The sequence below is a fragment of the Chionomys nivalis genome, chromosome 11 (assembly GCF_950005125.1).
Source record: "Chionomys nivalis chromosome 11, mChiNiv1.1, whole genome shotgun sequence".
NCBI classification, from domain to species: Eukaryota; Metazoa; Chordata; class Mammalia; order Rodentia; family Cricetidae; genus Chionomys; species Chionomys nivalis.
In genome coordinates, this window is record NC_080096.1 from 8939041 (window position 1) to 9010983 (window position 71943).

A 71943-nucleotide genomic window follows, 5' to 3' on the forward strand; every position below is an offset into this window, starting at 1 on the left:
TGACACATTATAGGTACCTGGTAAGCTCCTGTTGCTATAATTTTTGTTGTTAGCCCACCATGGTGCTCTCCTTATGACAAAGAAGTACCCCAAGCATGAAGTCCATAGAGGATACAATCCAGTGACTGTGAGCATTTAGCACATACACTGTGAGACCCTGTAATGTTTCCTGAAACATAGCTATAATTTATATTAGCAAAGATATATCAGAGTGAGCATATTAGCTTAAAATCAAATTGGAATGGTCAGTGAATTGGTTCACTGGGCAAAAGCTCTTGCCGTGAAACCCGATGAGCTGAGTTTAAACCGTGGAATCCACATGCTGGAAGAAGACAACTGACTCTAAACTGTGCCCTGACAACCTTATATACGCATTACCCCTTTCTTCCAAATCAATAAATAAAAACAAAGCCACAGAACCCATTTGGGGAGTGTGTGCAGGCCTTTTTATCCCTGTGTTAGGGGCCGTATCACATCCCTAGTTCATCATATGACTTCTTCCAGTCCATGACACACACAGACTAAGCGTCCCCCATAGCCCAAAGCTGTGAGTAGCAGTGAGTTGACATTGCTAAGAAACTGTCGTTGCCATCTCAGGCTGGGTACAGTCACCCAGAGAGCAAAAGACGCTCAATGTTTTGATTTCCTTTATTTTGCTGCGTTGAAACTCTGACCGTAAATGATTTAGGGGAGGAAAGGATTTATTTCAGGCTACAGCCTCCAGGTCGCTGTTGATCACTGGAGTTAGGACAAAAACTCAAACAGTAATTTGAAGAAGCAGAAACCAGAGAGGAACACTGCTTCGTGGGTTTCTCAAAAGATCGTGCTTATTCAGCTTTCTGATATAGCCCAGGCCCATTTGGCTAGGGAATGGTAATGCCTATAGTGGGCTGAACCATCCTTTAACATCAATTAACAACCAAGACAATCTCACACAGCAATCTCCTCGGAACAATCTGATCTTGCAATGTATCAACTGAATCTATTCTCAGGCAACTTTTGGGTGTGTCCGTTGACAACTAACTGGGACATTGAAGTCAGGGCTATCACCTGGGACATTCAGTTTTGTCTTTCTTAATGACTAATGGTCACTTAGCCCTAAGCTGGTTTTCCTTCAGGCCAAGTCTTATTTTTTTATGTTGCTCTAACAGTACCACAGACCAGGTGATTTACAGACAATAGAAGGTAGTTTGTCTTACAGGGTTTGTTTGGAAAACCCACGAACTAGGTGTCATCAGTGGGCCTTCTTTGTATCATCCCATGGTAGAAAGACAAGTGTGCCTATGTTCATAAGACAGAAAATTTCAGCCAAACTCACTCCCCAGGAGACTGTGCCAGAGGTAATGATTCCTTTCCCTTCATCATGAACTTAATCCACACATGGGGCTTCTGTGTCACCACCATTTAAATGATTGATCTTTTAACACTGACAATGACAATGACATTTCAACATGAATTTAGAGAAAACTAATACTTGGGTCCCAACATCATCATCCTCCAGTGGAGGTTTTTTAGGAAGAAAAGTATGAACTGCCTTCCTCATATGGAAGAGTTCAAAGTCAGTTGTATGCCCGTGAGACTGTTGTACATGTAGGAGGCAGGTGAGAAATGGTGACTATGTTTGAACTATGGTAAGTAGTTGCAGCTTCTACCTTCCTGCTCTACAATCCCCTGCCCTCACCCCTTCATTTTTCTCCAACAGGGGAACACACTAGAGAAACTGAGAATTTGCACTATGAACAAGTTTGTTCAGGTTATTTGTGATATAGGGGCCATAAAGAAGGACCCTACTGTGCTGGTAACCAACATGCGTTTTGGATCAATCCCTGTGAGACTGTTCCAGCCCAAGACGATGTCCTCCCAACTCCGGAGAGGCATCATCTTCTACCATGGAGGGGCTGCTATCTTTGGTAGTCTAGGTAAGTAGCTTCCATGTGGGACAGGAGAGGAAGGACCCCATGACAGGCAGAGTCTTGTACACATTCCCATGAGGACCTTTTGGGGTGGGGAGAGTCAAAACAAATGGAAGTTAGAACTTCTGTTAGAGACTGTAGACGGAAAGACTGGGGATCAAATCAGCCGGTCACATAGTAATCTCCATGGCAATATTTTCCGTACTAGTCTGTGTCCAGGTTGGGACAGCAATGTCTGAGTGGAGCTATTCTGGCACTGGGTGTCACTCCCTCTTTCCCACTCAGAGCACTGGTTATTCCTTTTTTTTTTTTCCCACAAAGGCCCCATACTTATATGCATCCTTGAGCACAGCTGGATCGCTGTTGTGAAAATCTATTCACCTCTCCAGCTCTGCTTTCCCACAGTGGTGGACTAGCTCCACTTTCCATAGTTCCATTTAGTCTTCTCTCCCTAGAGAAGGGCCCTTAAAAACACACTATAGAACCCACTCCTGCACACTTCAGCCTTTCCCATGCACCTTAATGTCTCTCCCATTTGGTCACTTTGACTTCTCCTTGCTTTTGATATACTGAAGCATGTGAGATTCTCTGAACTTCAGAGAGGAAATGTCAGCCATGTCCATTACGGTAGCTGCTATTCATGGGGCTGCAGCATTGCTAAGTTCTGTGTGTTCTCCTCACAACTGTTCCATGCTGGACCTTCTATTGCAGACACATACCACAACCTGTGCAGTTTTCTGGTCCGGGAGACAGACTCAGTATTGCTCTCAGTGGGGTGAGTGGCCTGAGAATCCTGGGACTGTTGATGACTTCTCCATTGGAGGCAGCATTTGTAGTGTGGGGTTTTTAAAACTAAAGATCTCCAAAAGAAGTCCAGGGATGCTGATTCTCTTGCACATGGTCCCATATACATGGGCACACTATAATCAAAACAACAGAAGTCTGAAAAGATGCCCCCAACTTGCAATGCGAATACGAGATTAGAGAGTACCATGCCCATATCAAGGCTGGGTGAGGCAATCCAGTAAAAGAGAAAGGATCCCAGGAGCAAGCAAAAGAGTCAGAGACATCCCCACCCCTACTTTTAGGAGCCCCTCAAAAACCCCATGCTAAACAACCACGGCATGTATGCAGAGAGCCTAGGACAGACCCATGTAGACTCCATGATTGCTGCTTCAGTCTCTGGGAGCCCCTATGAGCCCTGTTTGTAGATTCTGTGAGCTGTGTTCTCCTTAACCCCTCTGGCTCTTACGATCATTCCTCCCCCTCTCTGTGGGTTCCCGAGTTCCACGTAATGTTTGGCTGTGATCTCTGCATCTGCTGCCATCAGCTGCTGGAGGAAGCCTCTTTGAAGATGATGGGGCTAGACACTGATCTACGACTACAGCAGATTATCTTTTTTCTTTTTTGTTAGTCATGTTTGGTTCTGTCCTAAGTCTCTGGGCTATCCAGATTCCTGTTCCAGGCAGTGTCCGGCATGGGCTTCTTCTCATGGCTTGGGCTTCAAATTAGGCCAGTCATTCTCACAATGACTTTTAAGGTCTATGTTAAGAAAAATCTTAATATGAGTCACTCTGCCAATACAAAGAACTCCAATTAAACTAAATTAGACCAAATCAAATGCCTGTGTTTAATTAATGACGTACTCCCAGGTGGTCGGGAGCATGGCACGGCAAAGACAGAGGAAGCACACGTGCAAACCCAAAACCACGTGTTCATTTTTCCCCATCCCCACAAGCCTAAATACCCTGTGGGAATGGTCCTGACCCTCCCTGGGGAGGGGTCAGTGCTTGGCAGGCTAAGAATTGGAGTCCAAGCGCTTGGCAGTTTGGGGTAACAGTTCCAACTCAATATTACATTCTAGCCTCTTTGGATATAGGGGTGTCAGAGGGCTGGGGTCTCACTTTTGACCAAACAGTCTAAACTTCTAAACTTTTCCTCAGAAAACAGTATGACTGAGATTTTCACAGCAACAACCCTACTCTTGGCACCAGCTCCAGATTAGTTATTTTTAATAGAAACTCTCTGACTATAAACAATTTAAGAAAGAAAGGGTTTATTTTGGTTTATGGTTCCCAAGGGTCAGAGGCCATAAGGGCAGGGGAGGGAGGGATGTCAGCAGGAAAACGGGGCAACACATCTCACCCGTACATGGAAAGCAGAAGAAACCAAAACAGGAAGCAGGGTGAAGCTGTGGACTCTTCTAGTCAGCCTTCAGTGACATACTTCCTCTATCAAGGCCACATCCCCTAGAGGTTATAACCATCCCAAACACCACCACTGAGACCAAGTGTGTTTAAATACATGAGTCTATGTGGACATTTCTCATTCAACTGTCATATGGAGTTTAAAAAAGCCTATGTGTTTTAGTCTTAGCAGACCTTCATCACGCAAATGAATAACTATATCCATGAGAATCGTTACATCGTTCCTCTTGTAGCAGTCCCAAGAGTCCCTCCATTAGACTATTAGGGCCACGGTCTCTCCTCTGGCTTTGATGGAAGTGGCAGGGAGAGTCTGATGCACGATGTTCAAAACAGTGCTGGCTGGGCTGCAAGGGTGAGAGCTGGAGCTGTGAGTTGGTGGCAAGTGGCCATGGATGTCTGATAGCTTTCTCAAGGTGTGCGTGGGGCTCAAAGTGCCCAGAACAGGCACAAGAGTAGTCCAGTTGGTTGTTTGACTATTAGCCACTTCCTCATGGCAACCAGAGCAACAAGGAAGAGTTTAAGAGCTCTCGAATAAGAGGTAAAACTACCCCCTTGTCACACTTTTAGCTTAACTACAGAAAAATAAACATCGAAAGGAATGTTTATGGACAGACCTTAGTATTAGCATCAATATCATTTTGAAGGGTTTCTAGCTGTAGTTTTAACAATGATCAGCACGTGCCCAGTACATCAGGAGAGGTGTCCCCCGAATCGGTGTCAATAGAAGTAGCAGTAGTTCCAAATGACTTTTCTGGGTATTTGGTGGCTAATTGACTTCTAAAGGCAACAGCTTTGAACTCACCTTATCCTGTGTGTGGTTGACTCATCCGAGAGAAGCATGGTGTGGGCGGGAATGGAGAATCCTGGGTTGAATGAATGACTCTGAGTATGCTCCTCAAGTCCATGTAAGAAAAATGATGGCTACCATGTTTACTTATTAGAAACACTCTGTGGATCGAGTCATATTCAGTCCCCTCTGAGAGTGGAGGATGGGGATTGAAATGGCCTCCAGTTCCCCCTTTGTAAATAAGCACGCTGTGTTTGCTCTTTCTCCCTTAGATACCGCAAGCTTCCTCACTACCACCACCCTGTCCTTTTCAATGACTGCCTGAGTGCCACGATCCAGTTCCTGAGAGGCCTGGAAACCTATGGGGTAGATCCCTCTCGGGTGGTGCTCTGTGGAGAGAGTATTGGAGCTTGGGTTGTGGCCACTATCGTCCAGGTCTTGCTAAGTAGCCCTAGTCTCCCCAAGATCAGGGCTCAAATCCTGATTACGCCAATAATCCAGGCCATTAATTTCTGCTTACCATCTCATCAGAAGAGTAAAAATGTCCCATTTCTTACTAGAGAATTCATGATTTTCTTTTTGTGTAAATACCTGGCCATTGACGTCTCTTGGAAAGATGCCATGTTGACAGGTGCTGTCATACCTCTGGACAAGTGGAAGAAGTACAGGAAATGGATCAGCTCTGACAACATCCCCAGAAGGTTCTGGAGTCAAGACTTAAAGCCTGAATTTCTTGGATGTTTTAATGAGGCTGCCTATCTAGAAACAAAACACATTTTCGATGTACAAATTTCACCTGTCTTAGCAGATGACAAGGTCATTGCTCAGCTCCCTGAGGTATTCCTGGTGACCTGTGAGAATGACATCCTCCGGGATGATGGCTTGCTTTACAAGAAGCGCTTTGAAGACCAGGGCGTCCCTGTGACCTGGTACCATGTGGAGGATGGCTTTCACGGGTGCCTAGTATTGTTTGATTGGAAATTTTTGTCTTTCCCCTGCTCAGTGAAGATAGTCAACACTGTTGTTGGTTACATAAAGAACATATGACAGTTACCCTGAGCTCTGAGTGTAAAGAAATAAAAGGTTTCCCGTGCTGTGGGCTTTGCTGAGTTTTGTTCTGGGCAGAGAAGCTTACATCATGCAGAGTCTAAGAGAGCAGGATGAAGTAGAAATCAAAGACCTGGTAGCTTTACAGGAAAGAAAACCCAGCGTATGTGCTTCCAAGGTGAATTAGTCCGTGTTCTAGCTTACACTGTCATCAGCTGCTGCCATTCAGGGGACAGAAACATCAAAGTGAGGAAATAGGTCTGGGACTTTTGTGCAGTTCTTTTGATATGAGATTTAAATTTTCACAATAGCAGCTAATTAAAGATGAAAGACACGAAGATCAAGATAAAAATGAAACTCAATGTATGCAGCTAAATGTGAGAATTGTGCAGAAACAGAATACCAAATTTTAATAACACCAGAAGAGAAACTACATCTGGGTGTAAATTTAAAGAGGAATTCCAACAGAGCATAATCAAGAATTTGAGGTTTTTCATAATAGGTATTAATTTAGTCACGGCTTTTTGAGTTTTTGAAATATCAGAGATACAATTATTGAGATGTAACTATGGGATACATTTCTCCAGAAAGTCCTCCTTTCCCTTCTCCTGTGCTTATTTTTAAGATTTTTAAATCATCTACCACCTTCTCTCTCTCTCTCTCTTTCTCTCTCTCTCTCTCTCTCTCTCTCACACACACACACACACACACACACACACACACGTGCCACATAGGAAAGAGAACATATGGTTTTGTCTTTTGGATCCTAGTTTAACTCAATATTATATTTTCCACTTAAATCCATTAAAATTTTTTTTACCATTCTATTTTCTTTGATGTCTGAATAAAAATCCATTGTGTAAGGCTGGTAAGGTGGCTTAAAGGGTAAAGACACTTGTCACCAAGTATGATAACCTGATTTTGATTCCATGGACCCATACGGTGGAAGTTAAAAAAAACCAACTCCCCCAAATGTCTTCTGACCTCCATTTGTGTACTATGGCAGGTGTCCCTCCCCCAGACACACAATAAATGAATAAGGTAATAAAAAAACATTCCACTGTGCCTGAGTACCACACTTTCGTTATCTGTTCATCTATTTATGGGCATCCTGCCTGATAGCATTTCTGCGCTGCTATAAATAGATCAGTTATTAGTTAGATGTTCCGGTATCCCTGTAGGCGGATATGGAATCTTTTGGGTGGATGCCCAGGAGTGGTATATCTGGGTCATTTGGAAATTTGGTTTTAAGCTTCCTAAGAAACCTTTACACTGATTTCCCTCATGGCAGTACAAGCTTATACTTCTTTTTTTAATTGATTTTTATTGAGCTCTACATTTCTCTCCCTTCCCTGCCTCTCCCTCCCCTCTTCAACCCTCCCTCAAGGTCCCCATGCTCCCAATTTACTCAGGAGATCCTGTCTTTCTCTACTTCCCCTGTAGATTAGATCTATGTAAGTCTCTCTTAGTGTCCTCATTGTTGTCTATGTTCTCTGAGTTTGTAGGCTGGTTTTCTTTGCTTTATGTTTAAAAACCACCTATGAGTGAGTACATGTGATAATTGTCTTTCTGTGTCTGGCAGTTTATACTTCTACTGGCCAGTGGGTATTCCTGTTCTTTCATACCCTCTTGGGTATCGGTTATTTATTTATTTATTTATTTTAATTTGACAAGAGCCATTCTTGTGAGAGTAAGGTGGAATCTCTGTATGATTTCATTTTCCTGTCTCTGATGGCTCAATATTTTGAGCACTTTCTCAATTATTTGTTGACCTTTTGTATTTTCTCCTTGAACAAATCTGTTTTAAGCTCCCCAGCCCATTTTTAGAAAATTCTTTCCTTGTTTAATTTTTTTTGGTTCTTTGTATTTCCTAGATATTTATCCTTTATCAGGTTTCCATTTGCATTTATATCATCTGGCAAAGATTTTCTCCCTCTCTGTAGGTGACTTTCTCAATTAACAGCTTCTTCTGCTGTACCTAAGCATTTTAACTGCAGGAGGTTCTCGTTGTTGATAATTGGTCTTCTTTCCTGAGCAATTGTTTCCAATTGATAAGTCATTTCCTATGCCTGTGTCTTGAATAAGTTTTCCAATTTTTCCATGAGTTTTAGGCCCTGTATTAAGATCTCTGATCCACCAAGAGTTGATTTTTGTGCAAGCAGAGGGATAAGAGCCTAGTTTCGTTCTTCTACGTGGGACGGTTTTCTGGTATCACTTGTTGAAGAGGCTTATCTTTTCTCTGGTAAGTATTTTTAGCATCTTTGTCAAAAGCCAAGTGGCTTCCGGTTCATGGGTTCATATCTGGGTCCTCTAGTCTGTTCCCTGGATCTTCCTGGTTCATATCTGAGTCCTCTAGTCTGTTCCCTGGATCTTCCTGGTTCATATCTGGGTCCTCTAGTCTGTTCCCTGGATCTTCCTGTTTGTTTTTGTGCCAGTAATAGCACACTGTTTTTATTATCATACTTTTATTGTATACTAATAAAAACCTTACTGAGAAAAAAAAACAATATAAACACTCCCATTAACATAAGTCTCAAAAATATCTAGGAATAAATTCAACCAAGGATGTGAAAGTCTTTATAATGAAAACTTTAAGTTGCTGAAGATAGAGACTGGGAAAAGACCAGGAGATATACCTCTCACACTCATGGATTGGTAGAATTAACATTGTAAAAAAGATTATCCTACCAAAAGCAAGTTACAGATTCAATGTAATCCTAAGCAAAATCCCCATGACAATCTTCACAAAACAGAATAAACCATCTTAAAATTTATATAGAATCATAAAAGACCCCAGATAGCCAAAGGAACTCTAAGCAAAAAACAAACAAAAAAATTTAGGTTGGAGGAATTAGTATACCAGATTTCAAGCTATATTACAGAGCTACAGTAATATAAAGAGTATATTATTGACAAAAATCAGACAGATTGATCAATAGAACAGAATAGAAAATTCAATCACAAATGTCATCTACAGCTTTCTATTTTTGTCAAATGTGCCAAATATATACACCAAATGAAAAATATACACCAAATGAAAAATATACACCAAACCTAAACAAATGGTGCTGGAAAACTAGATGTCCACATACAGAAGAGTGAACCATATCTATAAATACATTAAAAAAAAAACTGACTCCAAATAGATCAAAGGTCTTAATGTGAAACCTGAATTGCTGAAACTTCTAGATCAAAACACAGAACAGTAGAGGCCCACAAAGAGTAGTTACAGAAAAGGAATTTCTGAAGAGGATTCCATTTGCTCAGCAATTAACACCAACAATCGACAAATGAGATCCCACAAAACTAAAAGGTGTCTGTGTAGCAATGGAAATAGCCCACGGAGTGAAAAGGAAGTTCATTGAATGGAGCTCACTTTTACCAGGTATCCATCCAATAGAGGATTAATGACCAGCACGTTCAAAGAACTCTCTACTTAATTTTTGACTGGATGAGCTGTCTGTTGATAAAAATAGAGTTCTGGAGTCTTCTGCTGTTCTTAAGATGGATTAACCTGTGATTTATTTTTACCTCTAGCAGAATATTTGCTATGAAATTAGGGTGCTCATATTGTGTGTGTGTATGTCTAGGATTATAACGTACTCTTGATACATTGTTCCCCTAATCAGTATGAAATAAGTTTTTTCATCTCTTCTGACTAGATTTGGTGTAAAGTCAATTTTATCAGTTATTAGAACAGCAATTTCTGTTGCTTCTTAGTTGATTTGCTTGGAATATGTTTTACATCCTTTTGTCTGTACTTTATGGCACATTTATTGGAGACAATGAAGCATTCATTTTAATCCAAACTGCTCTTTTGTGTCATTTGAATGAGGGGATTGAGACTATAAATATTTAGAGTGATTATTAAAATATGTGTATCAGTTCCTGTCATCTTGTTGGCTGTACAGTGTTTGTTTCTTTTTAATTCCTCCAAACTTAACTTTTATTCTGGTATGATTTATTCTTCTGTGTGGCCATAAGAGCATGTTTGTCTTTCTGTCCAGTTTGAAGAATTCCTTCAAGTATCTTGTAGAGCTTGTGAAGTCATCATGAATTCCTTAAGCCTGTTTTTATTGTGAAAAGTTTTGCCTTCTCCTTCAATTATGACTGGTAGTCTTGCTGGGTATAAAATAGATTTGAGTGCTGTTGTTATTCACCACTTGAAGAACATCATTCCAGCCTTCCTGACTTTTATAGTTTCTGATGTGAAATCTGACGTTGTTCAGACAGGCCTGCATTTGTATGTAACTTGTTCTTCTTTTCTGTCACTTTCAATACATTAAATATTCAGTTGTTTAGTAATGATATTGCAAGGGGAAGTTATTTTTTGGTCTTTCCTGTTTGATGTTCTAAACTATTCCTGTGTCTATATAGTTGTTTCTTTATCTAAGTTAGGGAAATTTTCTGCTATGATTTCATTGAAGATATTTTCTATATGTTCAGAAAGAAATTCCTCAGTCTCTTCTATTCAAACTATTTTATAAAACTTTTTATTGATTCTTTGCAGATTTTACATCATGTATTCTGATTCCATTCATTCCCCTTTCTCTTCGTTTCTGTCCCGTTACCTTGCAACCTCCCCCACAAAACAAAATTTAAAAACAAAACCAAAACAAAACAAGACAAAAACCAAACAAAATAAAAAAAACAAATTATAAAAATCCTAGCATGGAAGCTGCAGTGTGGCTCAGTGAGTCACTATCCCCTTTATTCCATACATCTTTAATTCTAAGTGTTCATTGCAATGAGTCATTGGTCTGGTTTGAGGCCATAGGTTTCTACTACACCCTCACTGGGATTCCTGTTGGATAACCTATTGTTGCCTTGTGTCATGGAGATCGTGTTGCTTTGGGTTTTCAGGACGGGTACCTTCACATGCTCCAGCAGTTCATAGATGAGGTGTTGGGGTGGAAAACCTTGTAGCCCTGGTTCTAGGCCTGGGTGATAGCTGGGTTGGTCAGCCAGCCGGCCTTTCACTCCCTGTTATCACTCCCTGGGGTGAGCTCTTCAGCTCTGTCTCAGCTGGCTCACCCCATGTATTGGACAGCAAGGAGTGGGACCAGTTCTCCTGATCTTCCACCCTCACATCCCAACTACTTTTAAATTTTATCTTTTCAGTGTCCTTAATATCTTGCTATTCCATATCATAACTTTTTATTAATTTATTGTTGTCCTTGTTCAGATGTTCCAATTATTCTACCTTGGCTTTGAGCTCAAATATTCTATCCTTGCCCGTGATTCATTCTCTTGGTGAAGCTTTCCACAGACTTTTAAGATTTAACTTACGTTTTTCATTTCCATCAGTTAAGTTTGGTTATCTTTAAATATTTCTTCTGTCTTCTTATCGAATTCATCTTTCATATCATACATCATTTTCCTGATGGAGGTGGGTCTTGTATTTATCTGTTGCTTTCATTGGTTAATTAATAAAAAAACTGCCTAGGCCCACTTGATAGACCAACCCTTAGGTGGGTAAAGTAAACAAAACAAAATGCTGGGAGAAAGAAGCTGAGTCAGTGAGTCGCCATAATTGTCTCACTCCAGACAGACACAGGTTAAGATCTTTCCTGGTAAGCCAGCTCGTGGTACTACACAAAATATTAAAAATGGGTTAGATCAATATGTAAGAGCTAGCCAATAAGAGGCTAAAACTAATGGGCCAGACAGTGTTTAAAAAAAATACAGTTTCCATGTAATTATTTCGGGACATAAGCTAGCCATGTGGGCGGCCGGGTGCCGGGGACGCAGCCCTGCCGCTCTTATTACAACAGAGTGGATATTTACAGCCCTGCCGCTTGTATTACTACATTTTCCTTTTTAAAAATACATCTACTTGTGTTCCCTTAGGGTGATTTTAAGAGCTTATTTTCTTAGAGTTTCTTAAACATACACATAATTGTTCTTTTAAATTCTTTTCTTAATTACATCTAAGCCACCTTTAGAAGAGGCCATTATTGTGGAATTGGTGATTTTTGGAGGAATTAAATTTTGTTGGCTTTCAAAAAATATTATTTGTTGCCTTTTTGCATGATGACTTGTGCATTTGGAGCTTGGTGACTGGATTTTTAAAAATATACTAACGTATCACTATTCTATTAGGGCAAGTCTATAACACTGTGACTGAGGGCAAAGGGCAGGCAGATCTGGAGCTTCCCATGCACATTGATCTTATCTGAGTGACAGTGAGAGCTGGAACCTCTTACGTGTGCTATACTCACTGGGACAATGGTAGGGCTATAGCCTCTTGGTAGGTCTGAATTGTTCCCATGTGCTGTGCTAACCGGAGCTTAAAGGTTTCTTTGAAGATGGCAGCTTGCATATGCCAAGTTATGGTGACACTTCAGTAGCTGCTTCAGAAGGCAGGAACAGAGTCAGTTCCAAGGCTTCAGGGATAGGACCAGATTATGTCTACTAACTTTGAAATTCCTCACCCTGCAGAGCTCACCCAGTTAGATCCATCTGAAGAGCCAATGGTTCTACAGAGTTGAGCTGGCTCAGTTTTCATCTTGATTTGATCCTGAAGTGTTGGATGACTCTTACGAGTAAACAGATATTGATATGGGTCAGGAGTTGTACTTTTTAGGTATTATCACTGAGTGACTGGTATTCTTTATGACGTCTGAGGCCTGGAGGACCAAGCTTCTCACTTGACACCCCACAGCTGCAGTGGAAACACCTGGCTCTCTGTCTTCTCTGGCACTGGTCTCCGCATGGTCTTCACATCCATGATGATGTGAAGGTGTCGAAACAATCATCGATTTTTCTTTCCAGGAGTGCTGAGAACTGCTTTCACACCGACAAGCTTCCCTTAAGGTTCATTCTGAGAGCTGTGCATATTAATGATGTCTCTGATTACACCCTCCTTAGTGAATCCATACCCTTGATGAACAAGGATGATTTGGGCCTCATTCCTGCTGCAGAAAGACTAACAGGTAGCGTGACCTCTTCTGAAATCAAGGGCACTGGTCAGAGCGCAACTCACTTTGCTTCCAGCTGTCTCGAGAAACAAATTCTCAGTGAAGCTATGGGATGATTTCAGTGGGAATTTTCAGGAAATAGATGTGAGGGAAGAGGCAGAGAAGGGAGAGTGTTAGCTGGAGGAAGCACAAGTTTTCCTGGGATCAAGTTGCTAACTGTAATATAAGCCAGTCCCTCTCTAACGAGAGACAGGTTCTTGAGCCAAGGAAATGAGGACAGCTCTGAAGACCACCTAAGCATGGAAAGTACATTTTCTAAAGGAGTAAGATGCAGATCTTATATGCCATTGTCTACATCAGGCTTTCTTTTGGGCCACCAGCCAGTTCCCAAATCATGACATAGAGACTTATTATTAGTTATGAACGCTTGGCTTTATCTTTCGCGTGTCCTATTAACTCTTATAACTTAAATTATCCTATTTATGTTCGTCTGCATTTTGCTCTGGGACTTTTTTTTTACCTTCCTTTTATCCTGTATGTCCTACTCCATGTCTGTCTGTCTGACAGCTGCCTGACTTGCTGTCCCTGGGCATCCCCCTCTCTTTATCCCTTGTTCTCTCCTCTCATTTTCTCTTCTCTTCTCCTGCTTATTCTCTTTGCCTTCCAGCCCCACCTATCTGTCTACTGCCTATCTATTGAGCGTTCAGATTTTTATTAGACAAATTAGGTGCCTTAAGCAGCAACACATCTTTACTTAGTTAAACAAAAGCAATACAAACACATGCCACACACCTTTACATAGTCAAAGTAATATTCTGCAACACAAACAAATGTAACACATCTGTACATAAACCAATCTTTCACAACAACTGTCAGTGTTACCAAGGTCATTGTCCTTGATTAGCCCATTTCTCTTTAATGTTCACAGGGAATGGTCAGGGGACCTCTGTACTTCATGCTGTGAGTGCCCACCATAGATTTCTGGTCGGTCAGTGTTTGTTAGATACCTCTGTAATAGCCATAAACCCCACTACTACCCACAATATTCAAGTCATGAAGTTGCCGATGCTCTTCTGTGTAACCATAGCTTTTCTTGGATCAACTCTTTCACCTGTGATTGATGGATAAATGATATCTTGTTGGTGTACTGGTTATGCTGGGGTCCCTATAAATATTTCTTCCTGAAAGACAGTAGAGGGAGGATCATCACTCCTATACAAAACTCTCCGTTGGTGCTCAAGTGTTGGCATGCCTGGTACCTGTAGGCACATCTGGGCTTGACTTAGAACAGTTCATCCAACTCTGGGCTCCTCTGCCTTCTGCACTCAGAGAGCAGAGAGCCCATCTGAGGTAAAATCGTCAGAAATGAGAAAAGACTTGCTAGTTTAGCAAGTGTTTACAAACTGGATGGCCTCAAATTCCTTAAGCAAACTGTTGCAGAAGGGGGTTCATATCTCCTGATACTCAGCGAAGGGTCAGGCTGTGGACTCCTGTGCTTCAGTGGATGGACAGATGCTGGGAAAGCTCCCATCCCGTTCCTCTTTGTAATCCTGTCTTTCAAACTACCTTGGGGATCCAGGTCATCTTTCTTTTTCCCTTTGTTCCTTGGGGAGCAGGTTCCTCTGGATCCTGTTGACCTGTGTGGATTTCCCAGAGGCTAGATCAGGCCACTAAGTCAGGTGTAGTCCGAAAGGAGTTAGTGGAGGTGGTAGGCCATAAAACTGAGTCAGTTGTTCCCAAGGAAGATCTTTGGGACAGTTGCTTCTCAGGGCCTCTGAGAGCCGGTTGTTGGAGCCTTGGTACCATGACTGCCCTGTGGCTGGTGTTACTGGTGAATTTGTCTACCTTTTTCCTGGGAGTCTTCATCTGGGCTGTCATTCAGCACTTTCTCATTGCGGAAATTCCCTCCGCCTTGCAGCATCCGGTCAAGTTCAGATGTATGCACTGTATGGCGCTGTTCTTAATTACCATGGTGAGTCTGCTCTTGGGGGGAAACCCTGTTTTCAGGGTTCTGTTGTGGGATATTTGATCACACTGTGAACCCCAAGATTGTGTTAATTAAATAAAAATGTGAGGTCAAGAGGGATAGACAGCAGCTATTTGACAGGAAGTAGACAGAGAGTAAAGAGGGAGTCAGAAAAATGAATAAGAGAAACATACAGAAAGTTGAAGGGAGGGACTTAGAGTTTGTTGGTCCCCCTTGGATTGGAACAGTGGAAAAGAGATCTCTTTCTGAGACGCTGGGGAAGGGGAAAGGTCAGCTAGTTGCTCCTTAACCTTTCCAAGCTAACAGTTTTTCACTCTAGCCTCTGACTCCTGTGTCTTTCTTGGTAAAATCATTAGATATAAAATTATACAAAAACAATAGGGTTCATCTGTGTAGTTTGCCTTTCTTCTTTTATTCTCCCCTCTCTCTATTTCCCCATAACTGAGGTGTTACATTATTGGATCTTAGATACATAGAAACATCATGTTTGTCTGTATCCATCCTTCCTTCCTTTTCTCTTTCTTGTTCTTTTTATCCCTTCCCTACCTGTCTCTAATCTTTGCTCATATATATATATATATATATATATATATATATATATATATACATATATATGACAGCATTTCCTTAAGCTCAGCATAGCTTGAACTCACTAAGTAGCCAATGGTGTGGGGCTCCTGATTGCCCCACTGCCACCCACCACTAAGTGCTGAGGTTCTAGAGGTGGACACTATCATGCTTGGTTTATGCGATTTTGGGATCAATCCGTGGTTTCTTGCATGCTAGGTCAGCACTCTATCCACTAAGCTACACTCCCAACTCTTCTTTATAATTTTTTAGATAAGGGTCTCATGATTTTGAAGTGGTTATCTTTTGGCTTCCCACCTCCTGAGGGCTAGGATTGGAGGCAGGCATCGCTGCTAACCTACAAGATTCTTTTCTGAGGTGTGAAAAATGATTTCACACCCAGGTTCTACTCATGATAGATTCATGGCCCAACAGGTGTGACAAATCTTTCAGCAGGACTCCCCTCCTTCCTCCCATTTACTCACTTCCAGGCATTTTGTTGCATCGTTGTGAAGACCTTGAAGCCACAGATTATTTCTTAGCATAGTTCTGAGCAGAGGGCAGGTGTCCTTTGCTAATCAAGTCGTTCAGCCTTTCAGCACGCCTGCACTGGGTGACTGGACTCTTGGCTTTGTTGCTAGTTGGGGATAGGGACAAAGGCCCGTCCACAGGAACAGGAAGTTTGGAAAGGACATTTGGCCTTGCGTGAGAAGCAGGCAGTTTGAATAAAATGGGTGTTCCAATCTTGATTAAAGATCTGTAGAGGTCAGACAATTCATAAGTGATTGTGTCAGAGGGCAGCTACAAAGGAGGAGGTGGTGTGGAAAGGGGTGAGAAGCAGCTGTGCCAGGCTGCCTGATAAGTGTCTCTGTTCTGCTCTCCCTGGCTGGGAGAGCCCTTCGCTTATTCTGTGTGCATGCCAGAGTCTTCATCATCCAGGTAGGGAATATTCTCGGTCTTGTGAAGTTAGTATACACATTGCGTGGCATATGATAAAAGATAGTAAGTTTTGATATGTGACGTTACAAAAAGCAACATGATACTGTGCTGTTGAGATTTTCTTTTTATCTCCATGATGGACCACACCTATCAGAATGAGCAAGCCTTGCTCAATACAATTATCGAAAGCTTCTGACCTTAACCCCTTATTCATTTTTATCTGCATCACTTTCCTAGAAGTCAAGCTGTTTCAAGCCCTGGGACTGCATGGAATTGCAGGATAATTTAGGGTTCTGGAATGACAAATGAGGGCCCTAAGATGGCTAAGCTCTCCAGAGACACCATACTCTTCCAAACCTGTAGTACTTCCCTTCTACAGAGTCACACCTGCATCACAGCTGGGGGAAACGTGAACTCTTTCTTGGGAAAACCAATCCCACACAAAACAGTACAACACTCCGGTGTATCTAATGGGTTTTGTTCCAGACACAGTCTTTTCAAGTTTCTCAACCAAGAACTCACCTCCTGGGAGCCTCCTCCTGAGGGAACTATCTCACTCCACCCACCATGAGCTTTATCTACACATGGGAGTATCATCTAATTATCACTTAAAAGACAGATTTTTTTTAAAAAATTATTTCTTGCCGGGCAGTGGTGGCGCACGCCTTTAATCCCAGCACTCAGGAGGCAGAGGCAGGCGGATCTCTGGGAGTTTGAGGCCAGCCTTGTCTACAAGAGCTAGTTCTGGGACAGGCACCAAAGCTACAGAGAAACCCTGTCTCAAAAAACCAAAAAAAATTATTTCTTTTATTTTTGAAATTATAATTTTATAATTTCCCATGGTGGTCCAATACCAAAGACTTGTCTTTTGAAAATGTGAAGCGGCCCACTCCACTGGGTGGGACCATCCCTGAAGAGGTAGATGAGCAAGCAAGGGGGCAAGTCAGTGATTAGTTTTCCTCGGTGGTTTCTGCTTCAGTTCCTGCCCAGGTAAATGTCTTGACTTCCTGCCTTGGCTTCCCTTAATGATCAGCTATAACCTGTAAGCCAAGTAAAACCTTTCCGTCCCCAGGTTGTTTGTGGTCCACTTGCTTATCATAGTGACAAAGAGGGAAAAAGGACAATATGTCTATTATCCATTTGTGCTTTATCTTTTCATAGCCTATTCATTTATCTCTTTTTCCATTCTGTAGGCTGAGTCTTTACTCAATTAAAACTTTCCTTTTACGTCTGTAAGTTTTTTTTTTTTTTAATTTCTTGAGTACCCATTTGTCAATAGCTGGCCTTATTTCCAGAGACAGGAGTATTCTGCAAGAAGTCTTTACCCATGCCTATATGTTTCCCCCAGTGCTCCTTCTAATATTTCTACTGTTTCAGTTCCTACAATACAGTCTTTGCTACATTTGGAGTTGACTTTTCTACAGAGTGAGGTAGGGATCTTGGGCCACTCATTAATCATGGGGATATTCAGTTTTCCCAGAGCCATCTGTTGAAGATACTCTCCTTTCTCTTTTTGTCACCTTTGTTGAAAATTAGGTAGCTGTGCCCATGTGGAGGTATATTTGGGTCTTCCACTCTATTCCTCTGATCTATTTACCTGTCTTGTGAGAAGGCCATCTCAAAACAATGACAATAAAGCTTCAACATGAATTTTGGTTGAGAGAAATAATCAAATTACAACCATATCATTATCTAATCTGGTTGTTTTGGTTAGAAACTCTGAAAACCCACATTCTTCCTAAGCAGAGTCCACAGCCAGTTGTAGATACGTGAGTCCATTGTATGTGCAGAAGTCAAGAAACAATGAACTAATTTCAGCAATGCTAAGTGGGGGCGGCATCTACATGCCTACCTTATAGTCTCCTATGTCTCACTTTTCTTCTTCTTCTTCTTCCTCCTCCTCCTCCTATTCTTATTCTTCATCATCATCTTCATCATCTTCTTCTTCTTGGCTCCTACAGGGAAATATATTAGAGAAGCTGAAAATTTGCTCCATGCCCAGGTTTATCCAGTGTATTCATGACTTATCAGCCATAAAGAAGAATCATAATTTGATGGTGACCAACATGTACTTTGGGACAATCCCCGTGAGACTATTCCAGCCCAAGACAGTGTCCTCCAAACTCCGACGAGGCATCATTTTCTACCATGGAGGAGGAACCATATGTGGTAGTCTGGGTAAGTGGCTTCTGCGTTGGGTGGAAGAGGAAAGTCCTCATGTCTGTTAGAGTCTTTCATAGGTTCCTATGAGGACCTCTTGGGAGGGAGTTAAAGCAAGTAGAATTTAGAACTCTTAGGAAGAATGGATTGAGGGCTTGGAAATCATAACATTCAATGACATAACAATGTTTCCTGGGTAATATAGTCTTAGTCCAGGTTTGGGCAGTACTACACACTAGAACACTCCCAGAATGGATGTGCCACTTCCCTTTCCTTCCCACTCACAACACTGGCTATTCCTATCTGTCCTATAATGACCCCAAGTCCATGTGTTTCCCTTAGCTCTGCTGGATCACTGTGCTCAAAACCCATCCATTCTTGATCACTATATCATCTCTGCCCCTTAAAGTTGTTTCCTTGGTATAATTATCATCCTTCAGTTTCATCATCATCTCCAAACAAGAAGGACCCAGTACTTATCACTGGTGTAATTCAACCTCACCAGAGTCCTTAACACATCTTCCACCTGGTCACTTATGCCTCCTATTACCCTTTCTGAGCTGTAGCTGTGAACTTCTCAACACAGCAGGAATCCTGGTTGAACTTACCTGTGGTACCCACCCTTTTCCAGAGCTTCACTGCCCTTGTTCACTCTTCACTGTCATCAACCTCACCTTCTTCCCCAAGATGTTATCATTATCTACTGCAGATAATGATATTTCAAAATCTTAAGCAAGAATGGCTCAGTAGACATCTACTGAATATCTACTTAGCCCCAAGTCTTCTCCAGGTATAGGGGACACACTGAAAGACAAGTAAGAACCAGTCCACAAATTTTGGGGTCTGTACATCAAGGGGGGAAGCTAGAGCACACAGGAGAACACAAATAGGGAGGTGGTTTCAGATATGGGTAACACAGGAGTGGAGTAGAGAGTGATTCAAAATCATGACAGCTCAGTTTCTCTAATCATACAGTCTCTCCAAGAAGGTGATATTTGAGACCAGGATGAAGGGATGGAAGGAAGCAGTTCTTCTGAACTGGGGAAAAGCAATGTGAGATAGGTTGGGGATCTGGATGAGGTGAGGGAAGCCTGAACTCAGCACCCAAACAAAGGACTCCAGAAGCTCAGCTATCAAAGCGAATAATACTGCATGTTAATACAAGACTTTTTTAGAAAGTTCTGATGCAAAAAAGTAATAAAAATAAATAAAACCTATGAGAAGCTGTGTATCTAAGTTTATAAGAGGGCAGGTGACTGAGGGCTGAGTCACCTGTGCAAGTTGGAAACAGCATATTTGAACTTTCGTTGCACCTGTGTCTGCTGTGTTCCATGGGGAAGGAGAGAGACAACACTTGCGGGTTCCAAAGTCTTTAAGATTTAAGAAATCAGCTCCAAAACCACAGAGAAACCCTGTCTCGAAAAACCAAAAAAAAAAAAAAAAAGATTTAAGAAATCACTACATAAGTGGAGCTGCTGATTGATCATAGTTGCGCAACAAGGACTCAGGAGCCTTATTTCTCTGGGCAGCACCAAACAGGGGCAGAAGTAGGATTTATGAGTACAAACCCCACAAACCCTTGTTGTCAAGTCACAATTACAGTTTTCACCAATCGGGAGTCAAAGATTAGGGACTTTCCTTGTACATTCCATCAATGTCAGCTGATGTAAAAGGTAAGTTTTTAGTCTAACTTTGGCTAGAGAAGCTGAGACTACCCCATGGGTGGTCTCAGTATTTGCTCTTTCATCCACGCTTCCCTACACCTTCCCCACTGTCCTTTAACAGTGGACAGGTATATAGTATTTGTCCACAGAAGCAGGGTTCACTCCGCTGCTATGGCAAACACCATAACCAAAGGTGCCTTAGGGAAAAGCAGGATTTGTTTCACCCTACAGGTTACACTCCATCACTGAGGAAGTCAGAGCAGTAACCATGATTGAGCACTGCTTGCTAACTGGGTCTCAGGCTCATGCTTAGCTAGCTTCATTATGCCATCCAGGACTACCTGCCTGGGGAGCGACCCTGCCTACTGTGGGCTGGGCCCCCCTAGACTAATTAAGCAACAAGAATATTCCCCACAGATATGCACACAGGCAAATTTGATCTGGGCAACCCTTCAAACGAGACTTTTTCTGAGGTGAGTCGAGGCTACATTAAGTTGCCATTTATAGTTACCGAGGATACTTCCAATGCCCGTGGTGCATATACCCACCTAGCAACCCCCCTGAATATTGGTACTAACTAACTTAATTTAGAAAATCCCAGTGCTTGGCTGGATAGGTGTTACACTCCACTAATCTAGCACCTAGGAAGTCGAAGACAAAGGGATCACAAGTTTGGGTCCGCCTGGGTTATATAGTTAGGACATAGACACATACAAACAAAACCACCACTCAAGTAAGTAACAACAAAGTGAAACTAAAGCAAGATAAAATCTTCATGGATATTCATTAAGAAAATAAAAAATAATTTTAGTGACTGAATCTCCTTCCTGGAGGTGCTTCTGGGATATGGCAATTAAGAGAGTCTAGACTTCTGTCCCAACACCAGACAGAAATTGGACCATTATCAACTGTACACTGATCTTAATGGAACTGTCTACAGTATAAAGTTATCATCTGATCATCATTTTCCTCCTCATGAATGCAAATCTATGAGCCTATTAACACTCCAGGGCTGGCTCTGCAAACACATGTAGCCTTAGTGACATCCATTTCAGATCCCCAATCATTCTAAGTCCCTAGTTTACCCATACTGCATAAAATTCAGTGATATAGAAAGTGAGCTGCAAATTCCAACCAAATCTTGCTATTCAGAGGTCTGGGAATGATGTCTGGCTTTGCCCACACAGAGTTGATAAGGTCACCTCAGAGGAATCAAGAATATGGAGATAGACAGGACCTTATTATCATGTCTATCATGACTGTTGCTATTTCTGGGATTGTGGTGGGACATGCTGGGCTATTGATCACATTGCCAAACGCCTGGGTTCCTCTTTGCAGACAGTTACCACAACCTGTGCAGCTTCCTGGCCCAGGAGACAGAGTCGGTGGTGCTGTCAGTGGGGTGAGTGGCCTGAGACATTTGGTGGTTTATTTATGTGAGGGTGCTTTGGGGGGCACAGATTTGGGTGACTAGGCCACAGAAAGAGGTCCTGGCCTCTTGTACATGTTCCCATGAACATAGCCACAACACTTTCAAAACAGTAGAAGTCTAAAAATATATCCATCCCTGGGAAGTATACTGGTGATGTAACAGAAGCAGCACAATACTACAGAATACTGGTCTCCTCTGGAGCAATATAGAGCCATACAGTAGAGAACTAGGAAGAGCACACCATGATTGTGAAGGGACCCAGGTAGTGTAAAATTAGAAGAGACCTTTTATGTCCTCTTTGGGGAGTTAAATTAATTAAAGTCAAAAGAATGCTTTCTAGGATACACAGAGACCCCCATGAAATTAAAAATGTGGAACGAAAGAAAAAATGACAAATATTGAACTCAAAATGTCTCTTTATTTGGTGGGATGATGTTGACTTTGGATTTAGTGGCACAATCAGGGTTGGCTGGTGGTCAAGGTCAATTGAAGTCATGAACGTTGTTGGTTGATAGCTATAGTGTTCCTTGTAACAAAAAAATACTCCTGAACTTTTGGGAACCAGCAGAGTCCAGCTCTACGGGCTTCCTGCCAAGGTTCAAGTCAGTTGCCTCAGCATAGGGAAAGGGACTTAGAAAATTTCTAGTCTGAGAAATGAGCTCACACACTTGTAGCTCTGGCTGTGTTTATTATTCTGCTTTAATTCTAATTTTCTTGTCTTGTCTAAAATTTCCTAGCTCCAATTCTCTGTGTCTCAATTCTAATTCCAATTTCAATTCTCTGTTACAAATCTCTGTTCCAATTCATTCTTGTTCTAATCATTCTATGTTCTTTTTTTTCTCTTCTTTATTTACCTGCATTCTTTCATTCTTTATCCTTCTTCCTTCTGCATTCTTTTTTTTTAATTTGGGGGGAGGGTGTGTGGAAAGAGTGGGGGGGAGGAAGAGGAGGGGAGAAAGTGGGAATTTGGACAGGTATATTTTTTAAAGTAATAAAAAATAAAATAAAAATTAAATTAAGAGTCATGTGAAGGGCTTTATTTCAGAAGAGTATTATCCCAATAGAAGGCAAGACTAATGTATTGTCAGTGCTAACTAATACCTACATACGGTAATGTTCCTTTTATTGGGTCCTTTAATCAAAACCAACTTCTTTTTTAGTTTATTTTTTATTGCTTTATAAATAATACCATTCAAAATTTCTACTTCCTCCCCTCCTCCCACTTCCCTCCCACTCCCCCTCTCACCCTCCTCCCTTCATCCTCCAGTCCTAAGCAAGGGCAGCATACCCTGCCCTGTGGGAAGTCCAAGGCCCTCCCCACTCCATCCAGGCTTAGGAAACTGTGCATCCAAATAGACTAGGATCCCAAAAAGCCAGTACATGCAGTAGAGACAAATCCCAGTGCCATTATCATTGGCTTCTCAGTCTGCCCCAGCTGTCAACCACATTCAGAGAGTCCAGTTTGATCCCATGCTCATTCAGTCTCAGTCCAGCTGGCTTTGGTGAGCTCCCATTAGATCAGGCACACTGTCTCAGTGGGTGGACCAACCCCTTGTGGTCCTGACTTTCTTGCTCATCTTCTCCCTCCTTCTGCTCTTCAACTGGACCTTGGGAGCTCAGTCCAGTGCTCCGATATGGTTCTCTGCTATCTCCATCTGTTACTGGATGAAGGTTCTATGATGATATTCAAGAGAGTCATCAGCCTGACTACAGGACAAGGCCAGTTCAGGCACCCTCTCCTCCACTGCCCAGGGTCCTAGCTGGGGACATCCCCGTGGAAACCTGGGATCCCCTCAAGATCCAAATCTCTTGTCAACCCTAAAATGGCTCCCTTAATGTAGATATCTTCTTCCCTGCTCCCCTATCCATCCTTTCTCCATCTCTTTATATTTTTGGTTGTGAGCCTAGCCTTTAATGGCTGAGCCATCTCTCCAGCCCTCCTTTCTCCATCTCAACCATCCCACTCCCCCAAGCTTTCCCCAATCCTTCCCTTCTCCCTTCTCTCTCCCCCTCTCCCCTTACTCCCATCCCACCCCAAACCCTATGCTCCCAACTTTTGCCTGGTGATCTTGTCTGCTTTCAATTTCCAGGAGGATCTATATATGTTTTTCTTTGGGTTCACTTTATTACTTAGCTTTTCTAGGCTTGCAAACTATAGGCTCAATGTCCTTTGTTTAGGGCTAGAATTCACTAATGAGTGAGTATGTGCCATATTCATATTTTTGGGACTGGGTTATCTCACTCAGGATAGTGTTTTCTATTTTCATCCATTTGCATGCAATATTCAAGATGTCATTGTTTTTTACCACTGAGTAGTACTCTAATGTGTAGATGTGCCACACTTTCTTCATCCATTCTTCCATTGAGGGGCATCTAGGTTGTTTCCAGGTTCTGGCTATTACAAATAATGCTGCTTTGAACATAGTTGAACAAATGCTTTTGTAGTATGATTGGGCATCTCTTGGGTATATTCCCAAGAGTGGTATTGCTGGATCCTGAGGTAGGTTGACTCCCAATTTTCTGAGAAATCACCACACCACACTGATTTCCAAAGTGGTTGCACAAGTTTGCATTCCCACCAGCAATGGATGAGTTTTCCCCTTACTCCACATCTTCTCCAGCATAGGTTATCATTGGTGTTTTTGATTTTAGCCATTCTGACAGGTGTAAGATGGTATCTCAAAGTTGTTTTGATTTTCATTTCTCTGATAGCTAAGGAAGTTGAGCATGTTCTTAAGAATCTTTTGGCTATTTGAAATTCTTCTGTTGAGAATTATGTTCAGTTCAGTACCCCATTTTTAATTGGGTTATTTAGAATTTTAATGTCTAGTTTCTTGAGTTCTTTATATCTTCTACATTCTTTACTCTTCCAATCTTATTTTGTCCCCATTCCAAATATATATATTCATTAGCAACTCGTTAGTGATAAAAAACTACAAAGCAAGCAAACACTCAGGGATACAGCCATTCTCTAAAGATACTTAACAAAACTTATTAGCTAGTTTGTAGCCTATCACAGCTATAACTGTTAGGAGGTTCCAGACATCTCTTAAAGGGGCCTCTATAGGTTAAAAAAGTAAGAAATTAGTCCACTGAGAGATCTAAAGAAGAGACAAAGAACATGTGTACTATTTTACGTTTCTTAAGTGTGACTAATAATATCTGGACATAGTTAGTCAACAGCCTTTCTTATCACCTGAATCTCAGGCCCAAAACAAAAAGAATTTACTTACTGAATCTAAAATCTTGTGTCAAAAACTCTCAAAAAGTGTTAATTGCAATTTTGAGTCAGAGCAGGGAGGTGCCAGTGAAGGAAGCTTAGGACAACATAGATGCTATTGATTTCTTGAAGGACTGTGATATAACAAAGACAGACACTCGCAATTTCTTAGGTAAAATCTGTGTAAGTTCCATTTGTGATCTGTCCAGAAGAATGCATGTCTGGCCAACTTTCTCTGTCAGTAATGCTAATGCTAGAGAACCAGCTTTTAAGTTTCTCATCATAATGTAAAGAACATAGTGTAGAGAGGAGTCATCTTTCTGACCATCTACAAATGTATGTGCCCATAAGAATGATATGTAATCGTAAGATTACATGTACATATTACATGAAAATGCACGATAGTGGGGAGATATCTTAGCTGTTATTGCACAGGTGAAATTGCAGATGAAAGCAGCGGTTTCCAGAGTCAGGGGCCTTACAGGCCCTGCCTGGCAGGGTTCCTCCATTCGAGAATAACTTCTCTGGTGTGTTGACATCTGAATTATCATTTGTAATCAACTGCAATGGTGTCATGGTCCAAATAAACGTTCCCGACACTGAACCCACCAACTACAAACAACTTTGAACCAATGTAGAACATGACTTAAGACCCAACTCTAGTCTTTTGAAAATAAAGTAGTCCTTGGTACAGGGAGCTGATTATCATAATTTGAGAACAGAATCTATAGGACAGTTTAAAAAGAGAAGGGAGAGAAATTGAAAACTGCCTTGTTAGATTCTGCTGCTTCAATGGCTATCATTTCACTGGACCCCTCATACCTTGACATCACCCAGGACAGGGATATACCTAAACTGGGTAACTAGAACAAATCACTTGATATCTCTGTTCCTTTTTGGTGGCATAGTGATATAAGATTCCCCTCTGTATGCTGTGAATACCATTGGTTGATAAAGAAGCTGTCTTGGGCCTGTGTAGGGCAGAATATAGGTAGATGGGGAAAGCTAAACTGAATGCTGGGAGAAAGAAGGCGGAGTCAAGGAAAAGACATATAGCCCTGCCAGAGACAGATGCTGGATGAAACCTTGCCAGTAGGCCACAGCCATATGGTGATATACAGATTAATAAAAATTGGATAAATTAAGATGTAAGAGCTAGCCAATATAAAGCTAGAACTAATAAGCTAAGCAGTAATTTAATTAATACAACTTCTGTGTTGACTGAGGTTTCTGTCCCGCCTGGTCCCACAGCCATTCAACCCCAAAGAAACATACAGAGGCCTACATTAATTATAAACCGGTTGTCCTATTATCTCAGGCTTTTTATTAACTCTTATAACTTATATTAGCTCACAGTTCTTGTCTGTGTTAGCCATGGGGCTTGGCAACCTTTTTAGGTGAGACAGTCACATCTTGCTTCCTCTGCGTCTGGATGATGACTGCAGACTGAATCTTTCCTCTTCCCAGAATTCTCCTATTCTCCTTGCCCTGCCTCTACTTCCTGACTGGTCACCCCGCCTATACTGCCTGCCTGGCTACTGGCCAATCAGTGTTTATTTAAAATACAAGTGATAGGGTACATTGTATCACAGCACTCCTGCTTCCCCCCTTTTTTAAAACAAGAACTCTGAATCGAATCTCCTTTGGTTAGCTTTTCTCCTCCTGACCATTATCCATAACAGCTTGTAACCAACATTCATTATCCATAACAGCTTGTAACCAACATTCTAAACAAAGGCAAACATCTACAATCCTTTTTTTGGGGGAAATGTGGGTGTAGTTTTCTAGGCTACTTCCTGCTGATGGGGGGGGAGTGCTGATAATCTTATGGGTACCTAAAGAAAATTTAGAATTATGGTTATGTCCTGAATGGAAAATTCTGTGAGGCTTGATCATCTCAGCCAGTAGTCTTGAAATGTTCTTTATGCATAACTCAGAGGTAACTCCAACAGAGGTACTCTAAAATGTTGGATCATCTAGAACATCTGCTCCTATTGGATATTCTTCAGGGGGTCTTCCTTGATCAAACCTGATTTTTCTTAGCTCAGAATGAATCCACAGCATTTCATTCCCTGTGGAAACAAAAACAAAACCTCTTCTCTAAAGTAACATACCTTCTGACTTACATTTTGAAGTCAAGGCATTTTCAAAATACATATTAGATTAATACAGCAATATTTATAATCAAATATCTTTTAGCAGCTTTTGCTTCTTCCTCAGTTATCAAACAATTAAAAGACAACACAATAGCTTTATCCTGACTCTCTGTGTATTTTTCATCTTTATGTGGCTTTATTTTAAGCTCTATTTCTTGTCTTTTTCTTTTTAATTTTTTGGCTTTTTGAAACAGGGTTTCTTTGTGTATCTTTGGCTGTCCTGGAACTTACTCTGTAGATCAGGCTGTCCTTGATCTCACAGAGATCTGCCTGTCTCTGCCTCCCAAATGCTAGGATTAAAGGTGTGTGCCACCACACCTTGAACTCACAGAGATCTTCCTGTCTCTGCCTTCAAGTGTTGGGATTAAAGGTGTGTGCAACCACACCCAACTACTCTCTTTCTTTCTTTTTTATTTTAAGGACTTTATCCTTTTTCTTTTCTTGCCAAGCCTACATATATTTTTAAACACGCTGTAAACTGTTTAGAGGATTTTTCTTCTGAAACTATCTTTACGGTATCTCTCTTTTTTCTGACCACATGAGTCTTTAATTTGATAAGTGATATGGCTAGGATTAAAGCTGTGACTTTGATGGCTGGATCTGGTCCATTCCTTAGCTTTCTGAGAGTCTGTCCTCAAGGCAGAGGTACCGGCCAGAGCCATTTTTTTTTTTTTTTTTGCCACAACTCTATGCCATTTCAAGGTCCCTGCCACCACCAAGAAATGTGCTGTGAGCTATTCATAAACACCATTTAAGTGTTTGGTGGCAGGGTCTCTTAAAAGAGCTGCAAGGTTTTGCAGCTAAAGCTATGTCAGGAAATATCTCTTGCCTCTAGCAAGCAGAACAAACCCAAGAAATTGCTGCTATCAAGAAGCCAAGCTTAATGCTGTTATTTTTTGTCTAGAACTACTTCCCAAGCTCTCTCAGGATTTCTGTGGATGCAGCTGTCCACATGTTAGACACCATTTTTTGGCAGAAGTTCTGTCCCACCAGATCCCACATCCATTTAGTCCCAAAGAAATACACAGAAATCTACATTAATTATAGTGATTGGCCTACTAGCATAGGCTTCTTATTAATTAATTCTTACATCTTACATTAACCCATCATTCTTGTCTGTGTTAACAACATGGCTTAGTAGCTTTTTTGGTGAGGCAGTCACATCTTGCTTGCTCTATGTCTGGCTTCCTCTCCATCTATCTGGGTGACAACTGCAGACTGACTCTTTCCTCCTCCCAGAATTCTCTTGTTCTTATTGCTCCACCTCTACTTTCTGCCTGGTCACCCTTTTTATACTTCCTGTCTGGCTACTGGTCAATCAGTATTTTATTAAACAAGTATAAGAAACAAACCTTTACAGGGTAAAACCATTGTCCCACAGAAGTTTCTGTGTGGTTATTTCATAACTGAGCAGCCAAGAACAAACAAGCAGCCTCCTACAATAGCATAGGAAGGGTAACATCTTTGTAGACTCCAGAGACCTTCTCCTATCTGGATGCCACAGTATCTAAACTTTCAAAATGGGACCTTACATCTCTGAGATCCTCTTAATGGAACTACAGAGAAGTATGCAGGTACCTGGTCTGAAATTTTAAAGGGAATTCTTCAGTGTGGCATTCCAGATACTTACAGAGTTCTGACTCATGGGCCAGAGAAACTGTGCAAGAATGGCAAATGGAGATGCTCAGCTACAGAAGGGGCTTGAAACTGCCTGAGGGCTGCTATGAGCTAAAGTTCTAAAACTACCAGCCATCTATCCTTAGCTTCCCCCTTACCCAATCTCTCTCCATCCTTAGTACTTCCTTACCCACTCCTCCTTGTACCTCCCCCTAACTTTCTTTTCTTCTTTTTCTCTCCCCTTCCTGACCTCCCTTTCCTGGAAGCAAGGTACCTTGACTCTAAGTGAAGGCTCTGCATCTCTATTGATGGGGAGTGGTGGTATCAATCATCTCCATGGGGTCGTTTTCTTCTACCAGGGGAAATTTATGGTAGGTGAGGAGCTCTTCCAACTGATTTGACGTGGGATTTCCCTCTGTATGCTGTGATTACTACTAATGAATAAAGAAACTGCTTTGGAACTATAGCAGGACAGAACTTAGGTAGGCAGGGAAAACTAAACTGAATGCTGGGGGAAAAAAGCGGATTCAGGGAGAAGCCGTGGAGCCACTGCCAGAGTCAGACATGCTGAAACTTTGCTGGTAAATCACTGCCATGTAGCCATATACAGATTATAAACATGGGCTAAATTAATATGCAAGTTAGCCAATAAGAATTTAGAGCTAATGGGCCAAGCAGTGATTTATTACAGTTTCTATGTGATTATTTTGGGTGTAAGCTATCCGGGAAGCCGGGAATTAATTAGTGGCCCCCTTCCTCCTACACTGATTCTTTAGGGCTTCATAGCCCTTGAGTTCTGAAGTGAATGGTGGCAACAGAGAAGTAGGAGCCACAGAAGGTGCTACCTCTGGGGTCACAGTCCTACTTGTGTATGCCTCTAGTAATTGGAACTTTAACCCAGTGGTGTTGAGGGTTAAAAGCTCCTGTGTATATCTGTAATATCAATACCCCCTAGGCTTTGATAACACCTATGCTCTAGTTCTCCGGCTAGTCTGTTTAAAACCTCTGACCCTTACGGCAGCAATTACTGCTTCTGTTGTTTTCATTTTCCAGGTTTTGGCCACTGCTACCCATCTCCTCTATTGTCTGCTGTTGTCTCCTTATGCTGTAGTTGCCCATGTGTCTTTGATTCTGTTCTCTGCTCCCATTTTTGAAGCTTCACTTCTGATTCTGTCAAGGCCACTTTACATTTTTTTGTGTGTGCTTTTAAGGCTTCTGGCTGCTTCCAAAGATCAGTGATTCCCACTACCGAAGTGCCCAGTGGTTTTTGTGCCTCTGCCACCATTTCTGTCACTACGTAATGCTCTCTTGCCTCTGGACCTGCTGCAATTCTTCTGCCAATCAGCCAGAGCATTGGCAAAGAGTCTAAGAACTCTTAATTATCAAGTCCAGTTACCCCATCCCCTAACACTTTTATTTGTTTGCAGGAAAATAAACATTAGAAAATTCACTTATAGCAAGACCTTATGTTAATAGTATTTTATTAATAGTTAGTGTTATTAATAACAATGTTATCAATATGACATTGACATAAATTTTGAAGAGCAATGGTTTTGACAATACTCAGTGGATGCCTGAGACATCTGAGAAAACTCAAATCCTCAACTTGTCTCAGTGGGACTAACAGGGCTCCAGTCACCTTCTCTGGGTCTTTGCTGGGTGTCCTATTTCCTAAAGCAATTGTTTTGAGCTTGCCTGATGCTTTTAGGGGCTCACTCATCTATGAAAAGCAAAATGTGGGTTGGAATGAAGAATCCTGACTCTGGCAGGTCCACAGAGGAAAAATGAGGATAGCCATATTTACCTGTTAGGGTCATTCTGAGGATTTAATCAGGGTTTTTTTTTTTCAACGATAGTGGAGAATTCTCTTCAAATGGCCTCCAGGGACCCATGTGCACACACATCACTACATTGTGTTTGTTTATTTCTTCTTAGGTACCGCAAGCTTCCTGACCACTGTTACCCTTCTGTTCCTAATGATTGCCTGAATGCCACCATTCACTTCATGAAAGGCCTAAAATCCTATGGGGTAGACCCTTCCCGGGTGGTAGTTTGTGGAGAAAGTGTTGGAGGTGGTGCTGTGGCCATTGTCACCCAGGCCTTGGTCAACTTCCCAAGTCTTCCTAAGATCTGTGCTCAGGTGCTTATTACTCCAGTTACACAGATCATCGATTTCCGATTGCCATCACATCAACAGAACCAAAATGTCCCATTCCTCACCAAAGACCTACTCATGACGTCTGTGTGTAAATACCTGGACATTGACTTATCTTGGAAAGATGCCATAGCTAGTGGCACCAGTGTTCCCCCAGACACCTGGAAAAAGTACAGGAAATGGCTCGCTTTTGATAACATCCCCAGAAGGTTCAAGAGCAAAAGCCTCCTGCCTGAGTTTCCAGAACATTTCAATGAGGCTGCCTATCTGGAAATCAGGCATACTTTAAAAGCAGAAATTTCACCTCTCCTAGCAGATGACCAGATCATTGCTCAGCTTCCCCAGGCATTCCTGGTGAGCTGTGAGAATGACCCCCTCCGTGATGATGCCTTGCTCTACAAGAAGCGCCTGGAAGATGAAGGCGTCCCTGTGACCTGGTACCATGTGGAGGATGGCTTTCATGGATGCATCATTTTGTTTGATAAGCAGCCTTTCTCTTTTCCCTGCTCCATGAAAATTGTAAATGCTGTCATCAGTTATATAAAGGGCATATGACAGTCATTCTGGAATCTGAGGGTGGAACAAGGTGAGAACTATCTGTTCTGGGATTTTTCCTGGTTTTATTTTATTGAGTAAGGGGATGCTTAAGCCGTTCATGATCCAAAAGGGAAAGACTAGGTGGAAGCAAGAACTTGTTGGCTTTGTATTCAAGAAAGATAACTCTGTGTGTTTCTTTCTAGAACTGACAGCATCCAGCGTTACAACTAGCAACACTCTCTACTGCTTGATTTACTTGAAATAAATGTCAAAGTGGAAAGAAAAGTCTTTCAAATTTTCTGAAAGCCTTAACAAAGAGGTTGTGTAGAACCATCATTTGGTCACATCATCACTGCTGAGTGCATCCATGACAACGTAAAGAAAGGGTTTTTCTTGTTATTGTTTGTTCCAAGACCAAATTCATAGCATTACTTGTACTGCCTTTATCTGTCTTAAGAAATGTAGTTTCATAGACTCCCTCCTTAGAAGATGACTCTTACACTGAATTGTGGGATGACATCAGTGGGAATATTTATTTATTTATTTATTTATTTATTTGTTGATATTTCGGAGATATATTTAAAATTTAAATGACACAGAAAGTAATAATAAAATAAAAGACAATTTAAGGCAATGTACAAAAACACGTGGCAAAATCAAAGATTCAGAAAGCTTATAGAATCAGATACAGAAGTTCAGTCGTATGACATGACTATTAGTTGGACTAAAGACAACTAAAATACAACATATTAAGAAGAGCTTTAGAGTTATAGTGTGTACATATACACTGCAGAAATATTCTTTTCTTGCTAATTCTCACGTGAAATCTTTACAAAGATCATATTTCTCACGAGAAATGGGGTAATGCTCCTTTGGTATAGATCATTAAATCATATCTTCCTAAATTTGTATGTGTGTTCGTGTGTATGTGTGTGTATGTTTGCATGTGTATATCTGTGGTGCATGTGTATGTTCATAGTATATATGTGTAAATATGTGTATATGTGTGGTGTGTATGTGTGGTGTGTAGTGTGTGTGTATGTTGTGTGTATGTGTGTGTGGTGTGAGTGTGGTTATGTATGTGTGGTGTATATGCATGCATGTGGTGTGAATTTGTGTGTGTGCTGTGTGTATGGTATATATATGTGTATGTGGGGTGTGTGCGGTGTGTATATGTGCTGGGTGTATGTATGAGGTGTGTGTCTATGTGTATATGTGTGTGGTGTGTGTATGGTTCTGTGGGTGTATTACATATCCACCACCATCATCAGACATCTACACACCATTCTTTGAAACTTTAAAGATTATAGCATTTACCTAGCAAAACATAAAGAGTGAGAACAACTGTAAAATGTAAATAATGAGATCAAGTCTTTGTAAGCCAACAGGAAAGCAAGAGAAACAATGACAACTGCTGGAGACGTCTTTAATCAGGGTTTATACAGTGCAGCAGCTTAAAGGACATTGAGCCTATAATTCAGAATCCTAGAGAAGCTAAATAAGAAGGTGAATCCAAAGAAAAACATATAATCATCCTCCTGGATATTGGAAGTAGACAAGATTGCCAGGCAAAAATTGGGAGCTTGTGGGTGGAGGTAAGAGGAGAGGGGGAGAGAGAAGGGAGAAGGGGAGGATGGGGAGAACTTGGGGGATTGGGATGGTTGGGATGGAGGAAGGGTGGATATGGGAGCAGGGAAGTAGATATTCTTAATTAAGAGAGCCATTTTAGGGTTGGCAAGAGACTTGACTCTAGAGGGGTTCCCAGGTGTCCATGGAGATGTCCCCAGCTTGTTCCTTGGGCAGCTGAGGAGAGGGTGCCTGAACTGGCCCTATCCTATAGCCACACTGATGAATATCTTGCATATCACCATAGAACCTTCATCTGGCGAGGGATGGAGATAGAGACAGAGACCCACATTGGAGCACTGGACTGAGCTTCCAAGGTCCAAATGAGGAGCAGACGGAGGGAGAACATGAGCAAGGAAGTCAGGACTGCGAGGGGTGCGTCCACCCACTGAGATAGTGGGAACATTTAAGAAACAGAGATTCAAGGCAATGAGGGAGGAGTAAAGGGGATGGGTGAACATTGGGTGAGTTTTCCCCTGAGATCACATTTTTTGGTGGAACTCCTAAGACAGACCTGAGTCTATCATGTGCCCTCAGAATCACAGCTATGATGTGAGTGTTAAAGGCCACCTGGTATATGGAAGGCATGTTCTGAGGTGAGGAAGGTGATAAGCTCATGTGTTATTCTAAGTCTTCCAAAGGTCCCCCTGCCTTTACTTAACCAACATTACTCTCCCTGTTGAGAGGGAATTCGAAGGAATCATCCACTGTAAGGTGGTTGTGGTTGTTTAATGGGGTCATGTTTTATAAATTAGACACCATTATAATTAGCCCAAACCCTACTTCTGTCCAAAATACTGAATTAATAAAGTCACTTCCCTGTCTTGGTTATAGTACCCTCAGCTGTAGTATCAGACCGCTTGTTCATCCCAGCCACCCAGAAACAAAAGGTGCCAATTTGTTGGAGGAGAGAGCTGCTTGTTGGTTTCTGGCTAGCTTAGACCTGAAATAATCACACAGAAGCTGTCTTATTTAAATCACTGCATGGCCCATTAGCTCTAGCTTCTTGATGGATAACTCTTACATATTAATTTAACCCATCTCTATTAATCTGTGTATCGCCACTTGGCAGTGGCTTACTGGCAAAGTTTCGACATGTCTGACTCTGGTGGTGGCTCCATTGTTTCTCTCTCTCTACCTTCTCTCTCCCAGCATTCAGTCCAGTTTTCCCCACCTACCTAAATTCTGCTCTATCAATAGGCCAAGGTAGTTTCTTTATTCATTAACCAATAAAAGCAATGCATAGACAGAAGGACCTCCCACACCACTTTCCCTTTTCTGATTAAATAAAAAAGGAAAGCTTTAAATTTAACATAGTGAAATTACATATAACAAAACAGATATCAAATAAGAATTATAGTTACAATATTTATATATACTTTATCTTTTTTCATAACTAAGGAAAACTATAACTATAAATTCTTCAACACCATCAAAGACTCTAGAAGGACATGATATTACCTAAGTAAACAGGAAGTACATTGTAAGATTTAAATTTCAAAAAAACAAACAAACTTGTCAAACTTCACTTAGCTGAACACAGTTTAGAGAACTAGAATGATAATGATGGCCATAGGGGGAAATGCTGGGGACAGACGTGCACTCTGTTCAGGAGGTAGAATGATCTCCAATCCAATGAGGTATACAAGACATCATAAGGCGTGTGCTATCCGGACATGGGATTCAGCTGGAGGACACCTCATGCCCTGTGTTCCCACCCATTGTTTATGGGACCTGAGTGAGATGCTTGACATCTTGGGTATCCTCTTTCATGTCGGTAAAATGAGCATGGCCACAGTACTACTTTGCAGCCTCAGGGTTAAGTGACTCAAAATGATAAAACACTAAGGATGGTGCCTTGTCCCCAGGGTGTGGGGAATTCATGGAAATAATAAAGTATTAGTCCTTGCTATTGGTTCCTTTTGTGTTCCTATGACAGAATACTGAGCAACAACTGAGATAAGGAAACACTTATTTGGCTTCATGGTTGTGGGTGGATTTCAGTACATCATGGTGAGGCAGGTATGGTGGAGTTCTCAGTGGATGGAAGCATGTTGTGGAGATGTCTCATATCATGGTAGGCCAAGAAATAGAGAAAGCAGGCAGAACCAGAGGAGGGTTTCATCTTCAAAACCCTTCTCTTAGTGACCTGACCTCAGCCTCCTAAGTTCTACCCAGTCTTTAAAATAGGGTCACAATATGGGAACAAACCCCTAAGTCATCAATATGTGGGGGATATTCCACATCTAGACCAAAGCACATCATCTCCAGTTCTCAAAGACTCCTGTCCATCAAAGAACGAAAAATACTTTTACTTCAGCTTTAAAAGTTCCCAGAGTCCTAACAAGCTCATCATTGTCCGAAAGGGAAAAATTTGTCTCTATTGAGACTCAAGGCAATCCTTTGGATGTGAGACCCTGTAAAATCAAAGAAAGTTATATAGTTACAACAGACAATGACACAGAGTAAACAAGCCCGCTTAAAGATGTTAGAATGAGGAGCTATCAAGGAAATATTGGACCAAAGCAAGAAGAAAAACTGTGTGTGTGTGTGTGTGTGTGTGTGTGTGTGTGTAGGACAAAGGTCAAGCTCATATGTCTTACTTGGTTGTTCTCCACCTTAACTTTTGAGGCTAGACCTCACTGATGTATCTAGATTGCCTGGCCAGCATGCTCTCAGGATCTTCTGCCTTCTCAGTGCTGGGATTACAGGTGCATGCTGTTGTACCTGGAGTTTTACATGGTTGCTAGGGATTGAACTCATGCTGTGTAGCAAGCATGAGCCATTATCGTAGTTCCCATTCCTGGCTTCTTAGGTGCACATTATGTCTTTATATGAGTTCCAATGGGCTTGGGATACCCTGCTTCTAGTCTTGTCATTTACAGCACATGTGGTCTCTCTCGGGGGTGCTTACATTCTGTTTGCAGTTTTCTGTGGCAGATGCCCAGTTTTCCTGATACTTCTAGTATTCCAAGGTCTCCACTGTAACGTGGACTTAACTCACAAAGCATCACACAGAGCCCACGTGGGAGAATTCCGCTGAGATGCTGACCATATTATACTGACCTCACGGGCTTTCACTTTTCTATGAATAGTTGGCACATGCCTCCATCTTTCACTTGTCTACAAACAGGCTTTCACGACCCCATAGCTTTTACCTTCTACGTCATTGCAATACTGGCATGAGCATGTTAATAATACTGAGCTCTGCTGCCAGCTTATGAAGCAGGCTCTCTGGCATCGTGGCTGCAATTGTTTCCAAATAATTGCGCAGCTGCATCATCAACAACACTTCATTAAGTGACTTTTTCCCAAGTAGGGCACATGTTCATTTGGCTTTTGCAAATGCTCATCTAGAAAATATATTTGTATTTCTATACTCTGGATTTTTTTTGATGGGAGTTAGCTTGTTATCGAGAGACATTTTCCATTGTCCCAGGGCAGTGTATGGCTTCTCTATAATAATGCTCAAATCTTTCAAAATAACCCCACATTGTCAACACTTTCTTGGTTCACAATAAAGACAACTCTTTCCCTGGCCAAATTGTGTGTTTCAAGATTTTTTTTTAAAGAAAAAACAATCTTATTTTACATACCAATCCCAGTTCCCTCTCCCCCCTACCCTCCGACTCTTTCCACTTTCTCCCTACCCCACTGCCATCCACTCCTTAGAGAGGGTGAGGCTTCCCATGGAAAGTCAACAAAGTCTTCTACATTACTTGAGGCAGGACCAAGGTCCTCCCCTCTGTTTCTAGGCAGAGCAATGTATTCCTCTGTAGGGAATGAGCTCCAAAGAGCCAGATAATGTACTAGGAACATAGATGGGGTGGAAGATCTTCAGGTCCACCCCTTATAAGGAGTTATTGTCAGTTTAATAGCTGCTTAGCAGAAAGAATAATTCTTCTTTAAGGACGTAGCCAGTAGGAGGTTTCCCATGCTCCAGGTGAGGGCCCCATGTCTATGTAAAGATTCGCACCACTAATTGGACTTGATGGGTTATCAGAACAACAATGAAAACAATAACAACAGCAAATACATAAATTTAGGTGAGGGAAGTGTGAGGAGGGCGTGGAAGGAGGAAATGGAAGTAGATATGGTCATATTTAGTTATCTACATGTATGAAATGCAGTTGTGGCTCCACTTTCACGTAGGGCTAAAGAAAATCCCGTTGTACAGATGTACCTTATTTGCTTTACCCATTCATCAGCCGATGGATATCTAGGAAGGTTCTATTTCCTAACTCTTGCAGGTAGTGGAACAATCAGCTTACATATGCAAATGTCTCTGTGGAATATTAACTTAGAATTCTTTAGGTTCTTCTTCTTTCCCTTTTTGCTTTTGCTGATCATTCTTATAATCACTTTGGCATATTTTCCTGGAATCTCGTCTACATCAATGCCATTTTTGACCATTATGAGAGCTATTAACTGTTGAAAAAAAAATCTGTTCCATTTTGAAAACAAAAATGATTGTGTTTCTGGGTTGGAATTTCTGCACCCTAGCGTGTTACTAGTTGAAAGCCTTAATCTCTTGTATTCTTTCCACCGAAGGCTTCGTAAGGTGAGGGTAAACCAGGTTGTGGCAGGGTTGAGTTATAGTTTCTCTCCAGAGTACATGAAGTACAGTTTACTCGACCTGTCACATAGTGTATGTAGGGCAACATGCCCAATCTTCTTCATGGCTCAGAGAGATAAGGATTAATTTTAGAGCCAATCATAGCTGTGAAATAAACCACTATGACGATAAAGCATCATCACAATAAAAGCCATAATTCTGATAACTTAAAGATAATATTGTATGCACTAAACGTTAATAAGTTAGTAAGTTCATAAATTAGAAGATAGTAAGAGGGGTAGCACTAGCAAGTTGTATTGGAAAAATAGAGAGAAAACAGGAGAGGGAGAAGCAAACAGAACTGGGCAACAAGAAAGAAGAATGAAGGAATCAGGACAGATTGTACTATAGGCAAAGTAAGGACAAATCCAAACCAAGGAACCAATGAACTAAAGTTACAAACAAACAAACAATAAACTAGTGCAAAAAAAGACAGGGATTTAGGTGGGTTAAATATGTGAAAATAAAGAGAAAGCAGAACTGATTGAAGAGATGAAGGGAGTTTAAAATGGGGAGAGGAGAATATTAAAAATTAAGTATTAAAGATTGAGTATGATGGCTTATATTCATATCCTTGGCACTCAGATGGTTCAGGAGGGAGACCACAATCCTATATGCTTTGGAGAGAGAGAGAGAGAGGAGAGAGAGAGAGAGAGAGAGAGAGAGAGAGAGAGAGAGAGAGAGAGAGAATAAAATTTAAAATTATGACTTACCCACACTTGTCCCTCTTTTGTGCCTTCCAATGACCTTGTGGACCCAGAGACCTATGTTTCCTCCTGTGCTTGTTTTGCCACAGCCCCTAATTCTATTCATTTGCCTCATACTCCTCCCTCAGTTTTCTTGTTGGTTGCTTGGACTCAAAAGATGTCTTGTTCCTGGCTTGGATTGACTGTTCTCTTGTTCCACTTTTGTCTCTCATGGCTCTTTCTCCAGCATCTTGTGAAAGACTCCCCCTGTCACTCTCAGATAAGACCTGAGACTCCTATCTCCACACACAGTATTATTATTATTATTTTGCTAAATGTCTTGGGTGCACGTATGACTTTTACGGCTCTACTCTGTGTTTCTTGTTTACTTTATGTCTGTCCTCATTAATGATGGGAACTCCAAGAGCTCAGGGAAGACCTGTGGTGTCTATGGATTCTCTGTGTCCAGCTCAAGGTTATTGTTTTTTATTTCCTAAATGCATGCATACATGAATAAGCAGATAGAGGGAACAGTGAGTACTTGCATAAAAGGGTTAACTTGTGAATGAATATTGTTGGAATTTTGGGTGAATGGATCCATGAGTACACTTCAAAACTGGCTTACATTTAATGATCACCTTCTCATAGAACTACCACCAGGATGAAGGCTGCTTACCCTCACCTGGTAGGAAAATCAGCTATGGATGTTTTATAGCTTATAAGTGAGGCAATGTTATCTTCTCTCTGTCACAAGCCACATATGAATATATCATATCCATCTATAAGAGTCATTCTTATCTAAGGACACTCTTTCCCATAAGAGGCCCAACCCTCTACAAAATTAGTTGTGGAGTTCTCCACAACAGAATAGGTCCATGTGACTCCCAACATTGCTATAGGTATACACACCCATCTAGCAAGCTTCCCTCAACTCTGTTATTACTTGGTAATATTTTAACAACCCTGGTGTAGAAACACTATCACCAGAGATGCTTGTGAAATGGGTTGAGCTAGTCTGGACAAAGTACTGCCCAGTGCCTCTGTGTGCTCACAACTGGAGCAATAAGGGGCGAAATCAGAGCTACATTAGCAGGGTCTATAATAGCACTAGGTTACTATGCTTCATTTTGTGAATGCTAATGGACCTGTCTCCTAGGATTTCAGAAATACCACTCCACTGACCAAAATACCCCATGCAACCATTGTTTATTTTCTAGTCAACACGAATATACGAAATTATTGATACTCCCAAGTCAAGACAAAAAGCAACTTGAGCAGGAAAGGCTTTTGTTCATTGTCAGGCTTACAGTCCATCGTTGGGGAAAATTAGGGCAGGTACTCAAGGAACTCAAGGCAGGAAGGAACCTGGAGACAGCAACGGAAGCCAAGGCCATGGTGGAATGTTGCTTTTCGGCTTGTTTCCCAGAAAGCCTATTTTCTTATGCAGTGCAAGAACACCTGCCCAGTGGTGTCACTCCCTGAAATAATCTGGGCCTTATCATGCCAATCATTAGCCAAGAAAATGCCCTACAGTCTTGTCTACAGGCCAAATGGATGGAGGCATTTTCAAGTGAGATTCCTTTCCCAAATGACTCTAGTTTCTGTCAGAGGACAAAAATCTCACCAACACAGCATGCATTGCATACATGTGCAAAATTTCTAAGGATAATTTTAACATATAAACACCAAAATTCAAAGAGAAAACCCACTCTTGCTGATTCTTTCCAATGATGACAGGGTTGAGTACAGCATCTACCACACTGTTATCACTGTTACTCAGTGAATGTGAGTTTTGCAAGGACACCAAGTACAAATGATAATGGGTCCCGAATGCTTCCACCAAAATTTCAAAGGAAACCCTGGGAGTCTACAGCAAGGTCTATGGGAGCGTGGCAGGATGAGATCCCAAGTAGGGAACTTCTGACAGGTCGAGGTGTAAAGTTCTAAGTGAAGCTAAAGATGCAACAGAGATTCCAGGATGTTGGAGATGCCAGGAACATGGAATGGGTTCATCAAGGAAAGGCACAGGCAATGTGTGGGAACATTCCAAGAGAGATAATGTGGCCTGCAGCTGGCAAGGTCATAAGTGCTCGTATCCTACTACCAGGTTCCTAGACTTGAAGATGCAGAATTTAGTATTTTACTTGCTGGGTTTGGAGCTTGATTTGATTCCACCCATCCTTTCTATATTCCCATTCTTTCCTTCTACCATAAGCATGTTGATGGTTTACTCTTTGCTACTGTATCTTGGGAGTCAACACTTGTTTTATTTTTTTAATTTTACAAGGGTTCACAGATAAGAGTTTGTCTTGAATATCAGAGGCCATTGAACTTGTTATAAGTGTTGAGTCTAAGTAGACTCTTGCTGATAGAGTGAATGCATTTTTCATCATGAGATGGACATGAACCTGTTGGTGATGTGGGAGTCCCCTCTGTGTGTTGTAATTACCATTAATGAATAAGCAAGGCAGAACTTAGGTAGGCAGGGAAAGCTAGGCTGAATGCTGGGAGAAAGAAGGGCAGAGTCAGAGAGAAGCCATGGAGCCACCGGAGACAGACGCTGGGAACTTAATCATAAGCCACAGCCTCATGATTAATAGAAATGGGTCGAATTAATATGTAAGGTGAGCCATTAAGAAGCTAGAGTTAATGGACCAAGCAGTGATTTAAATAATACAGTTTCTGTGTGATTATTTTGGGCTGAGTAGCCAGGAACCAACAAGCAGTTCACTCCCTCAAACAGGCAATGTTATGGTGTAAGGAGATTTATTAGAGTGCTAGGTTGACAAGGAGTGGTCCTATGAAGGTGACTCCTTGTGAGGGGAATGGAAGACGATAACCTGTATCCCACTAACTATTTATATACTATTGAGTAATGTAGTCTCTTCTGAAAAAGACCTCAAAACTCTCTTCCTCATCTTCCCAGCAATCCCTGTATCAACTCTGAGATTCCATCTTACACCTGTAAAAATGGCCAAGATCAAAAACACTGATGACAACTTATGCTGGAGAGGTTGTGGGGAAAAGGGAACAGTTCTGCATTGCTGGTGGGAATGCAAGCTGGTACAGCCCCTTTGGATGTCAGTGTGGCAATTTCTCAGAAAATTAGGAAACAACCTTCCTCAAGACCCAATAATATAATACCACTTTTGGTACAGAGGACCTGGATTCAGTGACTTACAATCATGTCGATGTTCACAGGCATCTGGAATTTCAGTTCTAGCAGATCTGATGCACTCATTTGACTTCAGCAAGCATCAAGCATGCATGTGGCATGCATACATATATACAAGCAAAACATTCATATGCATAAAATAAATCTAAGAAAATTAGAAATGACTCCTTTTTTCTTTAGTACTAACTTGGCCAAGATAACAACCTTTAAAAAAAATATTTTTCAAAAGAGAAGGGCACACATGGAAAGAAATATCTTCTTTACCTCTCTGCCACAATTACAGGTTAAAATCACCCTGAAATGCTTGTATTCACACACACACACACACACACACACACACACACACACGGTATGCCCCCAAATAGGACTTTTTGCATAAAATAAGTACAATAAATGTAAAGATGAAGTAGTTACAGATTTTGCTACTCAGTTGCCTTCAGGAATTCTAAGGGGCAGGTTGAGTTTTGCCCCCTGATGTTTTACACTCAAACCTGAAAACAATGACCAACAACAGACATGAGATAATTGCATGAATTTTGAATGCATTCTTAGTACAACAAAGTACAATATAGCTACATTTTTGAGTTGTAACAATAGCAAAAGTGGTCCAGAAAGGACATTTGTTATGCGGATGTAGGTTCAAGAGCAGAGGAGGGCCAGCTGAGGCAACCCTTATTTCTTGGTTCTGATTAACCTGTTGAGAAAGTAGGCAGGTCTTTCTTCCCTTTCTTGTGTAACCTCTTCTGTCTTATCATAGCTGATGAATTTCTTAATGTGACTTCCCATTGCTGCCAGGAGACTTTTCATTATCAGCCTAAACTATGGCTACCTGCGGTGGTAGTATAATCCTGAATTGAGAGTGATCTGGGAAAACTCACACATTGGGCAGATTGGCATTGGAACATTGAGCAATTTTGAGTCACATATCTCCTAGCTTCCAGTGCCAGAGCCTTTGTATTCCCTCCGAGGTACAAGTACTCAGGCCGAAGAATGGGTTCTTTTATATTTTGGTCAAAACTTTTCATGACTCAGGCTATGTTGAAGCCAGATTAGTGTTATAGCAAACCTATAACTTCTTCTTCAGCTTGTCAGAATTAGACTGATTTTAGCTTTTGAGGATGCACTGTAGCAAAGAGGCTGAGGCATTTCCTAAATTGGGAAGACCAAAAAGAGAGGGCCTCAGGAATGGGGAGAGGGCTATCCCTCCACCCTATATGCAGAATCTTCAAGAAGACCTGGTGGGTTGGAGCATCCTACAGTTCAGTAAGTATACAGGGTTAAGAAGCCCAATACAGGATGATTTGGGCCATCCCCCACTACCATGACACTATCAGGAATTTTTGGTAAACCAAGGACAGTTTACTAGAGAGTTAGAATGTCAGTATCATTTCTTCAGGGACCATGAGACTGAGACACTGAGTTGTAAGCCCCTACTGTGGGAGCCTCTGAAGACATTTATTTTACCTTGATGGAACAAGATTTTTCTCCTGAGAGCTGTTAGAAAATCTAGCTGTCCAGGTTCTTTGAAGAAGGGGTTTGTGCTATACTCTGCATCGCTCCAGGGACTGGCCTGCGTGGTGAGGGACTGATGAAAAGGCAAACACACAGAAAAGCTGGATCAGGTAGACCAGGCTCTCTTATGGAGAATACAAAAAGGCCTGGAAGCTTAGCATGTTGATTGCATACAGTTGAACAGGTGGGCAGGGTTATCACATACCATTGAACAAGGAGGTGGGATTACTGCTTGCACATAAACAAGGAGGCAGGGTTGTTAGATGCAGCTTTAATTCATCTTAGCAGGAGCTGTCTCTGGAGGGGAGTGGTCTGCAGGCTGTAAACATGAGGGCGGGAAGAAAGCTAAGGTGGACACTTTCTGGACACATTATCAGAATCTGCACATGGAGCAAAGAAGGGCCTTGCCTGGGAGAGGATCTGCCACTCCCCCAGATCTGAGGTGTTGGGGTCCTTGCCATGGCTGTGCTTATGTCAAACAGTGCACTTTTGCTCAGGACTTCACTAGCTCTCTACAGGCAAGCCTATGCAACCGGCCCTGGGCCCCCTGCTTATCCCCCAGATTGTCATCCAGGTTTAAAGTGCAAATGGGTAGCCTTTCTCTTCCTGGAATCCATGCTCAAGGAGGTGTCATACTCCTCGGGAGACGAAGTCCATACCCTCTGGGGTGGACCTGTTTCCAGAGAAGAAAGAATAAAGTGCATCTAAAGCGGATGGGGAATGGCAGTGCAGAGATTCAGCAGGAAGCCTGGAGCAACGTTAATGAGGGATGATGTGAATGGAAAGAGGCCCATGAGGTCCAGGTACTCAGGGGAGCTCAGTGAAGTGGCAGGGAATGGCAGAGCCCTGTGTGGATGTACACCGGATCTGAGATCCCTGCATTGTCACCAGTCAGAGTCATCCAGATGGCCTCTCCACTCCTGTGGCTCCTAATGCCACCCTGCCTTGACCTCACTGATTTGACCAATAATAAAGGCCCAGACAAATCATTTCCTGTTATTCACCCACTATAATCAAGGACCTCAGGGAAAACTAAAGTTAGCAGAGAAAGGAAAAAGGAAAGAAATGATGAAGGAGGGAAGAAAGGAAGTGGGGATGGAAGGAAAGAAGGATAGAAAGGAGCTTAGAAGGAAGGAAGTGGGAAAGGAAGGAAGGGAAGATGGAAGGAAGGAATAGAAGAAGCAAGGAAGAGTGATGGCTGAAGAAGGTCAGAGGGAGAAGAGGAAGACATTCCTGGCTCCCTTTAGGTTATTAGTGATTACGCGGAAGGTGCTGTGGAATGTGGACAGAGTATGATTTTTCTTGCCTATAGTAGGGTTAACTTCTAACCTAGGCTCGTGACTAATTGATCCCTGCCACAGAAGTCTTAACTGTCTGCACTGTGCCTGCAATTTGGAGTGGTTCCTCTTAGGTGCCCCTGGAAAGGGTAGGGATTTTAAGAATGCAAAAGAATAAATCTCGCCTTTTTGCTTGGCTGGCTGACAGGTGGATGTCAGGAGATATTAGGTCGCTGTAGATACCTCCAGGGGAATTCCGGGTCCTCAAGTCCTAGAATGAAGAGTTCTCCAGAGACAATCACAGCAGAAACACAGAAAGTTTATTAGGAAAAGATGCACTTCTGAGGGAAGACACAGATTGGAACAGAGAGAGGTTTAGCAGTTCCATGGACCCTTAAGTATTGGAGCTTTTAAACCACATAGCACAGGATTTGGGGCTCACTTGTGTATAGCACAGGCTATTTGCCTTATTTGCATGGTATAAGTTTTCTTCTACTTGTTCAATTGCATAGAGTTCTATGTGCAGCTTCATGAATCCCAAGACTCATCAGCAACTGAAATCTCCACCCTGGAGTATACATTTCAGCCTTGCAATGTATAGGTCTGCAGGTCACTTTCTCACGTGCTTTTAGGATTGCCCCAGTGGACTGGATCTAGCCTTGCTTGGGGCAGCGGGGAGGTGGTAGTTCAGCTTTTGTCTTTGCCCACGTGTTTTTCACATATGCTGATTTTCTAAGGCTTTGTGTTAAGGCCTCCTTCTGGGTCTCATTTTCTACCCTATTCTGCTACCGCACGTCCTTGACAAGGTTTGTGTTGATTCATCGCTCAGTTGGATAGGTTTGATGATGCTTTTTTTTTTCTAGGCAGATCAGTTGGTCTGAGCCGCTTTCAGGCAGCTCAGCTTTTGTCTACCAATTTCAGACAGATCAGCTAGTCTGAGAGTGTCTCTCAGCAGTAGGGAGGGGCCTACTGTATCTGGCCAGTTTCAGGGACTTTATGAAGTGTTTGAAGCTTGTCAAAATGTCTGTTCTACCCTGACCACTTGCTGCACAGGTAGAGAAAAGTCCTGTGGTCCTGGGCTGATGATGTTCATACTCATGACTCAGCTATAACTTGGTTCAATTCCACTGTCATGCCCTACACAGAGCCCTTCTAGTCATATGGGGCAATAGATATAGGGAGTAGGGTAGGAAAAAGGACCCACCAAAACTGATTACCTGACTTTAGAGGACTTGAGAAAGGCCATTATCAAACTCACTAACCATGAGTTACAAGAAATAACAGAGGGAGCTTCCAACAGCCTTGCTCTCTTTCAGTCTAGGCCAGATGAAACAGCACACAAGCACTAACATGGATTCTGAGAATCTGGAAGGCTAAACTCATCCTTACTGAACATTTTGTAAGCCAGCAGTTAGGTGAAACCTTGGACCAGAGAGAGATCTCTGAGTCCTTACTGCTTTATTAGACATAACTTTCATGTCTTTCAAAAAGGAAACCCCATGAGTCATGGGTGCCAAAACTTCCATGAAGAAGAACGAGACAAGAGACAAACCTAATTAATAATCCTAGCAACCATTTCTTCCTTGTCCATCTCAGGACATCTTATATCTCAATGTAGCTAGCGGCCACAGCTCAGTCTAAGAGGACAAACCCACACTCTGGTCAAAGGCCTCTTTTCTGCTATCATTGTCCCTTGAACATTTCAGCTGAAGTGTCCAAAGTTTCTGGACTGTCAGCCTATCCCAGTATGTACAAGCTGCAAAGTGAGGGGTCACTGGAAGTCTCTCTTACCTTTGTGAGAAAAAGCCAGCCTCTATCTAAGAGCCTCAGACTCAAGTCATAGCTGGAAAAGAACCAATTCTCCTGACATTGTTCTTGGACTATGAAGAGCCAAACAATGAAAAGAAAGGTCTACATTTTGGACTGAAGTTATACATGATCCCATGTTCTCCATCTCATGGATGAACCTTGGCTAACTGTAGATGTATATTCCTTTTGTATATGGGAGTGGCCACCTTCTTTGTTTAGATTTTCCAGTCTCTATCCCTTGTCACGAATATTGAGCATAAACCCTAAGCAATCATTTCTACCCCTTTTAAGTTCTGATTGACAAATATCTTTATTCCTTTCTGGTCCTAACTAGTTGTCTTCATCTCTTCTTTTGTAGAAACATCACTCCTAAACCTCAGACTCATTTGAGATTCTTTGAGAGTTTGGAGGCCCTGTGACCTAAATACCTGGTCCCCTACCCTATAATGGTTAGGCAATGTCTGAAATCTCACATGCTGGCCCTACAGTCTCTATTATAGACTCTCACATCAGTCATTCAGTTCCTTCTGAAGTCTGGTCTACATCCATTCTTGGGCACTCGCTACAGTCTTTCCTGTCACAATTACTCTTAACTATCCAACAGTTTCCCACGAAATGTCAATATCCTTTAAAGCAGTGATCATGACCCCTTCGGGGTCACAAGTCAGATATTCTGCATATCATATATTTACATTACAATTCACAACAGTATCAAAACTACAGTTATGAAGTAGCAACTAAATAATTTTATGATGGGGGAGTCACCACAACATGAGGGACTATATTAAAGGGTCATGGCATTAGGAAAGTTGAGAGCCACTGCTGTAAAGCCTAAGGCATGAAAGTCTTTATAGACTTTGGCTGGTAAATGACTGACTCCTCTGTGGAACCCTCTATGCAATATCTCTATTATAGCATTAAAACATCAGATGCATCCTATGGGATGGTACAACACCTGTGAGTCATGCAAGGTTATGGTCCTTAACCATGCCACAAATTCTAATCCTTAAACCTTCTTAGAACAGATACCCTCCAGCACCTCTTGGTTTACAATGTTTGATTTCAAAGGTGCTTTCTTTTGTATTTCCATATATCCAGACTCTCAATTCCTAGGCAGCTTTAAGAACTGGACCCCTTCACCTAGGCTACCCTGAAGCTTACTGGATTGTCTTATATCAGGGCTTTCTGGATGGTCCCATTCTGAAAGTTTTACTCTTGGAGAAGCATCCTTCAATGCATAAACGATCTGTTAGTTTGCAGCCTAAACAAACTCACTTTGAAGAAAAATACTACTTTAACTCTCCAAAATCTTGCTTTGTGTATCCCCCAAAGACTTAAATCTCTCCCCAAAAGATTAGGTTCCTGGCTGGGACTTATACTGTCCCGTGGTTCAAGGAGTCTTTCCAGTGACTGCAAGGGTACCACTTTAGCTGTGGTGCCCCACATCTGAAAGCAATGACAGCCCTTCCTGAGCATGGAAAGGTTATGCAAAATTTGCCCTCCCCCGCACCGGTTCAGCTTTATAGGTAGCTCTCTCTATGAGGCCTTAAAGGGACCAGAGAAAGAGCTGTTAGACTGGATGCATGAGATGGAATGGTTTCTAAAGCAGTGATCTTGCTTGACCCTTCTCTCTATGTACATGGGCAAAAGAGAGCATCCCTGGGAGTTTCAACCAGATTTTGGGGTCCTTTCAGCACCCAGTTGCTTATGTTTCCAACTCATTAGACCTGGTGTCACTAGACTACCCTGCTTCCCTCTGGGTACCGGCAGCTGTGGTTGTCTTGATTGAGGAGGCATCTAAGTGAACCCCTGAGATAGATGTGGTAGCTTACATCCCTACCTTAAAACTCTCCAGTCAAGAGCCTTTGGATGAGTCTCAACAGGGACCAGATGCTTCTCTTATTAATTCTAGAGCACCCTGTAAAACCCTGCCTTGCTTTACATGCTGCTACCTTACTGCAAAATCCTAACCCCAAAGCCTCTCTCTGGCACTGTGGGTAAGCAATTGACTTTACCTTCAGAGCTAGACCGGTCCTACAGGATGCTCTACTTTCCCAGCCCACTTCACAGCTGAAAGTATGGACATGGCTTCAGGAAACAGAATCTCTAGTATGCAGCAGTGAACTTCACAGAGTTTTTAGGATCTGGGCCCCTTCTTGGTAATGCCACATCGGCCCTCACCAGGGCTCTTTAGCTAGGGACAGAAATGAGATTTAACACAAATGCATGCATTCCATGGAACTCACATGCACGAAGCCAACTGGGGAGAGAAGCACCTCCTCATTGCCCATTATCCTGTTTTAAACATGTCCCTGAGTAGAAAGGGATGTGAAAGCAGAGGGCCAGAAAGATTAGTGATAGATAACATCTTCTAGACATGACAGAGGAGCTGTATCCACGGAAAACAATATGATTACCTAAACAATACCTATATAATGGTAACACCAATTGGCATGCCATTGTGGATGTGAAAATTTCACAAGGTTCCACCCTTAGGTGGAGAGATATAGGCAATCAGTGGCTGCTCAGAGAGGGAGAACTAGTTTTCTCGAGGGACGAGCTCCCTGACAGATCATCAAACCCCAAACCTGTCAGCCCCAAACACATGTACACACCAGCAACACTAAATGGACTCAGTGAGTTGTATACTTATATGCACACACGTGTTATATATATGCATATATTCGATAATAATAATTAATAATAATAAATTAGTCATGAGTTTGAGAAGGAGTCAAAAGGATATGGGAGGAGGTAGAGAGAGGAAAGGAGGAGTGAAAATGATGTAAATATAGTACTCGTGTATGAAATGTTCAAAAACTTAAAAAATTAAATTAAAACAAAAATAAAAATAAAATATTTCCCTGAGATTTTTGTACCTATTAGTAGCCATCAGGATTTCAAATCAAGTGGCCATTATGTATTGCGACACCCAGGAAAAGTACCGCACTGGTATTTTTCAAGGTAACTTCTGAGCAATCAATAGGTTAAACAGGAAGCTTGCTTTCCACTCTAGGTTGTCTTAATTCTCAACTCCACACTCACTCATCCTTAATGTACCCCTCAGGAGAATCAAAAGGTTTTAAATAGGGGTTTCATGGTTGCCTCAGATAGGTGGTTTCAGAGTCCAGAAAGTAGACTCTCGCTCACTGGGTTCTCCCAGTAGAAGATCCACCGTGACTTTTATTACACCACACCCATGGGTGCCAGAGCCCTCTGAATTCTAACTGAACCTTTTCTATAGGTATGGGGATCTCTCAAATGTATAAGTAATTTACAAAGCTTGTCTCACTTGTTCTCAGACATCCTCCCTTGCTACAACCTGCCCAGTGGAGGGAATCTATGCTGTTATTGCCAAATAGATTTCACTACCATGTTCCCAAAGGATCTACTAATTCTAGTTGATCCCTGGATTTATTAGGGCTTCTATTGCTGTGATTAAGCACTATGACCAACTTGAGGAAGAAAGGGTTCATCTCAGCTTACAGTTTCACCTCATAGTCAATCACCGAGGGAAGTCAGAGAAGAAACCCAAACAGGGCAGGAACCTGGAGCCAGGAGCTGCTGCAGAGGGATGCTGCCTACTGCCTTGTTCTCCCATAGCTTCCTCACCCTGCTTTCTTACACAACTCAGGACTCCAGGGGTGGCACTGCCCACAGTGAGCTGTGCCTTCCCACATCAACTGTCAATTATGAAAATTCACCACAAACATTTTTCCCACAGGCCAGTCTTGAGGGGGAATTTTTCTCAGTTGAGGTTCCCTCTTCCTAAATGACTTGTTGACACAAGCTAAAGCTAGCCAGCATAGCACCTTCACTGTGCGCATAGAGGCATAACAATTATCCTCACAGAGTGCATTATCCTCACAGAGCCTGCACAGGGCTCCCGAGTCCCTACTATTCAGTAATGGCCCTGCTTTTATTTCCAACGGAGTGGAGTTCTTACAATGAGGCACCATCTCCAGCCATGGTGGCCTCCTAAATTTCCTAGAAAGCTTGAAAGGGTTAATCTAGGGACTGGAGAAATGTCTTAGGGGTTAAAAATGCTTGGCTAGTCTTGTAGAAAACCGGGGATCTGTTCCCAGGACCCACGTGGAAGCTCACAGCCATCTATAACTCCAGTTCCAGGGGACCCAAAGTAGTACAAATGTAGCTACATTCATTCCTGACTCCATTTTCCCTTTAAATATTACCAAAGTTTATTATATATATATCTGCAGTCAAAATCTGATGTGCTCACATTTCTCACAACTGTGCTCCTATTGATCAAACTCTCTGTATAGAGGATTACCTCCCTGGCCTTAGACCAAAAGAATTCAACCCCCAGAGACTCTGAGGTTCCTGTATTCTAGTAACTACATCAATATATTGGCAGACCACCAATGTAGGAGTCATACACTTTAACGGGACAAGCTGTTGTCTTCTATATGAGATCAACATGTTTCTAGAACTCCTGACATAGGCTTCTCTATGATGGTCAGGCTGTCAGTGTATCAGAGTTCCTATCTTCTGATGATATTTCTTTTCTAGGCTTTTTTTATAAAGTGAACAAATGCCTGGTTTTGAACTCATGCTTCAAATGTAACAGAAACAAACTCCTAGGAATGACAAGAATACCCAGTTTTAGAATGCTGGCCACAAACAATATGGTCCCAGAATGGGTAACTTTAGACTGTTCATTTTTTTTTTTTTTTTGAGAACTCCTTTGGGTAGCACAAATCTCAGCTATAGAAATGAGAGTCAGAAACATCTCTCTAAACCTATTATCTGTCTGGAAGGGGATGCTAGAGAGGCCCAACAATGTCTTAGCTTCTTAGTAGAAATCCTGGGTAACTGGTGGGTCGTGGATGTTGTCCTGTAGACCTGGGAGGCAAATGTGTCTTCCTTAGTACAACCTGTTGTTTCTGGGTCAATACCTCAGAAGATGTAGAGGAAAGTCACTCAAAAGTCAAAGAAAGTACGAGACTATTCTTAGGTCTGAATGAAATTTTACTATAGGTCTTTTGGCTGAGACAGGCCCCAGGTATCTTTTCTGAATGGATTTGGACTCTCTTACTTCTTATAGACCTATTCTTGTTTTTAATTCATCTCTGTGTTTTTGATTCATGCTTACTAAGCTTCTGGAATGATTGGCATCTAGAATAATGACCTTTGAACTCCAGGAGGTATTATCAGGGATGTCAATCATTGTCATCAACATCAGTAACTATCTCTCACCACTGACGTCCTCTTGACTTCCATTTAATGCCAGTTTGTCCTTCAGCCTATTACAATACCATTCCCGACCTCTCCAAAAGCGGGCTAAGCCTTTTATTTCATATGACCCTAGAAGTCGTGACATGTCATCACCAATCATCAGAGCCACCCAGCTTCCCTTCTCACCTCTGTCAGAAAAAGAACATCACTCCCTGTCAACGAGCTAACCTTTCTGACCTGTAGAGACCAAAAGACCAAAATAAAGAAATAAAGCAAAAATATAAATAATGAATTTTTTAAAAGTGTAGGCCCTGGCAATCTGATTGTATTTCAGCAGAATGCCACATATCCGGGAGTGTATGGACAACACAAAATGAACTTGATGGGTTAAAAGGAAAAAAGGCATGGAGTTGGGTGAGTAGGGAAGCAGAGTGAATCTCGGAGGAATTGGAGAATGGAAATAAATATGATCAAAATAAAATTCTCAAAGAAATAATAAAAAACATACAAAAATAGAAGCTTAAAAATAATTTAGGCCTTTTTTGCCAGGCATGTTTGGTTCTATTCTAGGTCTCTGGTTTCTGGTCCTCCAGGCAGTATAGGGGTGGGATCCCTCTGTGGCATAGACCTCAACCTTGATCAATTATTGATTTGCCACTCCTGCAATTCCTGTGCCACATTTACCCCAGCACATCTTGCTGACAGGACAAATTGTAGGTCAAAGTTTATATAGCTTGGTTGGTGTTCCTCTGCTGGAAGCCTTGCCTGGTTATAGGAGACAGCCAGTTCAGGCTCCATACACCTGAGAGTTATTATTGTAGAATTCATGTTGTAAATTAAACGAGGACTCTTTAAATAGAAAAACACAAAGGTTGATTTTTCCATTTGTAATTTGATAGACACACTGTGGCCAAAGGTTTGTTTACCACTTTGTTTGATAATTTAGTGTTACAGAGATTTTATATAAGAGAACTACCTCAAATACCACAAAATCAATATATGTGTTAAATTAGAACTATGAATTAAAAGGAATTATAAAGAGGCCTTTCCAATATTATGTTCAGTGGTATAAGATCTGGAAACTTTCCAGCTTGAAGAGTATGATACTGGAAACTTCCATAGACCACTGACTTCCTGAACATTACCACAGAGGTTACCTGGAATGTTCCATAAAATGTGTCTCCTAGTTCTTATTATGTGTATACCTACTGAGATATCTTCATCACTTTTATATGTATTGACTCCCACTGCCAATCTTCACTGCACAGTCCACGAAAATAGACATGTACTTTTGGATGGCTAGCTGAGACTACCGGAGAAGCACTAGAGGATATAGGTATCTCTTCCCAGTACTGCTGCTCTCTGGTCAGCTCCTGAAACATGTGTCTTCTGCAGTGTCTTATTCCAGCATACAGTGGTTTCCTCCAGGCCTGCCTTACCAATGTCCTTTAGAACAGTTCATATCTCTACCAACCACACCCCCGCAGGCCCTCCATGTCTTCCCTGGCAGCTGATTTTATGGAGGACTCACTAGTACTCCAGAGTATTGTACCAACTCAGCAGCTCCATGCTTCTGAAATACAGTTAGCCATGGAAGCACGCCCTTCACTGAGACTATGATCCCAGACCTAGGACTGGCAGCCATTCCTTACATCTGCCCTTTCTGTGCTCCTTAGTGGGCTCATTATTTCTTGGCCAAGGATCTTTTTCTCTTGTCCTTTGAAGTAGTTTATTTTTTTTAATATTTATTTATTATGTATACAATATTCTGTCTGTGTGTATGTCTGCAGGCCAGAAGAGGGCGCCAGACCTCATTACCAATGGTTGTGAGCCACCATGTGGTTGTCAGGAATTGAACTCAGGATCTTTGGAAGAGCAGGCAATGCTCTTAACCACTGAGCCATATTAAGCTGTGTCTGCTCACATTACAGTGTGATTTCTTCCTCCTGTTTGAACATAACTGATATGGTGCTAGTATCAGCAACGGTATGACAGGCCTCCAGACCTTAGTACATCTGATGACACATTTGAGGCACCATTCTGACCCAACAACCCAGCTCAGACTGTCGAAACTATCTCCAAAACCTGTTGAAACAAGACTCAAGACCGATCTACCATAGTTCTAGCAAAATCCAGAAATGTATTAACCTTGCTTTCTTGGATTCTGTAGCTTCATTCATTGCTAATTGAAGTGTGTCAAACCAGGATGTTTTTGCACATAAAACGCCAAGAATGGCAAAGGTCGGTGTAGTAAAGAGGCCGCTAGTTCCTGGCCACTTAGCCCTGAAATAATCACACAGAAACTCACTAATCCAGTCCCCATGTCAGTGTTGTGAGTGGCCCACTTGTTGGTCCCTGGCTGCTCAGCAGCTCAGACCCAAAATAATCACACAGAAACTGTATTAATTATACCACCGCTTGGCCCATTAGCTCTAGTTTCTTATTGGCTAGCTCTTACATATTAATCTAACCCATTTCTATTAATATGTGTATTGTCATGTATCTGCTGCTAAAGTTCCAGCATCTGTCTCGGGGGGTGGGGTGGGCTACATGACTTCTCTCTCACTCAGCCTCCTTTCTTCCAGCATTCAGTTTAGTTTTTCCCAGCTAACTCTATTCCCTGCACAGTACCAAGACAGTTCCTTTATTAACCAATGATATTCATGGCATACAGAAGGGAATCCCATATCAGTTGGGCTGTGTGATTTGGGTGAGTTCCTCACACAATTGCTGGTCAGTGAGAGTAAAGACTTTTTATGATTAAAAGCTTTAAGCATATCCATGTGTTTTCTGGAGGAGTTACCCCCAATAATGGGTAAGGGGAAGCCTCTAGATTATAGTAGAAGCTAGGTCCACTGGAGGAAGGGCCTTGTGCTTTGGTTTAAGTATGCAATTATAATATGATATATTATATATGCAGTTTTCATTATTTTATTTAATAGGGTGAGTGGCTGTCAGAGGACAACCTACAGCAGTTGTTTTTCTCCTACTATATAAGTTAGGGATGGAACTCAATCAGACTTGATAACAAAAGCCTTTAGCCATCAAGCAGTCTTTCCAGACCTTTTTAAAACTTTTGATGGAAGGGATTAGCAGCCATTTTCCAGATCAGGTAATCCCAGAAGAAAAAGAAATAATTCACACACACCCAAAGTTGTTAGAAGCATATTCTGAATTAACAGTGGCTTCATAAACTTACAGTTTCATACACAGATGACAGCTTTCCTCAGATGGCCACACTGGAACACAAATAAATGTGTCTTATATCTCTATGCCAGAGTGATAGACAGCACAGGTACCTTGGGGGACAGGTAGAAACCTCCCACCTGCTCGCTGACCACAGCGTAGGGGTCACTGTTGTAGTAGGTACCATGGCGGAAGTTCTAGCACTTTCCTTCCTGTCAATACAGTAAAAAGAGTAAGTACTGTACCCCACAGACTGAAACAAGACCTAGGCTTCTGTATAAGACTCAAAAGGAATTTCACACCCTGCTCTCATTCCCCCACCTAAAATATTCAGAAGCCAGGTGGACTTCGGGAAACAACTGTCAATGATCCTGAAATTACTCATTCAACAACTGCAGCTGCTCTTGACCTGTGGTAGGTGACTTTAATGGAACAGGTAAACACAGCATTAGGCCACTGACAAGCAGACACTCACTTGCCTTTCTGTCCATCTCAATTAGTAAGGACAGGAACATCTGCCTCTATGTGGGAGGGTCAGTGGCACACTTTTGCAGTATTGTCTCGGGGCTATGTTTGTTCTTTGTACTCTATAATAATATGCTGATTCTGTAATCTCTATAGTCCTCTGAACTTCATGGTGGTCCTCTCTAGTCACGGTCTTGGGCTCATTGGATGATATGGCCAGAAAGCTGTAGAGTAGATACTACTTTAGATGCTGTAGTAGGTAGGACTGAAAAGAAGACAGTGAGCAAAAAGCACTCATGGATATGAGAAACATTCGTACTATTTCTGCATCCAGACTTAATGTTGGAGTGGATGGCCATAGCTAACTTGAAAGCATGCCAATGAATGCTAGATGTACCATGGGAAGTACCTTGCTGCTGCTTTGATGCAAACCTGGCTGAGTGGTACCAAGAGAAGCAAATGACACCCGAGGATGACATCTGTTGGGTACTTCAGAAGCCAAACACTGAAGGAACGATTGATAGTGGGGACCTCTGTGTGTCCTCTGACCCCAATTGACCATTGTGCACCAGTGGTCCCAGGATGTAGAGGATCTGGTGAGCAGGCTCTTGTCTAGGGTGTCGGTGAGTATGGCAAACGTGAATGATCAGGGAGACTCTTTTGGAGGACAGTTAATTTATTGAAATGGAGGGGCTCGAGTCAGAGGGGAGGGGAGGAAAGAGGTCAAGGGAGGAAGTGCTGTAGGGGGCAGGGGCTCTCCAAACATATCAGTTGGATTATGCCAGTCATGTAACTTCTGAGAAGCTAGTTTCCTGGAGCGGAGGCAGAAACTTGACTGGCTTTATCATGATGTGACCATTGTCTCTATGGAATTGAGTAGGCCCGAGATTGATTTGTGTAGTGAGCAACTCCACTCCTGCTGTGCCGTCTGTGAGATGTCCAGCAAATGGGCAATGCTCTACCATCCCTCATCTGACTTGGGAACTCACACCTTTGAGTTGGAGAAACTGCATACTGTGAAGCCAGTGCTAGAGAATTATCAACTTAAGGTGTTGGTAGGAAGAACACTCCAGAGTTAGAAAGAGGATTTTGTTGTAATAGGAGCGGCGGGGCTGTGTCTCCGGCACCCGGCCGCCCACATGGCTAGCTTATGCCCCGAAATAATTACATGGAAACTGTATTTTTTTGAACACTGCCTGGCCCATTAGTTCCGGCCTCTTATTGGCTAGCTCTTACATATTTATCTAACCCATTTTTAATATTTTGTGTATTCTGTCTGTTTACTCCACCCACCTAAGGGATGGCCTATAAATGGGCCAAGACAGTTTCTTTATTAATTAACCAATGAAAGCAACAGATAAAATACAAGAACCACCTCCATCAAGATTTCATCTCCAATGTTCTCCTTTTCCCCATCCATCAAGAAACTTTGTGTTCCAGGTGACACAGGGGAACCATGTCAAGGGTTTGTCAACCACTCTGAAGTGGTTGAAAATTTTAGTTTTCTTGAAAGCTAATGAGTTAGACCATGCCATATTCACAAGTACCCTTGGGGTAGAGGAGTCATGACAGCCATTTCAAGCGTCCTTATAACTCAGCAGGCAGAATGAACTTTGGACTGGTACTCATCTCCTTGACTCTCAGGTCCCAGTGGGAGGATACAGAAATACTAAGAAGGATGAAGCTTGTAGGATGCTTGCATCACAGCTGAGAAAACCAGACCTCAGGGAACTGCAATCTTTTGCAAGCAAACACACCTGCATAACCTTTCCCCTGGTGTGTGTCATACTAGGCAGTAAATATACTCTAAGAAGCACTATCTGTAGCTTTCAGTGGTGTTTACCATCCTTGCAAAGAGCCTGGCTCAAAAGACATCAGCACTTCTGTTCCCAAGACACAAACAGAAGAGACCCAGGGAGAAGGGTCTCTGCACATTCCACCACCTGGCTGCACCATCTTGGTTTCTGACAAATTTTTACATCAGTGTGCTTTTCTTCAGCCTCTGTGATTTAACTCATGCCAGAGATGGGGAAAATCTTCAGCTAATCATCTTTAGCATTTACTTACCAGTCCCGTCTACAAAGCTACAAGTATCCAGGTTGGGGTAACCCCTGGCAGATCTGACCAGTTGCCCAATAGAAGGGTTTAGAATAAGAATCTGAGCAGATGTTTTCCTTTTTATCACATTAATTGGCATATATCTTAATTTTATAGTCTGATAGATTTACTATGATACTTTGATAGAGGGGTTTAGAATAAGAATCCAGGCAGAGTATTTTTTCCTTTTTATCACCTTTAATTAACATGTATCTTAATTTACAGTCTGATAGATTCACTATGACACTTTAATATGTCCATATATTATGCCTTGATTACACTTACTTTCCCCTCTACCCCCTCCCACCATACTTCCTTCTCTCCCTACCCCTTATCTTCCTTTTCTCTTCCCCTTATAGTCCTACTACTACTCTGGGTTATCGTCTTTTGAGATAAAACAGACAATACTTTGTCTGGATTTTTTCAATGTACATGACGATGTCATTTTCCATCCAGTTTCCCTTCTGGGTGTGTAAGTATCCATCCAATGTTACAGACACATCATATTTTCTCTATCCAGTCATCTATTGGCAGGCTTCTGGGCTGATTCCATAGTTTAGCTACTGTGAACACTGCCTCTATTGACAAGAATATTCAGATATCTCTTGTTAGTTGCTGAATTCCTTTCCTTTGGGTGTTTACCTAGAATTGATACAGAGAGATCACAGCAGCACAGCAGTTTTGATATTTTTTGAGGACTCACCATACTGTTTTCTTCAGTAGGTATACTAACTCACTGTGCCATTTGGTCTGCTTGACTGAACTGAGAGATGCCAAGGGCTAGTGAGACATGTTTGGCATATTTGTGGAGGCTTTCTTAGAGAGTAGCCTCCCTGACCCCGATTTTCCAGCTGTCTAAACATTTATAACATACAGCTTCTTCAAAGTCCCTGCAAATAAATAGGTATCTTGGGAGGACACATAAAATATTCTGACATTGAACAGGTATCCAAACAAAGCTTTTCAGATTAGTCGACGTGAGAGATCAGTAACTTGTACTCTGAGCTTTTGGCTAATGTTCTAAAGAGTCCAGAGTCACTTTACAGTCCTTCAAGGATTCATAAGTTTTGTGTTTTCAGAGCAAGAGGACCAGACATAATTGCAAATAGATGGCCCAGGTTATCCAGTCTCTCAAAATGCCTCTGTTGTAGTTTCCTCAGAGTTCTATATTTAGAACAGGTGCAAGGCTACTGGCTAAGATGATTCAGCCTCATAGACTATTCTAGCCAGGAATGCACATAAGCCTTGCACTTTACCATTGCAAAGAGACTGGACAACAAATGTTATGACTAGTATTTCCAAGTCTTGACTATTATCTCAATTTTCTCAGGTTCCCTAAAGATTCTGTTACACACAGAAAGCAGGAAGCAGTCTAGAGAACACAACATCCACATTCCCAAGAGGTGAGGTGGGTGGGTTATGGATATGTGTCATCATTTAGGGGAATTGGTTACAAATTTTTACTGGTCATGTTCAGGGAGAAAACTAAACATGTTAGATTCAAGGATCTCTTTCTAAAGAAAAAATGGGGCATATAATTTTTCTTCCTAAAGAAAAAAATTATCAGATAAAAGGGTGGATTATTGAGTCTACTTTTGAACAACTACTAGTCTCAAATATTTTACATTGGTATGAAATTTTTTATATTGATAAAAATTTATGGTTATTTTTGTTATACTATATATATGTTTCTATTGTTGTTTAAGGTATTGTAACTATGTAGCTCATTTAAAAATGTAATATAAAGTCTTAGCTCCTAAAAATACTTAGGATAATAAAGAAATACAGGTGAATAGTCATCTATAGCAATCAAACATATAGTCATTTTAGATATGTTTTCAAGGTGATACAGAGATATATTTTAGATAGAGAGGTGATCTTCAAACACGTAAAGACCTGTAGGATATGGCATTTAAAATGTTTTAATGGCATAAGGTTTTTTCATTACAATAAAACCTGTCTAACACTGACAGCACTAATTTATTTAAAAAATGAATGATGGGCATCAAAGAAACTCCATGCGGAGTTTGCTTTCTTTATGGCAAAAAACTAGCCATATGAGCATGAAGTTGCCCTTACCTTGACTTCTAACAGTATGCTGTCCAAATTGGACAAGCAGGACACAAAAGAAGACAACTGCCAAACTTGGCCAAGACAAGTAGGAGAGTCCTTCAAAATTCCTGCTTAACAGAAAAGTCTCTCAGATATTTTAGGCCCATGGGCTCAATATGGGTATCTCAACATTGCAAGGAATCTTGGGGTGACTTTTTCCCACAATGAGATGTCTCTGCCATTTTTGAGTTGTGGAAGTTACTTGCTCTGCACTTCCTGTTTTCTCAAGTAATATTATATCTCCTTGGGTTTCTAATGGGGTTGAAGACAAGATAGTTACAGTTTGGCTTGTTATGAAATACAGAAAAGAAACTCACAAAAAGAGGTGCAAAGTGTATGAGGTTGAAAGACATAAAAACTTAAATTGTTTACCTAAGAAAATGTTTTGAGGTCTAAAAAAAGATATTTTCAGGTTGAAAATACAAGCTGTGATAAAAAATGATTTAAGTATAAAACTTCAGACTCACTAATATAGGATAAATAATAGAGTACATTCACTGAATTTACCGAATACATATGAATTGGACATTGTGAATGTAGCTCTTGAAAATTGTTCTTATTGTATATAGCTTTACTTTGCCAAAGTTAAAACTTTGCCTTTTTATTTGGACAATATCTGACAATTGTTCTTGTTGTATATGGTTTTCCTGTGTTAGAGTTAATACTTTCCCTTTTATTTAGACAGAAAAGGAGAAATGTTGTGAAATAATTTTTTGTACACTGTGAGAATTTTTTGCCACCTTATGATTGGTTTAATAAAGAGCTGAATAGTCAATAGCTAGGCAGAAAGAGTTTAGATGAGACATCGAGAGAGAGAGAGAGAGAGAGAGAGAGAGAGAGAGAGAGAGAGAGAGAGAAGAGTAGGAGAAGATGAATCCAGGCATGAGAGATGCCAGGGAACATGGAGAAGAAGCAGGAGGCACAAGATAAAAGAGAGGCAAAAAAAGCACAAAACAAAACATAGATTAATATAAATTGGTTAATTTAAGTTATAAGATCTAGTGGGACAAGCCTAAGATATAGGCTGAGCTTTTATAATTAATAGTAAGTCTTCTTGTCATTTTTGTGAGCTGGCAGCAATTCCTTCCCCCCAAAATGTCTACACTACTAAGATCCTTCTCAAGATGTCTCCTGGTTATTTCACTTTCAGTGTTTTCTGAGTGAAAAACTGCACTTTGTCTTCCTGTAAATCTTACCTATTACAGAAAAGAAGTTATAGTCAGACAATATTCCCTATTGACTTAATGCTGGTAGGTCCTTGATAAGGGGTTACCATTAATGAATAAAGAAACTAATTTGGACTTATAGCAGGGCAGAACTTAGGTAGGTGGGGAAGACGGAACTGAATGCTAGGAGACTAGATTTCTCTAAACTGCCCAGGCTCAGTTGCATGCTTTAGAGCTCACAACAAAGGCCATACAACAGTTGCCATGTCCTACTTGTGACTCTGTCTCATACCTACAACTTTTGGAGATCTCATTCAATACACTCTCCAGTCGCTCAGTTATTTAGGAGAATTACCATACTTTCTTTATTTTGAGAACCCAATAAAGGAGATGGTGTTTCTCTTGCATGTCTTGGTTTATATAGGTAGGTGTGCTCAAGGTGAGGTTATTTTTTGTCTCTAAATTAGCTAATCCCCTGTGACATCAGCTATACCATAGATGTCAGTGTATAAGGCATAAAAACATAAGATGTGGCTAAGACAAGGAGTAATTGTAAAGCTAATTACTGAGAGCAAGCACATCAGGTTATCAAGAAAAGAGAATAGTATATGGGTGACTTCCCAAAAGCCCCTCTGTTTTTTCTCATCAAATGTCATGGGGTCATCTCTCAAATCTCTGGTTTTTCTCTTGAAAGAAGACCTGTAGGGCCCTTGATGTGACTTCTGTAAGTTTCTCCAATCTCCCACACATCTAGTAATGCGTTGACACCATATTCCAGTGATTTCTTCCTCACCGGTATCACTCCTCTCATCAGCTGGTGACTCTCCCCAAGTGGTATGATAAATCTCAACCTGCCTTGGAACAAGGTACCAGGGCTCCACTTCTGCCAGGCAGGAACTTCTCCAGGTGGAAAGCTGACGTAATCCTTTGAGCATCACAGAAAGACATTTCCCGGAGTGTCATAGCTGCTTACAGTGGGAGGGGGCAGCCCCTGGAGTCTCTCCCTGTGTTATAAGGTACCTGGATCTGTGGAGGAGAGAGTTCTGTAAGATCTTTCCAGGTGACAGGTCTTCCTTAGTGCATTCTGAAGGGACAAGACCACCATGATCTTGGCAATAATCCTCTTCATGGCTGCATGCCTCCTGGTCCTGGGGGTCAGTATGTGGGTTCTTATGGAGGAGATCTTCACTGTCCGTATTCCTTTTCCCATCACCCACCGAGTGAGATTTCACATTCTACACTATGTATTCCAGCTGACAATAACATTGGTAAGTTTTGTTTTCAACGACTGTGTTCTGCCTGGTGTAGACAAAATCCCAGCCTTGGGAAAGGATTTGGCAAAGATCCATATAATTTAAGAGCGCCTGATAATATACACTGGTCAGTGATGATGACAGACATTGTGATAAGGACTTTGTAAATACTGTGGCTCTATTACAGTGTCCATTAAGTTCTCTCAGTTCATATACTACTGGCATGGGGACAGTTACTTTGGAAGAAATTCATGGAGAAGGTTTCTGATGAGGACTGTAGAGTCTGTGTGATAAAAATTGGGGGAGGAATTACATGTGGTGGTCCTACCTTGGTAGAGTAGCATAAAGCTATGTCTTCATCACCAGCTGGGAAAAATGGGCCTACTGTTCTTTTGGTAGAAATAGAATCTTCAGTTAGGTGTAGAAGGGTTTGACATGTTGTGATGCCCTGGTCCCCATGGTTCTTGGTATATTTTGCATGTTTGAAACCAGAAGTCTTAAACCACAGCACAAGATTTTAATACCTTCTTGGTATAGGTTGTTCCCATTTAATTTTTAAAATGTTTTCATTATTTGATAATTTCATATAATGTACTTAGATCGTATTCACCCTTCTTACCTCTCCTGCTACTTCTACCCTCTCCACTCCCCGCCCACACAACTTTGATTTTTTAATTAATTAATTTATTTTCATCAAGTCAAGTTTCTGCATTCTTGGGAGTTGAGCCTGCCCTGGAGTCTTGTCCACCACCAGGGGTCACATCATTTAATAAACAGACTTTTCCTCACACAGATGCTATCGCATGTCAACAGCCCCTCAGCTAGTACTGGAGTTCTGTGTCCTACCTTTCTTCCCTCTGTGCTGAAAGTTCAGTCTGGCTTGTGCTTGAGGAGGTCTTGTACAAACTGTGATGTTGCTTTGAGTTTGTATATGCTACAGTCTTGGTATGACCAGAGGCCACTGTTTCTTTCAAGTTTTCTACTTCCTCTAGCTTTTATAATCTTTCTGTACACCTTTCTGTGAAGACCTCTGAGCCTGGGAGAGGAGTTTGATACAGATGTCCCATATAGGACTAAGAACTCCATAGTGTTTTAATTCTCTGCATTACTACTGTTATTATTTTAAAAATTTGGGAAGGGCAAAATAGTATTGTATTTTCCTTCTTAGACTCTGTTCTCGAGCTTTGAAAATTAAAAGAGAGATTAACTGGAGATAGATGGTTTTTGGTATTTATCACTTTATTTGAATATATAATGAGTATAAGCTAAAAAGCGGTTATATCTGAGGATTTGTATTTTATTTTGACACAGAATCATAAAGTCATAGAGAAATGAGAAAGGAAAGGTGTTAAAACTTTTACAGGCCATACACTGTAAGAAAGTATGTTTGTGGGGAAAAATAAAAACAATAAAAGTTGATTGTTTTTTTAATTGGTTTTTGGAATTTAGACTCATTTTCTCTGTCCTGGGTTTGAGACACAAGAGATGTTTTTGCTTCAAGGCAAATAACAGGAACACAAAATGCTTTTAATTAATTTTTATTCTGAAGTAGCATGTTTGGGGTGGAGTATGAGTCATTCTGCTAAGACATTAGATTTTCACAGGTTCAATCTGAAGGAGCACCTCTGGACAGTGTAGTGACTTCTCTGGAGTCACTTGTATGGTATAAACAGGCAGCCTGATCACAGAACATAAGCTGTGTTCTTTAGGATGAACTGACCTTTAATGAAATTAGAAGCAAGACTGTATCTGTGTTCTTAGGGTGCGTCCACAAGTGAGTTGGCATTGAGTCATAAACTGTGTAGGAGAGTTGGAGGTGTCAAGGTACAGACCAATGGTTATCAACAAACATGCTTTGTGCCCCTTACCCTGAGAATGTTTTCACAGTGTTTAGAGAGACACTGTGGTTGTCCCTACTGGTGGAATTTCTAGGAGGTCACAGACATCCATCACCACAATCTACCTTGTTGAGGTTTTTAATTCTGTGACAATAAGAGCTAACTGAGTATTCTTATCAGGAACAGGTTGTTTACAGTTGATTTTTTTCACCCTTTGAAGATTCTCTTTGGTTTTCTGGATTGATACCACATAGATGCCCAACCCGTGCTTACTGAATAAAAGATCAATAGAGTGACTAAACACTGGGATGGGCATCTGTGCCATACCAAGCTTGGTGAAAAGTATAAGTTGGAGAAGGACCTGAGGATGAATGTCAGGAGACAGACCAGTCATTGTCATCCCACTCTGGGAAACGTCTCTTAGAACCTTCCATCCTCAGTGTATTGCAGAAGAGACAAAACTCCCTCTTCCTTACTTCCTAGCAAACAAAGAGGCTTATGCACGGAGCCAATGCTGTGCTGTGTTTATCTCTCATGACACTCTCAGTCTCTGTGTGTGTGCTCAATGGGACTATGCACTGTGGCACACTGGGCCTTGAATCCAGGTGCCAATCAAGGCGTCCAGCACAGAGGTGAATGCCAAAGACAAACATCACTCATAGCTTCCCTTCTAGTAGCAAATGATGCACACTCATGGACATGCCCAACCTGCTCTCAGAACAGTGCCCTGAATGGAAGCTCATTCTGGTGAAGAAAAAGCAGGAGACCATGAATTCTGCTAGGGAGAGGCAGAAAAAACCTGCCTTGCTGAGAGGTGACACCTGAGCTAGCCGCTTAAAGGCGGCGAGGGAAGAGGCACATGGGTATCTTGTTAGCTAAGAGATCCAGGGGACTGGACTTTGGAGGTTCAGTCTGGAGTTCAGTGTAATGGAACAGGAGAGGAGGGGAAGGGAAGAGGGTGGCATTTGGGGGTGTGGTTGCAGACTGTATAAACTGTTAAAGACATCCTAAGATCATTGGTGTTTCCCCATTAAGATAAAAGGCCACATGGCAAGTAAACTCCCAAATGTCTAATCTTCCAGGTGGAATCCACCACCAGGACATGTGTTGGTGTCCGCCAATATGTTTAGGAGTAAAAAGTTGAACTCACTAATCCAGTACCCATGTCAGTGTTGTAAGTGGCCCGCTTGTTGGTCCCCAGCTGCTCAGCAGCTCTGACTCAAAATAATCACACAGAAACTGCATTAATTAAACCATTGCTTGGCCCACTAGCTTCTTATAGGCTAACTCTTATATATTAATTTAACCCATTTCTATTCATCTGTGTATTGCCACATAGCTATGGCTTACCAGCTAAAGTTCCCAGTGGGGCTCCATGGCTTCTCTCTCACTCTGCTTCCTTTCTCCCAGCATTCAGTTTAGTTTTGCCTGCCTAGCTCTGTTCCCCTATATCTCTGCTATAGGCCCAAAGCAGTTCTTTTTATTAACCAATGATATTCACAGCATACAGAGGGGAATCCCACATCATGTCAGTCAGTACAGAAGTCATAGTCCAAAGTTGTCCTGTTGTGAGACATTTGTGGCTACCAGGTTCTAGTCTCACCTTTTCCTCCTCAAAAATCTAAAGTACCTGTGGTGGTTTGAAAGAAAATGACCCCAAAGGGAATGACACTATTAGGAGGTAGGGCTTTGTTGGAGAAAGTGTGCCACTATTGGGATAGGCTTTGAAGTCTCCTATGCTCAAGATACTGCCCAAGTGTCTGAGTCTACTTCCTGTTGCCTGCATATCAAGATGTAGCAGCTTTCTCCAGTGCTCTCTACCTGAACACCACCATGCCACCCCATCATGCTGATAATGGACTAACCTTCTAACACTGTCAACTGCCACCTCAATTAAATGTTTTCCTTGATGAGGTTTGTCATGGCCATAGTGTCTCTTTATAGCAATAGAAACCCTAATTATGACAGTGGCCTTGACTTTCAGGCTTACCAATGGATTCTATCCCTGTCATTCACTCTTAAAGAATACCACAAGTTTCTGACAAGCACATAGTTGATGCTCAGACTATCATGAAAAAGATAATCACCATAAGCAAACTTCACCATTTGGTAATTTTCATAACCCATCCACTTTACACCACCCAGAAGTCCTAGAGTACATACGCATTAATCTTGCTTTGTGGATGAGAGAATTATGAGAATAGTTGTCACTGAGTCACGTAGTTTGGAGCACATAGTTTGGAGAAGAAATTGAACTAGGCATGGGCCTCACAGCTGCAAAGGATGCACCGAGAAACTTCAAGTCTCTGTGGTAGGCTTTGGGCCAGCACTCAACTTTACTGTATACTGTGTGTGACAGAGGCTATCATGTGAGTCATAAAATGACCACGGGACTAGAAATAGTGGCTCTCCTCATATTTTTGTTTGGGTCTTTGTGTTTGTTTTTGGTCAATCAAAACAAAACATAAACACTATACACAGCTACAGCTCTGGCTGTCCTGGGATTCACTATGTAGACCTCCAACTCATAGAGACCTGCTTACCTCAGCCTTTTAAATGCTGTGATTAAAGGTGTGCACCACCACACTCAGTCTCGTGATGTATTTTTAAGGAATGGGTAAATCAATGTGAAGAAGCACCCGATGTACTTAGGAGATGAAGTGCCAGGTGAGAGAAATGAGCTGGGAACTAGCATAGGATCAAAACTGTGGGACCACTGTTGCAAAGGCCACTGGGAAATCCTGACGACAAGGAGGAATAGCTTTTCTCTCCTAGTTTGTGTCCCTCATCTCCTAGACCTTCACAACTAGGCACTGATTTACTTACAGAAACAATTCCATCCAATTAGAAGCTTTGGCCAACTCCTGAGTTGACCCATACAGTATGTTGGGCCACAGCACTAGAGAGGAAGGAATGGATGACGGTGGAAGGGAGCCAACTGTCTTTCCCTTCTATCTCCCTGCAGGGGAATTTACTGGAAAAGATGAAAATTTGCTCCATGCCCCACTTTTTCCGCTTCATCCAAGACCTGGTGGTGCCAAAGAATAACTATGGTGTGTCGGTAAAGAACCTGCATTTTGGAACAATCCCTGTGAGACTATTCCGGCCCAAGACTGCCTCCTCTGGCCCCCGACGAGGCATCATCTTCTACCATGGAGGAGGTTGTGTGTTTGGCAGCTTGGGTAAGAAGTGTTTCTGAGGTATAGGGGGGTTCTTACAACTGACATAACTACATCTACATTCCATTGGGAATTCTTGGGAGGGATACAAAGAAAGCAACAGCCAGAAATCCTTCTGAGGAGACCAGACAGAGCCCAAGGGTTATGCCAGTCAATAAGGTTGTGGTTTCCATGGAAACGCCTTCTATAATAAGCTTTAATCCAGGAGGGGACACAGTGTCACTAGCAGTCAAGTTTTTGGTGTGATTCCTCCCTTCCATTCCTTCCACTGGCTCATCTGAGATCCCCAAATCACACATCCTCAGCTCTGATGAACCAACACAGTGGACGAGGCTGTACCCACTGCACTCTTTCAGTTAGGCGTCTCTTCTCCATTTCTTAACTTGTAGGCTGTTCTGCTTTAAGAACCACAGGGGTCTTAAAAACACGCCTCGTAGAACATTTCTGCAATCTAGTCCCTTCTTTGTCCCCTGTGATGTCCTCTCCCAGGCAGTGACTTTTTGTCCTCTGCTGCACTTGCTCTGCTGTAGCATCATGTTGTGCTGAGCTGTGCTGCTGTGCTGAGCTGTGCTGTGCTGCTGCTGTGCTGAGCTGTGCTGCTGTGCTGAGCTGTGCTGTGCTGCTGCTGTGCTGAGCTGTGCTGCTGTGCTGAGCTGTGCTGTGCTGAGCTGTGCTGCTGTGCTGAGCTGTGCTGTGCTGCTGCTGTGCTGAGCTGTGCTGCTGTGCTGCTGCTGTGCTGTGCTGCTGCTGTGCTGAGCTGTGCTGCTGCTGTGCTGCTGCTGTGCTGTGCTGTGCTGCTGTGCTGAGCTGTGCTGCTGTTGTGCTGTGCTGTGGTGAGTTGTGCTGAGCTGTGCTGAGCTATGCTGCTGTGCTGAGCTGTGCTGAGCTATGCTGCTGTGCTGAGCTGTGCTGAGCTGTGCTGCTGTGCTGCTGTGCTGAGCTGTGCTGCTGCTGTGCTGAGCTGCTGTGCTGAGCTGTGCTGCTGCTGTGCTGTGCTGCTGTGCTGCGCTGTGCTGCTGTGCTGAGCTGTGCTGTGCTGTGCTGAGTTGTGCTGAGCTGTGCTGAGCTATGCTGCTGTGCTGAGCTGTGCTGAGCTGTGCTGAGCTGTGCTGTGCTGCTGTTCTGAGCTCATCCCTCCTGGTCCTCTGGGCATGCTGTTTTGTTCTCAAAACATATCCCCCATGGCTGACTTGGAATGGGTGAATACCCTTTTGATCTTGAGTCTTTTTACAAATGGCCTTTCTCAGGTGACCTCCCCCAATGTCTACCTACAGAACTTTTCTGCCATTCTGAGGTTAAACACCTACCCTCCAGCTCCACCCATGACATCTTACTTGTTAAATGTCTTTATGGCATTTGTTACCATATCAGCTTTCTTTGGTTCCCCAACCCCTGTGTTCCTTTATTTCCTGTCTTTCTGCCCCTAGAAAGAATGGAAATGCTTAGAGAGAGAGACCTGTGTGGTCTGTGTTGCTGGATCCCTAGTGTTTGGCCTTATTGCTTGTAATTTTTGACTGACTTATACACACATGGATATAATTATCTATTGATGGTTGAGTGCAAGGGTAAATTTGCAAAGGAACAAATGGTTGAATGAGTGAGAAGCATGGATATAGGTAGACAAGGACAGATGGATGGTCCTCTCCGTGCGTAGAACAGGATGAGATGGGGGTTACTTGCTGCCACCTAGTGGCAGAAATATCTGTGGCTCTTCTACACCTGAAAGTGTTGAATTAACTATTATTAGAACCCTGTGGGGGTCCCATCCCTGTCCAGTACCAGTTTTCAGTCTCAGAAACCCTTGGAAGCATCTCCTAGATTGTCAGGCTCTTCAGTGGTGTAAAACAGCCATAGAGATGCTCCTTATCTGAGAAGCTGAAGTCCTGCCGTTCCTTTGGTTCAGGGTCCACAGGCATGTGTCCCTATCTCAACCCTGCCCTATCCACTCCAAGCAGAGTGAGTGACAGGTACAAAACTCTAAAACTGGAGCTACTAGGGGTCCTTAGTTGGAGGAAGGATGTGAGTGAGACAGAGCGTAGAGAAGCTGGACAGGTGGAAGGGTCCAGCTCATAAAGGGACTCCATACTGGCTGTCCATTAATGTCACACCTGCTCCCAGTCCCTTCCTACAAGTCAGTTCAGTCCCTGTTGAAGGCAGTCCCAGACAGTCCCTGTACTCAGGGGAGCCTGGATGACGCAAATATACAGCAAGACGGAAGCACAACTGTTCTGAGCTTTAACACAGGAGCTGGCCTCCTGCCTCAGCTGACACTCCTCGACGCATTGGCCTCAGCACCTAGTTTCAGTTCTCACCAGATCATCGAAAGTCCTTGTTTCCACCTAGCGATTGCCCATCATCACTACACTACTTGGTGAAATGTACAAAATCCTGGTTCTTGGTTCCTACTTCAGAGTCCAGTGGGTCCTGAGCAGAAGACGTGTACACAGGCTACCTAGTACCTCTGTATGTCTGCAGCCAGGGCTGGACAGGGTTGAGTTTAAGATGTACTTCTCGGGTTCTAGGCCTGGAGCTGGACCTGAATGTGCAACCCAGCAATCTTAGAGGCTCCACCTCTAAGTTCAGCTATACTCCCCATAACCGAACTGTTTTATCCAGCCTTTGTATATTTCCTATTCAATATGAAACATACAAATGTTACAAGGCCAGTTTTGTCTACAGAGTGAGTTCCAGGATATCTAAGACTACACAGAGAAACCCTGTTTCACAAGAACAAAAAACATATTAAACTCATTCTAAACTCCACCATCTTAGCTTTGTCCATTTCAGACTCCCCAGGCGTTTTGGTCCCCAGTTTCCTCACTATAAAGTTCAATGATACTGAATAGGAGCCCCAAATCCCCTTAAGCCCTGAGAATGGTAACTGGCTTTCCCTGAAGATCTGGCTGCAGTCACTTCAGAGGTGGCAAGGATCAGAAGACAGGAAGGATGTCATCTCCTGACTCTTCTAGATCCTCCTCATGGGCCGCATTGGACCTGCTCTTGTCTTACAGATTGTTACCACAACACATGCAGCTACCTGGCCCGGGAGACGGATTCAGTGTTGCTGTCAGTGGGGTGAGTAACTTACATTAGACACTGACTTCAGCAGGTACCAATGAGCCATGATAGGGTGAGTACGAGATTAGATGGCCTTGCTTTGCTCTGGACCAGTCCGTGGCCATTTAGTAAATGAGATAGAAAGGTGCACTGTGATGTGAAGGAATCTAGGTAGAGAAAAGTTAAATAAAGCACAACAACGGTTCAAAGACCACTGGTAGCTCAAGTTCCAGGGGAATCCAATGCCCTCTTCTGGTTCCTGTGGGCATTGCACCATGCGCACAAACCCATACAAAGACTCATACGTATACACATAATTACAAACTAAATGAAAAATAGTTTAAAAAAAATTCACCACCACAAAAGGCAACTTAAAGAAGAGAGAATTTATTTTAGTCTATTGGGAAAGATTCCAGGAGGGTAAGAGTCCATCATGACTAGGAGGCATGGCAGGCAGCATGTGACAGGCAAGGCCGTAGGAGTAGCAAACCCAGAGCTCACATCCTCAACAGCAAGCACAGGAAGTGGAACAAGGTTATAAACACCCAAAATCCACTGGCAGTGGCATACACAAGGAGACCATCCCTCTTCTCTTCTCTCTTGCTGCCCTTCACTCTCTTCTCTTCCCTGTTATGTCCGGCTGAACCACCTTCATCTTGACTTTAACCTTAGCCTCCCCATTTTTCCAGACAGGCAATAAGACATGTCATTGGCCTGTACTTGTCATGGCTTGTTTTCCCACTTTTGTGGGAATTAGCTTTCAGAGCAATTATCTTTCAACTTGCATAATTTTCTGTGGGATTTGTTGATCTATATGTATTTGAATGGAGAATCTCTGCCAATCCGACACTGGGCAGGGTATTCAAAGTCAAATCGAAAACAATGAGGATAGCCCCAGGCTAGTTTCCTTCCCGTCGCTGTGGAAATTTACCCTGACAAAAACAGGAGAAAGGTTCATTCTAGCTTGCAACTCTGGGTCACAGATTGTCATTAAGGAATGTCAAGGCAGGGGCTTGAAGGCAGCCTGCTTATTAGTCCACAAAGCATTACCTCTGACCAAGAAACTTACTCCACAGCCAAGTACAACAGGGAACACGGAGAATGTTTCTTGCTTGTTGGCTTGGAGGCTCATGTTTAACAGCCTAGGGTTACACTGCCCAGGGAATGGTGCTGCCCACAGTGGTATTGGCTATCCTGTACCAATTAACAATCAAGACAATCTTCCCACAAGACACGCCCACAACCAATTATTTATTTTTTTTTAATTTTTATTTTTTTTGTTTTGCTTTGTTTCTGAGACAGGGTTTCTCTGTGTAACAGCCCTGGCTGATCTGGGATTTGTCTTGCAGACCAGGCTAGCCTTGAACTCACAGAGATTTGCCTGCCTTTGCCTCCTGAGTGTGGTTCAGGCCACAGGTCAATTTGATCTAGGAAGTTCCTTAATTGAGGCCCCATTTGATGGCAGTTGAAGCTAATCAGGGCATCATCTTTATTTGTTTGGGTCATTCTTAAGGTTCAGTCAGGCTCTGTCTCTTCTGGGCATAGAGAGTGCTGTTTGAATAGCCTCCACTAAACCCTGTATGTGTTAGCGTTCTGTATGCTTGTTTGTTTGTTTTTTCCTCCTTAGGTACCGCAAGCTTCCTGACCACCATCACCCTTCTGCTTTCCAGGATTGCCTGAATGCCACCATCCACTTCTTGAAAGACCTGAAAACCTATGGGGTAGATCCTGCTCGGTTGGTGATTAGTGGAGAAAGCATAGGAGCTGGGGCTGTAGCCATTATCACCCAGGTGTTATTGGGCAGGCAAGATCTCCCCCGGTTTCGGGCTCAGGTTCTGATTTATCCAATCACCCAGGTGGTCAATTTTCAGTTACCATCTTACCAGCAGAATCAAAATGCCCCATTCCTACCTAGAAAATTTTTGATGACTTGTGCGTGTAAGTATTTGGCCATTGACCTTTCCTGGATGGATGCTATGTTGAAAGGTATAAATATACCCCTAGACTACTGGAAGATGTATAGGAAATGGCTCGGCTCTGACAACATCCCCCAAAGATTCAAGAGCCAAGGCCTACAACCCAAGTTTCCTGAACCTTTTAATGAGACTGCCTATTTGGAAACCACACGTATTTTTGATTTGGAAGCTTCACCTCTCCTAGCAGATGACAAGACCATTGCTCAGCTTCCTGAAGCATTCCTGGTGAGCTGTGAGTATGATGTTCTCCGCGATGACTGCTTGCTCTACAAGAAACGCTTGGAGGACCAGGGGGTCCCTGTGACCTGGTGCCATATAGAAGATGGCTTTCACGGATGCATACTTTTATTTGATAAGGGCATTTTCTCTTTTCCTTGTTCACATGAGGTTATGAATTCTACAGTCAGTTA

The 71943-nt window shown here is 42.1% G+C and overlaps 3 protein-coding genes across 4 annotated transcripts in view; all 3 read left to right on the forward strand.

The window, feature by feature from the left end:
* Positions 1–5954, forward strand: part of LOC130884306 (arylacetamide deacetylase-like 4) — an 8946-nt gene extending 2992 nt beyond the window's left edge. Inside the window, exons 2-4 of one of the 2 annotated variants that reach the window (XM_057785419.1) lie at positions 1703–1919; positions 2625–2688; positions 5180–5954. In XM_057785419.1, the coding sequence (XP_057641402.1) occupies positions 1703–1919; positions 2625–2688; positions 5180–5954 (1056 nt within the window). The remainder of the gene's footprint in view (positions 1–1702; positions 1920–2624; positions 2689–5179) is intronic. The other variant, XM_057785420.1, reaches the window with a different exon arrangement.
* An 8724-nt stretch (positions 5955–14678) lies between these two features.
* On the forward strand, positions 14679–31326 carry LOC130884195 (arylacetamide deacetylase-like 4). The gene is made up of 4 exons (XM_057785211.1): positions 14679–14846; positions 18329–18545; positions 21530–21593; positions 30552–31326. The coding sequence occupies exons 1-4, from the start codon at positions 14679–14681 to the stop codon at positions 31324–31326; spliced, it is 1224 nt and encodes a 407-aa protein (XP_057641194.1).
* Positions 31327–61333: 30007 nt separating this feature from the next.
* Positions 61334–71943, forward strand: part of LOC130884253 (arylacetamide deacetylase-like 4 family member 1) — a 10626-nt gene continuing 16 nt past the window's right edge. Inside the window, exons 1-4 of the mRNA XM_057785295.1 lie at positions 61334–61498; positions 66287–66503; positions 69512–69575; positions 71185–71943. The exon at positions 71185–71943 is cut by the window's right edge and continues 16 nt beyond it. Of these exons, the coding sequence (XP_057641278.1) occupies positions 61334–61498; positions 66287–66503; positions 69512–69575; positions 71185–71943 (1205 nt within the window). The remainder of the gene's footprint in view (positions 61499–66286; positions 66504–69511; positions 69576–71184) is intronic.

What these genes read in the sequence shown, in the direction of transcription:
- LOC130884195 (XM_057785211.1), top strand. Translation starts at nt 14,679, where the DNA reads ATGACTGCCCTGTGGCTGGTGTTACTGGTGAATTTGTCTACCTTTTTC. An exon ending in CGCTGTTCTTAATTACCATG is followed by an intron (nt 14,847 to 18,328) that starts GTGAGTCTGCTC and finishes TGGCTCCTACAG; the next exon opens with GGAAATATATTAGAGAAGCT. An exon ending in TCGGTGGTGCTGTCAGTGGG is followed by an intron (nt 21,594 to 30,551) that starts GTGAGTGGCCTG and finishes ATTTCTTCTTAG; the next exon opens with GTACCGCAAGCTTCCTGACC.